The following is a 56,310-nucleotide window of genomic DNA, read 5'->3' as shown; positions in this document are numbered from 1 at the left end:
TGCTTCAACTCTTGCACAAACCCAGATTCAATTGAACATTGTAATTGTAAATCCCCTAAACTATACTGTCAGCACAAATACTGCATGCATACAGACACACATGGAAGAGCCAGAATTCTGCAACCACATCTGCATGATAATTAAATCCAGATTATTCGGATGTTATGTTGAAGTGGTTGTTGTGCCTGCATAGTATTTACATAATTGATTGGGTATGTCATATCCAGAATAAAAGAAGGTAAAGTAGATTTGTAGCTGTGTGCATGTCCATCTGAAAGAGAGCATTTCCCAAAATTAATTAAAGCTATTGCTTTAAGGCGTGAAACAGGGGTGAGAGCATACGCTACAGTGGAATTGTGATAATTACACAATGCAAAATTAACTTTATCATGGTGGATATCCTTCCTCAGATGCCCCATGTTAAGAACTAAAGGCCTGAAACTGACGGACTGTCTTCAGCATTGATGTCATGTGTTTATCTACTGAGGTAAGACTGATTTTGCCCATTTCCCCTCATAACCGAGCGTCCCCTGCATGCAGACATACACAAACGCAGGCACCTCCCGATATGTCTGGGCCACACTAACACGCACTGCCCCAATACCTCAGACCAACTCAAACCCACCCTGTCAACCCTCACACTGAGCCCATTGTCTGAACACGCTCTCTCTCTCTCACACACACACACACACACACACACACATTTCACCCACCTGACATTAAAACAGCAAATAGCTTCATGCCCTGTAACGACGTGGCTCTCCCCATTTTTCTGTGAGATAACTTACTGTGCTTCAGTATCTGACTCACTTGATATTATTGTCCTCTGCTATTATCTAAATTAAAGTCAGGATACGTTGAACTTGACTAAACGAGGCAAAAGAACCAAAAGTGTCACTGTGTGACACTTACAAAGCCTGGTCCCTTATAATTCACACAGTTTTCCGGTATTTCACTAACTGGTCAGGTCACACTAACTTCAGCCTCTCTCTGACATGAAAGCGTGTGTGTGTTTATCTATCCTTGATCTGCAGTGCTTTCCCCTCTCTCTCTCAAAGGGCCCTGTGTTGTGCTGTTTCTCTGACATGCAAAGAAAAATCATTCTACCTGGCTGGTACAAAGTCTCCACATGGTTACATGTTCAGCTCTGCTCTGCGGCTCCCAATTGGATTGCGGCACAAAACCGTTTTTACCGACGCTAATCACTGGATTAGTATCATAAGGTCTCCTTTGCTCAGATCAAGAGAAGGAATGCAGGGGCCCAAGAAACACATGAATAAATAAATAAATAAATAAACAAAAATCAGGTAGGCCTTAAAGGATAATTCTGCTTTATTACAACTTGGGTCTCATTTTGCTAGTTTTTCTGCTGTTTATGAAAAGAATTGTTGGGATCTGGGAACACGGCAACATCACTACAATGGAGTCTGATGGGGCAAGAAACACAGGCTTTCAGTCCCCAGCTGCTTTATATTGTACGAAACCTTCTCAGTGTAGTGCAGTGCCTTTACGAATGGCTGTCCACTGTGTTTACCTTGATTAAATCACATGCAAAAGACACCAGGCAGCTACAAAATAACAACATACATTTCTACACACATCAGACTGATCGATTATAACTTGGTATTCTGTAGTTTATGCGGGAGACATCAGATTACAGCAGCTCATCAATCCTGTGTCACAGCCTCCTTTCCAACTTTTTGGATTGGATCATCACCCACTTTTCATTTCAGGATCACAATCTCAGCTGCCACTCAAGGTTCAAGATTCAAAGCCTTCAAATCTCCATCGATCGCCCCATCTCTCTCTCTGTCCTTCTGATACACATCCCTGCCACTGGGCTACGGGCAGCAGTGTGTGATTTGAATAATCAAATGTCCAGGAGACACCAGGCGCAGTCAGTCATGCAAAGCTGTTCCGCTACCATGCAAATATAGCAAAGAGAGAGACACACATAAACACAGTGAGAGAGAGAGAGGTATGGGTAAACAGAACTGATACATGTAGCTGTGGGTCTAGCCCTTTGAAAATAGACACCATTTCCTTTACAGCAGTAAGGTTTTAGTAGATAAAGTAATTTTAGCCTCTGTGAGGTTCGGGGCGTTTGGCTAAAGCTGCTGCATTTGGTCAGCATCTGCGTTATCTTCACTCAGTCATCAAACGCCATGCGGCCTGATAAAGGCGTGGTTTGTTCTTTCACTTGTATGTCCACCTGCCAGTGCCCTGCTAATTGACTGGCATTTATTCACTGACCAACAAAGGTTTGGACTGATAAGCAGAGTGTATTTGCCCAGTAGCTCTGACACATACAGGAGGCTTTTTAATAATCCAAGCAGCAAGACCCCCCCCCCCCCTCCCCATGACATCAGATCAGTACAGTGGATGAAAGTGTAGCTGGAGGCTGTAATTCAGACCCAATTAAGTCAGCGTCCTCACCTACAGCGGCACTGAACGCGCAACTGCGTTGTTTTCACGCGAACAATACAACCTTGTCTGTCACTCTGGGCCTTTATCTGGAAAATCAGGGCCAACTGTTACGTTACTTTACAGTGTGTGTGTGTGTGTGTGTGTGTGTGTAGAATACATGTGCGCGGGAGTGAGGTAAACAGGAGGTGGTGTGTATGATCCCATTCCCAGGGCCAAACTGCTTCTCCAGGGAGAGAGATAAAGAAGCAGCCCCTTCCAAAACGGAGGTGGAAACAATGGCCAGGGCAGGGGCTCTCAGTCGCAGCTGTGTGTGTTTGTGTGTGTGGTTGCTGATATTTCTTTGTGCCTTTAACCATCTAACTAAAGAACGAAAACGCCTGTCCTCTTGTTCTTGTTACAAGATTTTAGGCGCAGGTTGATAATGTTACCGTACTTACTGGTATCCTCTGGAACGCTGAACTAGCATCTACTGTGAAAGACTGAATGATCAACAATTTCTACAATGAATTAACAGCAGAGTGCTTCCTGCGAATCCACTGCTGGATTCGACACAGCTCGCTGGCTTTTAAATGTGTCGTAACTCATCACAGATTAGTCTGCAGACAACAATCCAGTAATGTGACCACAGCCGTCACTGACAGGCCTCAACAGGTTCTCACTAGTGTTCACATGCTGACATACGCGCACACGCATTGAGACACACACCCACTGACGTCAACACAAATCGCTGTGCATCCCATTGATGACGAAATACAACAAGTTGTTGGTGTTGAAAGAATAGAAACCGTTAAGCTGACACACCTTTTGGCAAACTAGGTGAAGGGGGGGAATTGAAAGCCAGACCTGACACAGTATGTTAACTGTACTGCTCTGTAGCTCCTTGTCTGGCTTAACCTGTCACCAATGTCTAATATTCACCGGAAAACATGAATCATTCAAGCTGAGGTAACCACTTGACAAATGGGAGTATAGAATCTTTGACTCATCGCTTCCTAGAAAGTATACATCCTCCAAACCTGTATTGTCCTCTCTCGTATGAGCAGACAAGAGTGTGAATTTCCTCACATTTCTTCACTCACTTGAAGTGTGTTCAAGAGGGCAGACACCATAAAGAAAAGCTGAGACGAACAGGGAAGGCAGTGGGTGGAGGCAAAGGGGAAAGTGGATGAACAGGAGGTGGGATGAGAGGAGGAAGAGCGTGAGAGGAAGTTGATGATAAGGCGGATAAGGAGAGGAAGTGCAGGATCTAAAGAGGAGGTAGAGAGGGAAAGGCACGAGAGGAGGAAGAGAAGGAGGTAGTTCTCCCTAAGACAGTATGAGGAAACAGACGTCAGTAGCTTTTTGTCTCAGGAAACAAAGAGAAGAGGAGAGGAGTGGAGAGGAAAAGGGAAAGAAAAAGGAAAGGAGAGGAGAGAAGAATGAAAGAAAAGAAGGCGAGGAGAGGAAAGTAAAGCCATCATTATCATTACTCTTAATAATGGAAAATAAGCTATCCAGACTACATATGTTCAGGAAACACCTCACAGAATATGTCTTCATAATAAGTCTTAATTGTAAGCTGTGAAGAACAAGAAGGTAAAATGAGGAAAGGAAATAGCGACAGAGTTAAAAAGAAGGGAGTCAGTGAGGCCTGTCCCACAAAAGAGCAAATACACCAGAGCTGCATCATGGTTGAATGGAGACAGACCTCTGGTTTCCAGGCCACACTATTAGTTCTTGTTCCATCAGGGGGAGGAGGGGGTGGGCCGCCTAAATGGGATTTTGGCGAGCACTACTGCCAGGTACAGAGCCAAGCTAGGCTTTAGAAAGGTGTGGGAAGTGTGGAGTCTAGATACTGTTTATGACTGAAGGTGGAGTTTGATTTCTGGCCTGAGAGACTGGAGTTAATGCTCAGATCAGGAGACTATAGACAAGAGCTGTCGGATGGCCCTCGACTCTGGCTTGGTGTTGGGAGCTAAAGCCAGGGGAGAGTGTGCTCCTCCGCAGAGAAGTGAATGGAAAAACGTGTCAATGGAACACAAGGAGGGAGCCTGTGAATAAACAGAACTGGTGACTCACCCTTTCTGGGATGGGAGAGATGACCGTGGGCGGGGGTGTGGGGTACCAAACTGCACTTCACTACCCCTCTGAACACGCCAATGTAGGCATTCATGCGTGCACACACGGTCCAACTCATGTGTCGCACTCTGTTGGCCGGACCAGGACAAGCTGTCTATTGTCCAAATCTCCCACCTAAAGCTGCAGCTCCTAGCAGAGCAGGGGCTCTGTATTTAGGGGATTTGGGGGATTGCTGAGTGTGTGTGTGTCAGTGTGTGTGTGTGTGTGTGTGACTGATCTAACAAGGCTTGAGAAAGGCTGTGAGTATGTTTTTGTTTGTGGGAATACAAGTACTTTTTCTGTTCTTTTTTTCACTCTTGCTTGATTTTCAGAAAAGTGAAAAGTAAAACACAAGGATGGACAAGGAATAAAAAATGGCTCTGGACATGACACCACCAGTGGAGCATCTGTAGTTGACTGAGGTCAGAGCCTCGCCCATCACTAATAGACAAGCCAGAGAGATGCAAATAATAACCCATGTTTTTTTAGGCTGCACCTCATCAAATTAAATATTGTAGATTTCAGCCTCACATATTTGGGATCTTTGAAACGTTTGGATCTTTGGAATAAACTTCTGTGAGTTTGGACGAGTGTACCGACTGTCCTGTCGCTGGGACAGCGGGACTGAAGATGTTGACAAAAAAAGTGAGGTAGAAGCAAACCAGAAAAGAAAGCTAATTTCTCTTCTTTTGCTGACAAGGGAGTCTTTTTCTAAATTAGATGCTGGGGAGTGGGAACCGCAAAATGGTACCCAATGTGTATTTAGAATAAATCAACATTCCTTTGTCCATCTAAAAATACAGAAAAAAGTTCAGCCTAGATGGGTGTTACCATGTTAGAAACTCTCTGCGATTGGGGCCATGGGACTATATAATATAGTGTCGGTTATTAATTATCCTCAGTGCAACCTTACTACATGTCAGCCTGACCTTTCTACTTCCTCCCTTGCATCTGACAGCAGCATGTCACTGCTAGAGTGGAGTTACCCAACCTTGCTGACCAACAAGCACCAATTAACTCCCTCAGAAAATACCTGATGCTTAAGCTGTCCCACATGGTGCTGCATCATCCCGAGCTTCATTATACATTCAAAATTCTCCAGCTGACAAATGCCATACTGAGCTATTTACATCCTCAATGACCTAAATGACACCCTCATCCGAATTTAAAATCACAGTCGGCTGATTGGTTTAAGCACGTGTTGTGACATAGGAGTATGCTGCTCTTATGAGTCATGGAGAGGAGCTTCACTGTTTGTCATTGTTTTTCGGAGGTGTAATGAAGTTCATTTCTTTCTTGCATATTTTCAAACTGATCCACCAACAAATCTAAATGTAGAGGCACCTTAGCCCTTGCTGGTTAATCACGGTGACCAACAGAAAGCATGCCTTTAATTAGCTTTCTAATTGTGTTTTTTGGTCCCATGTGATTCTAAAGTACAACGAATATGTGAATCTGAACTTATTCAGCAAAGACGGTTTTTAACATGGACATTGATTATGATCCTGTGAGGCGGGTGGCTTTTACCGTGAGGCAGCTGCAGGTGTTGTTGAGTCACAGTCTTTATCTGGACATTTTGTGGTGCTTTTTTTTTTTATGATCAACTATGCATGGAAGGCACATTGAATTTTATGACAACTCTGGAAAAGCAAGGCAAAGGAATATAGAGGCATAACAGTCTGACTGAGTATGAGAAAGACAAACATAAGGGTATCCAAAAGTCCCAACAACAACCTCTCTTATATTACACGGGAGACACGTAGTTTTGGTTGGTCGGAGAGAAAAAAGAGGTAGAAAAAAAGATGACGCCAGTGAACCTGACAGGCAAAGTCATGCAGTTGCTGTTTACATTTTGATGAAGGTGAGCAACACCTTTTACTTGTTCTAACCATATCTGTTCCCATCATATGAAAACACAGTTGGAAGCAGGCGGCACTAATATGCTATGAAGAGATCCAGCATCTCACTAAGTTAAACCAAGCGCAAGGCAGAGAACCACTCGTGTGAAAATAAAGACTGCTGTGCACAAAACAGATTAGCAGAGTGAGTAAGCTGGCTGGAGACAGCTACCAGTATTTCCTGGAATATTAGCGATTGTGGGGAGTTTCACAAAGCTGCTCTGAGCGGGCTGTGGAAATCTGCTGAACTAATCACCTACCAGCCTAATTGGCAGATAAAACACATGGCCTGCTCAACACACCAATGTAGGATAATGTTATCTCCTGCAGGTGTTGTCTACTATTCATGTATATGGTCTAAAATACTCATTGTGTATACTTGAATAAATTAATGCTGGCGGTTCTCAAATGAAGACCATATTTCCCATAACACACGTTGCTTCCTGTTGCAAAGAGGATGTCACTTCTCCCCCCTCCCCAACCCTGCACATGTTTGTTTTGAAGTTCTCTCTTTCAGTTTGATAAAGAAGACGCATTTGTTTGAAGTTATTATTCCCATAGTTCTTCTACTCATTCCACCTACCTACAGAGAAACTCACACTGTCTCAGCAGTTTGTGCTGGAAAACCAGAGCCCTCCTCGTGTTTTAAACTGTGAACCAGTTAATGTCAGTCATTTGAGAATTATACAAATGTTGCAAAATCAATTGTGATCATTATCTAATAAAGTTACAATGCTTAGTGCCGCATTTAAATACAGTGGTATCATTCTGAGTAGTGATAAAAACAAAAAAGTTAAAACATTGTGGATGTAGAATAAAGAAAAACTACAAGTTATAGAAGACTTGTTAGAAAAACAATAATATGCACATAAACTCAAAAGTAAAAGCGGGGCAGTAAAAGTGCGTTCTCTAGAAGTACTGAAAAAATAATAATTAGGAAATCAATGACGCATTCAGCAAAGAGACTAAAATTGGCCTGATGTGGTCGAGTCTTTAGGCATGAAATGCAAAACCTCTGAGTTGCACTGAGGAGAAGTGAAAGGGACTTTTGACCATCACAAAGAAAGGTCATGGAGCACTTTGTCTTCTGACAGTTAGAAGCACATTGATTATATATATCAAATTCAGATCCCACTTGATCTGTGTTTGCTCATGACTATTCAGTAACTTACAGTCTATTGAACTGATAGAAAACAAAGTCAAGGTGCTCCTTAACAACTGGATATTGACTTCCTTTTGTTTAACTGCATGTTGAGATGTGCTTGTTTTTATACTAATAAGGTGAAATGAAAGGTAAAACAAAATCATGTAAAGTGCTTCAATTACTGACGTATATTTCCTATGTTTAAACTGTTGTTTCATGTACACCACGTGTTGCCCCATGCGTGAACAACCAGATGAAACTGACTGCGTTCCCGTCTCAAACACTAAGCCCATCACACATCCCTCTGCAAGTCTGCTGTGCTAGATGTGGCATAACAAAGCCTAATTGAACACTGCTCTCCTCCAACTGTGTGAGGGGAAAAATGCTAATTGCTGTAATTAGAGTGGAGCAAAGTTGTGACATTTTGTACATTTCCTCTGAGTCTGTCACAGCTGCCTGTTGAAACCCTTTCATTTACCTTTGAGAATAGTAGAGAGTAAACAAAGATCTGAAAGTGTGGCATGAGAGCTTTGTACATAAACAGCTTCCCTCCTGGAGAAAGCATACGCCCAGTTTTACCTGACATGCCACAGTTAGCACACACACATGCACACATACACACATTTCCTACCTTTGTGTCGACAATTGAGCAGGCAATTTGCTTCACATAGGCCAGGTCAGCAGTCTGGGGCATCAGGACAGATTCTCTGGTCAGGCCAATCTGGATGATGAAGGACACCCCTGCTGGAGTGGGAGGCAGTGAGGGCATCACAACCCCACCTGGACCCTGCCCTGGTATCAAGTCCATCACAGGAAAACCACCCTGAGCGGGCATAGAGGGCATGGATATGGGGGTCCCCTGTTGCATCACTGCTGAGCCTGGTGGCGAGGAGCCCCCAGGAGGGAAGAAGACCTGGGCCATTGCCCCTGAGGACATACAAGGGCTAGCGTTAGCCATTCAGAGTCCTGTGTGCTGGATAAACACTCACAAACACACGCCGCCCAGGTGCAGTCTAAAGTTCTCAGAAAACCCACAGTCATTCAAACTGTCTCAGTGGAGGATAGAGGGGTACACACACTGACATGGACACACACACTGAGCAGAGAGTCCCGGTTCCTCTGTGTCCTGTGTCCACCCCCTCCCAGTGGATCAAGGGAGAAATCCTTATCCAGGAAGCGGTGGTTTTTCCTCCTTTCAGTCACGTCTTTCGCGCTGTCTCGTCGCCAGACTCCTGTTATTGCCCAGGCATGACAAGCATGAGCAATATGTGTGAGAGACTCATAAAACAAAGACACACTGAGGGAGAAAACTAACCCCCTGCTGCTTCTCCTCCCCCACCTTCACCTCTCTTGTCCAAAGAAGTTGCTCTGCAGAGGAAAAAGTCCAAACTTCATTGTGAAACTCCCGGCCGTGAGAGAGAAAAAACAAAAACAATGCCAAACTTTGTTGTGCTCTTCTCCTACGCTGAGTTACAAAATGGCTTCCTCAAACAGGAAACTGTGAGAATGAAGGAGAGCAACACACTGCACTGCTTTTACCCTGTTTCAGTTTCAGCCCCAGTTCAGTCTTTTTTTTCTTGAAAGAGAGAGAGAGAGAGAGAGAGAGAGAGAGAGAGAGAGAGAGAGAGAGAGAGAGAGAGAGGGAGAGAGAGCTGTCTGAGGGTACCTCCCTCTCCCCCTCCCTCCTCCTGCCCTCTTATCTGTACTCTGGCCACAGCCAAGGAAGAAGTGAAATGACTGACACAGCCTGAGGCCAATAGACTCTCAGAAAGTCCCGCCCTTTGACTCCCTACTCCCAAGCCTCTCCCTCCTCCCTTTCCTCTTTCTCTCTCCCTTCCTTGGTTGTTTTGGGGTTGGCCGTCTTGTGTGCTCCCTCCCTGAGTGGAGGCCAGCAAAGATCTCCTTACATTGCCTGAGGGGGCAGCTCCACACTCAAAAACCCTCCCATCTCTTCCTCATCTTCCCTCTGACTGCATTAGCCTCTTTATGTCCCTCTGTGAAACTGTCTTTCCTGCCTTGTATTACCTTTTCTCCTCGCATTTTTAGTAGACACACCTATGCAAGATTGCAGAATAGGACCACACCTACTATTGCTGAGTTGTTTTCATGCAAAGTTAACTGCAGGTTTCAGTAAAATGGGGAACTTTGATGGCAAGGCAGGAGGTACTTTGCACACACCAGGATATACAATATACTAACACGATACAATAACTTGGCTGGGTTACCACAGTCATCAGCATGACTGACTCTGCATCATTAATTTTACATAGAAAGCATGCTGATGAAAATAGTGACTTTCTATCTTTGGTCAAGAAAACGTCCCTAGATAGTGATCTAGAAATTTTTCCCAGGGCCATTATATCAAGCTTCTCTCTGTGAAGCCATTTTGCAATTTCAAATTCATTCAAACTAATTAACCACAGGCAACTGCGCTCTGCTGAAACGGCGATGTGACAAGACACCTCAATAACTCAGCAGCTGCAAATAATATTTGCAAATAATGTTTTCTGCTTTCCACCACAAGAGGGCAATGTTTGGTGTAGTTGGATATTAACTAATGAATTCCCAAGTAGCGATGAGGATGGAGATCTACAAATAGATATATAACCACGGGTAAAATGAACACAACAATCAGGTGCAGTGTGATGATATCAAAGTACGTTCCATTGAGGGGGAAACAAAATATCAACATTCGCAGCCAAGATGTACCAAAACATGGTATAACACACGCCAAGTATGTATCAAATACTTTTTATGTGTGTAAGCTGAAAGATATGAAAAAAACGTACTTACCCCAGTGCTGAAATTATACAGCATTTGCAATGTGAAGATTTTACACTCTAGTGGTGAAAAGGCTCTAAAATGTGGATAACATTTTGAGTGCAGTCAACCACAGGGCAGCATGGTTGAAGCTGGTACGTTGGGGAAGTTGCTTATTGTTGTTTCTCTTGATGTTTGTGCAGAGTTTGGCACTAGAGGGCTGTTTTCACATTCATGTGCTGAAGTGCTCATCTTAAATTTGAGTTTCAGACGTGTACGTACAAGCAAACGTTTGTGACTCCACAACTAAATCGTGGTCCAACGTGCCACAAGAGTGAAGTGAAAACTTAAAAACCTCCCATGTATTTAAACATTTGAAATGACCAATACTTGAATTCTTATAGATTTTGGAGTAGATGTCATTTTTAGAAATTTTAACAAGACAATTGAACTTTCTTGTGGGAAAAAAATATATCCGACACAGATGATCACTCAAAGCAGATAATTCCTGTCATAAAACAGGTCTGGAGGGGATCTTTAACTTGAGACAACTGAGCAAACTCCTATAGCTAGGGAAGACCATTAAATGTGGTTGAAAGACACACACACACAAAAAAAGAAACAGCTCTCATAAGTCTGAGAAAACAAACCTCATGCTGTCATCAAGGTTATCTCAGCTTGGGCTTGAGACGTGCTACAAAATGGGGGGCTTGGAGCTGAACAGATGTGGACATTTATCAGGCATGGGGTCTAATAAAAGAAGCTATCAAGTTGTATTATGGGAATCATCCAGCCACCAATTTTAACATCTCTTGAAAGTCCCCGAACTTAAGTGCAATACTTAACTCAACTGCATCCCTTTATTAGTAGTATTCCATCAGGGCACTGCTGCCGTATATTTAGATACATGTAAGGGATGCTAACTCCATGTGTCATGTTGTTTTGCAACTTTTGTATCCCTTCAAAGGCAAGAAAGACAACACAAACACAACTCTCAATTCACTGTACAAAATCTTCATTTTTTCTTCCTTAATGACATACAACAGGGGACCCGTAAACAAAAAGAGAAAGTCATTTGATACAAGCTAGAATGCAGTTCAAAAATATATAATAAAACAAAATTAATAAAAAGCAGGTCTCTTATCCCTTGTAGTTAGAGGAAATAGTTTGAATACAGCTTAATATGATGTACAAAATATCACACAGTGATAAATTGCTAATAAAAAAATAAAAACACAAAGAAATGAGAGTCCTTTACCTTGGCCTCAGACTGGTAACAGATTTTTTTTTTTTAACTTGTTTCCTTAATTTTTCATGTTTTTTAATCATTTTGCTTTTTTTTTTTTTTTTTTTTACAAGTTATACATTGCCATTATCAATCACAAGCAAGTTCTATGCCTAGCAAGGAAGAATGATTCACTTATGATACTACAGTATTCTTACATCTTAATAATCATATTCATACTCAAAGAAAAGAAAAGAAATGCAAGAAAGAAAACAAGGAAATGATGGACATTTACAGCACATAATGGCATCTCTAGTCATCATTTACAATCTCTGCTTCTATTTCTTTTTTTTTTTTTGATGTGTCATACTGATTTGTCTTGAATCAAATAACTGCAGGTTCCACCCTTGTAGTATTTAGTCCAGATTGTATAAGAAATACCTGCAAAACATTATTTCTGCACCCTGTCTGTAACCACTCCTCACCAAAAGAGTCCACTATTAGATGTAGTGCAAAGTGGAGCCAAATAGTATTTAATGAGAGAACATTATGAGCGTTTACCTCTAGGCTACTTTGAACCCTTAGATCTGACCTCTGACCCCTAGTGTGACCCTGTATCCTTGAAGAAGTGGAGGGTGTCCCTTAACCAACTGATTTAACACCAGATTTTTTATCAGTCTTCTCAAAATAAAATTAACAGTCAAGTAAGTTGAAGTCAGGTCAGCTGTTAAGGGTCAACTTTTACCTAAAGCAAACAAAACATGTGTCCTGAAGTTATCAGTACAAATGCAGGACACAGATAGAGACAGATGTGAGGTGTCTCAAAGGAACTATGTCTCCACCAAATGTTATGGGTTATGTTCAAAATAGTAGAACCATAACAGATCTACAAGACAGATTAGGTGCAGAGTCATGCTGCTAATGTCAACTGACACCCACACATCTTGAATCAATACTTTCTCTTTTTTTCCTTTCTGAAATGACAAAAGTGGCTGAATTTAAAATGGACCTTTTTGGAGCCATTTCTCCCAGCGTGCCTCTCCAGAAAGAAGGGAGCAGCTTCACATCATTAGCTCTCTGGGTAATGTGCTACTGTGCGACTGACGCACATCAAACAAGAAGAGTAAAACTTCATCTCAAAACACAAGCTAAAGGTCATGTCAAGCTTTTTTTTTTTTTTTTTTTTTTTTGAAAGCCTGAATAAATAACAAAGCGACCTTCAGGATGAAATGAAAAAGAACAGCTCTCCTCTGAGGAAACTCTTTTCAGTCCAGGTGGTCCTCTCTGTAATATAATCACTATCAGCTCTGTACACTCCTCAAGCCCGAAACGATCACGGTCGACATTATTCACATCCCTCTAATGAGAAACATTAACAGTGACCGTTCTGAAATGTGACTACAGTTTATGAAATGATTCAACGGTGAAATGTCATTTAAAAAGTTGATTCACTCTACGTGGATCTATAGCCCGATAAGGGAGAAACACAGTCTCTCTTTCACACACACACGAAACAGGTCCCTGATTCTGACTCAAGACTGACAAGGTCTTTCATAGCACCGTGATTTAACTAGTGCACACACACATACACTCTTCTGTACTTCTGTAGAAATGGATCATGATTGTGGTAACGTGTTCATTTATCTTGTACAGCAGAGTGACTTTTAATCACACACACACACACACACACACACACACACACACACACACACACACACACACACACACACACACACACACACACACACACACACACACACACACACACACACACACACACACACACACACACACACACACACACACACACACACACACACACACACACAGTAGAGGCAGAATCACAGGGACGCTAGAATACTCAGACATACAATGAGACTTGGTGTCTTGGCCATAAAGTTGAAATTAAAGCTATTTGTTCAACACTGGTTAGTGACCGTCTAGTGCCTCCTCACGTCACACACAGCAAAGTTTAACATTCTCGAACCCCAAATACGACACCGCACACACTCTACCTGGAGTCTTTGGAATGTAATACATTGATTCCCAATGAAGAGGTTGGTCAGGTAAAGGTTACTGTTTTTAGTCATGCCTACACACGTATGTTAGCCACAAGCAATTTGTTAACTACCAAAAAAAAAAAAAAAGATATTAGATGAAATGTGGTGGCGCGTGCTGTGCAGTGTTTCCTTGGTGGTTCTCCGAGAAAAGTGAGTAGTGTGTGTCAGCAATTCAAGCGCACAAAACACACACACACGCGGTTTAATAGTTGGTAGGACTGACCAAAAAAAAAAAAAAAAGCAGAACGGAATATTGTAGTGTAGAAAAGGGTTACTCCAAACATGATTATTTGAAAACGGAGCAGCCAGGATTTTAAAGTTATAAAAAAGCAGTGTGGTTAGTATTACAAGAAGTCACTGAGGCATCGGAGAACAGTGAGGGATTGGGGGGGGTGACGTCCTGTGGCGATGACCCAGCCAGTGGGGTGCAGGACAATCGTGTGAGTGTGTGTGTGAGTGTGTGAGTGTGTAAGCAAGTGAAGTATGTCCACTGTAGTCTTCAGTCTATTTTGGCCCAGTTGTTTTTGTAGGACTCTAAAAGGCAGAAAAGAAGGTAAACAAAGTTAGAACCAGCAGCTGTTAAGAACTTCTCATGACATGAACATAAAGGCAAAATATATTAGGTGCCATGTCATTAAAAACATACTAGAATTGTAAAAATACAAGATAAAAATAAAATTTTTATAATACGGAAATCCCCAAAAAAAGGAGGCATTTAAGATTTCTAAATTACACAATTTAAGCCAGAGAGGGTTCAACAAAGAACTAGATTTGAAGCCATTTGGTGAAACTCAGTGGATTATAATATAATAATATTATATTATTATTCTGTTAAAAAGGGGGGGGGGGTGTTGGGGTCAACTGTTGAATGCTGAAAAAATTTGATTAAATATTTTAACCCATTTTAACACAGATTAAAAGTGTACTCTAGCAATCCATTTAGCACTTTCATAAAGTCGGGGGACTAGCAAGAGACAGATTTTTTAAATGGTCAGAAGAGAAGCAGCAGACTGGGTAATAAAGCATATTATATTGGAGTTTGTGCAGAGAATGAAGAGTTCTGCAACTCGTTTAATCTTGATGGACTTGTATCGGAGCTCACACTGGTCTGTATCTCACCGCATGCGCGTTCTCCAAATTAGTAACTCACCAGAATGACAACAGTCACGGTCAGACAAAGATCTTGGCAAGTGCATCTGCGCCGGCGCTGGCAATGAAGGGCTGGGAAGGGTGGAAGGCCACGTCATGAATGGCCTCGTCGTGCTTCTTCCTGTGGGCCGTGATCTCCTGCACGCACGTCCTGTTGTCCAGCATCCACAGGCGCACCGAGCAGTCGTGGCCTGCAGGGGGCGGAGAGCAGGGGGAAACGCAGACAACAAGGTCATGAGGCGCAAAGATCACTGTGGAGTACAACTTAGAGGAACCCTGTAGACTTAATGCACAGCTTCTTTTGCAATGCTACTATTGTAGTTTGAGGCAAGACAGCCGATCGTACAGAGGGTTTGTGATTGCTTCATTCTATCTAAACATGACCCTCACATTGCGGAATTCGATGGTGTATAATAGAGGAGCAATTTTGTTTTAATTATAAATAACGTTGTATTTTCTTTACCTCACATTAACAACTTTTTAAAATCACTTATTTTTTAAATTGGTATTACTATTGATTGATTCCTGAAAAATACCCACTTGTATACAGAATGGATGAAATATTAAGACAAACTGTTGCCATCAAAATCTCTCTCTGGGTACGATGATGTTATATGAAAACAGAGTGTGCAGTGTGGGAATAATAATAATAATAATAATAATAATAATAATAATAATCTTTTGGAAATTATGTTTTTAATGACGACTTTATCCTACAAGAAAATCCTGATTCTAAGATGTTCAGCTAAATAAAGACACAGTAAAGCTGAGCGGTACTCACTGCCAGAGATGAGGTAAGTGCCTTTAGGGTCTGTAGTGAGACAGGTGACCGCATCCAGATGAGCCACCATAGAGTGGACAACTTTACCTGTACAAACACACAACACAAGCATATTTAGATGTCATTTTACAGAGGAAATTAACGAATAATACAACGAATAAAACACCTCCTGCAGATACCTGTCTTGTTGTCTAGGAAGCGGATGGTGCGGTTCTCATGTGCAGTGATGGAGACAGGCTCAGATGGGTGACTGACCACGCGGTTGATCAGCTCACTGCCTGCAAAAGAAGACAAACAACTCAATTTAGTTTCATCTATTCGTCTCATTAGTTATTTCAAACTCGTCTCTGAAGGAGCAGTATTACTCGTGGTGGAAAATCAACTCGTACAAATTAGGCTAACATACCATCCTTTGTCTGTGTCTCCAGCGCAGTGGTGCTCTGCTCTGTGTTGAGGTCGTAGAGTAGCGTCTCACCGCCATCAAATGACACCACCACCTGGTTGGGGTCGGTGGCCACAAAGGCCACTGAGGTGGGCGTTCCGTGCTCTGGGGGAAGACAGGAGACGATGAAGTTGTGGGCGATGGACACAATATTAAGCTCAAGAGCAAATCTACATCCTCTGCACACACGTCTACCTCTCTCCTTATTGAAGACAGACAGACAGGGAGCCGAGTTCTGAGGGTCCCAAATGCGAATGGTGCCATCGGCTGAGCATGAGGCAAGACGATGGTGGACTGCCGAGTAAGTTAGACCCCACACACTGTCCTCGTGGCCCGCTAGTACACTGCTCTCTATGCCAGGATCTGGATGGACAAACGCACATATTAAAAAACACACTTCTAAATTGGAATATCATTATTATGGCGGTTGCCAAATACTCAGCACTTGAGGATGACTGACCATAGTTATCATAAGGATCCACGTTGAGGTCTGGCATCTTCCAACATCTGACAGTTCCGTCTAGACCTCCGCTGTAGCAGGAGTCTCCGTCCTCACCCATGGTCAGTGACAGAACGGCTCCACTGGACAAAAAGAGAGAGGCATCAGTGGTTGCACTGCGTCTGTGGATGTCAGTCACTGGTTTGTGCACAAGGTGTAAATTTGTATTTGTTCATATCTCAGACTCGACTCACCTGTGTGCTCTAAATGTGTAAATGGGCTCAACATCCAACGCTGCGTTCCTGTGGAGGGACACAGCCTTTTACATTTGCTTCTTTAGTTTTATTTTTTGCTGCGTTTGATTTTACATTTGTACGTTATCTGTCCCACTGCTGCATATATGGCAGATAAATTAATCCCTTGTTCTACATTTTCTTCACTAGAACTCCCTGTGGATCTGAGGGTTCTTACTTTTTAGAGTGCATGGCCTTGTTGAGGTTCCACAGTTTTAGTGTTCCATCCTCAGAGGCTGTGAGCAGCACCGCTTGGCTGGGGTGAAAGGTCAAAGCGCGGATGGCGTCAAAGTGGCTGCGTAGTGTGAAACGAGGGTTCCATGTCTTCTTAAACTCCTCCCTGTTATCCTGCATCTGACGGCACACACATTCAAAAAAGAGTGAGCATTCACATATTCTGAGAGTGCACGTGTAGGTTGGATTACATCCTGTGTATTGACCAGAGGAAATGTGTAATTACATCCATGGAGAGGTCGTTGTCATTGGCGACAGTGAGATCAGCCAGTTCACCCAGGTTCATGTCCCCTCCTCCGACGGCATCCATAATGAAGACGTCAGAGGAGAAACCCAGGGCGCCGCCTGCAGGTTGGAGGTGGTAAGGCACAAGAGTTACTACCGTGTCTTGACAAAACATCATGGCCCTATAAATGCAGGCTGAGATAACTGCAAAATATAGCAATGAATCTTAGATCTGCCTGGCAAGAGTCCACTCATCCTGTTTCCTCACTCCCACACTGTGTACCAGAGGAAATATTTATAGGTGTAGGAGCAACTTTGTAAATTTACCCCTACGCAGGCTTTAAAATTCAACAAAACTGAGACGAGACAGCATCTACATTCAACGTCTAAGTTATTATTATGCAGTTGTGTGTCTGGGACACAGGGGAGAAAGAATACTTGGAAGACGATAGTCTATGGTTTTCTATGGGGCATATTTGGTGGGGAAGTCTTACCTTCCCCGGAGCGAGCCTGTCCCGATACAGAGGGGGGCGGGGTGGGTTTAGGGGGGAAGTCCGACATCATGCCTTGTAACTTGTTCCTGTGGTTCTCTGAACCCAGCAAGAGGAGAGAGACACAAAACATCCAGTCATGCAGAGAGGCGGAGGAAGGACGGAGAGGCCAGCAGACGAGATGACAGATGAGAGACAGGCGAATGTAGACAGAGGCAAAAAGATAGACTTCATTCTTTAAATACATAACATATACGCAAACAATATCAAAGATTCTGTTTGTGAGACGGTGACATCAATAAAAGCACAGGCATACAGTCTAAATATGATTCAAAGAATGAGATGTGGACACATAAAAAGAGAAGGCAGCATGCGTGATAACCTCTGAAATGACCCCCGGACCACAGAAAATACATCTACAGACAGAGATGACAGCTACACAACTCTAAAGTGTCACAGACTGACAGCTTGTGAAACAGGACAGAGAGACAGGTGGTTGGGAAAAGAGGTTGGTTTTATTGACAAGAAGAGATGCCAAGACACAATGAGAAGTAAAAGATAAAAAGGTGAGCAGGGGGGAGGGGGGGGCAAAAAAGACAGATACACTGGTGGCAGTGATTCTGGCAGTGCTGGTGCTGATGATGTTGCTATGGCAACAGCGTACCTAGCTCCCGTCCGTCCCCTGAGATCCGGGCCTCTCCCGCCCCCTCCCCATCCTCCCCCGAGCCCAGGAAGTCAAATTCACTGAGGGCATCCTCCGAGTCGTCTTCGTCCTCCTCGTCCTCCGGGTCCAGGTCTGTGGTCATGGGTTCCGAACCCATCTGGACATGAGAGCAGAGAAAAGGGTTACTTACGTGATTTATTCCCAAGTAAAGTTTGCAGTTCAACGTTTGCATCTAGTCTTTCCATTTTCATTATCTACCTAGTTCCAGTTCTAATCATTGATCGCACCTTTACACGAGACTTCTTGTTCTTGCGCGGGCCATCGATGCAGTCAGTGGCCATGCCTTGGAAGTCATCTTCCTCGTCACTGTCGTCTTCATCATCATCCTCACAGCCATGCAGGAAGGGGATCTTGTCGAGCACCGAGCCACCCAGACGTTCCTTAGAGCTTTCCTTGCCCGCGTTCCTACAAATATACACATGATTATTCTCTCCATTCCAAGTTAAAAAGGACAAAAAGATTATTCAGGACGATACCTAGCAGAGGGAGGCAGGATGACCTCAATTACACTGAGCAATATCATACCATTAAATGTTTGGCCACAGCAGTCTACATTACAGTATGGCTAATTTTTTCATAATCTTTTTTGAGTGCAACACATATGAGTTTTATGGGTGCACGTATGATATTTTTACAATCATACTCAGAACAAACATTAAAACTATCCTTGGTTAAAATATTTCTACTCACAGATTTCATCTGTACATGTGCACATGTCGGACAGGTACATATATTTACTGTGCAATGAATAGATTTCTGCTATTTTTTGTCATCTTACCATGTTCGCATGATGGAGGATGCCCTCCGTTTTAGACATCTTTTGTGCATCTTGTTCTGTTGGCTTTTGAGATTAGGATGTGCTGTTGTTTCACTGTCTTCACATTTCGACTTGTACAGACAAATGCACATGGGTGCTACTCACAAAGCTGCCTTAGGATACAATGATGAATTGTCTCGTGTGAACACTGCAGTAAAGCACACCTACTTAACTCAACAAGTCACCTGCACGTTTTCTGTCTGCTAAATCGATTTGTAATTTCTAACATAGCACTATTTACAACAATATTCCACTCACCAATAAATCATTCCAAAGATTTCCCACAAAATATCCTGACTAAGATGATGATAAAGGTCAAACTCTACTCTGCTTTGTATATGAGGTCTGTGTCAGATTGTATTAAGAGAACAGTCCACTCTATATAGGAGTGTGTGTGCACTACTTCTTGAACTAAATTGACCTGGATCAGTACACCATAATATATTAAGGTCATGTCTGTGATCAGATTATGGTATGATGTGTAAATTAGGCCACGTCTAAATAGGGTAGTACAAGTCTATGGTGTCAATGTTTGCCCACAAAATCTTGACAACAACTGCGTAACCATTACAATTTGATTAGGTGGAGAAACATGCAGTTATATAGCACTAGCAGTTATGGAAAGATCATAAATAATGTATTAAGAAGAGAAAAACAAACAAAAACAAAGCTAATTTCAATCTTTTGTTTCACTCGTTCAAACTGGGCATCTCTGCTCTTATCAGTGGAGCAACAGCAGAGAGGGAGAGTGTGTGTGCTTCCACAGTCTCACCTCTTGATTTGTTCCTCTATCTGTCTGACCAACAACGACTCTCCACCTGCCCGGGGCTCAGGCTCAGGACAGGTTTCACTGGGTGGAGGCCCGTTAGCCTCGGGGCTACTCCGCCCAAGCAGGGAGCGTACGCGCTTAGACCGCATGTCCAGGATGGTGTCTGAATAACCCACTTCCTCAAGGTATCTACACTCACAGGGACAAAAAAAAAAACACACATAAATACATACACAGCCATATTAATGAATCCTTCTAGCCTAGATTATACGTTTAAGACCAACAATTAAGTACTGATGCAACACATTAGTATGGCACAGAGATAAAAAAGAAGCTGATGACGTAAAGGCCTTACTTGCGTAGTAGCTGACGTCCCTCCTTCCAGGACATCTGATTGGCTGGCTCAGATTCTGACTCAGCCGGCCCATTGGGAACTACAGAAAATAGATTGGTCAATAGTGATGCAACAGCAAGGTATGAGCAGAAAAACAGAAAAGCAAAAACTTTGAGTTGCTCTGAAAGTACAGCAGCAGTAAAAGATGCAAAAGCAGTAGATAGAATATAAATAATATATCTAAAGGCTTGGTTAAACATACGTTGGTCTGCCTCTGTCTCTGGTTTCTTGTCTCCAGGACTCTGGTCGTTTCCTGTCTTCAGCTTCTGGTGCTTAGCCCTGCAACCCCACAAAAGACCACATGAGGGCAGCATTACAGACAAATACAAGAAAATCTTTCACTATCAAATCACTACGCCTAAAGCATGTAAAACATTATGACAGCAGGCTGAATGGACAACAGACGTGAGGACAAGGAGACATTTGTCTTACCTCTCCTGTTTGAGGGCGTACTCCAGCATTTTGATCCGCCTCACCAGGTCCTGTTTCATATTCTCCTGCCCTTTCCTCTCACCCTGTAGGAATGCCACCTGAGCCTGAAAACACACACACACAACACACACACACAGGATGGTAAGAAACACAAAGTACCTTCAAAACGGCACACACGTACCGCCAACACTCACAAGCAAATAGGATCGGAAAATCAATTTATATGTATATACAGACACTGAGACTCCGCCATAACTGCAGTGAATTGGATAAAAAAGCATACACTGTCTCAATTAAGGCTGGAGAGTAAAGCATTTGATATCAAGAGAGACCGTGAACGTGAAGGAAAAAAGTCTGATGTGACAAGCATAGCAAACATGACTTCTGAGAACCCAGAATAAGTAGAGGGTTGTGGAACAGGGCTCTTATTTTTAACTTCTCCTAACCGAGGCCTCAGTGTGCATCTGCACAAGAGGAAAAACAAGACACAGACTGGCCAAATTCAAATACCCTCTTTTAAGACACATCCTTCCTTTGTGAGCTTCCTCTCTCATTTTCCGTCCGTTTCCTTCCACACTGAGATGATAAAGTTCTTTACCTTGAGGAAAGAGATGTGCACTGCCCGTTCTTGCCACTTTAAAGGGTTTTGTGAAATTAAAAAAAGTGATAATGACGAATCTATCAAGTTTTGATGAGGACTATCTTAAGACAGGGTCTTCCCTTGAGTAAGCCATCACAAGGCAAGACTTGAAAAAAATGTGAAAAGGCTGCGGGAGTGAGTGAGAACGATTTATAACACAGGTTCCTGTGTTTAGCACCAGGTGATGCTTCACAGTGGGCAGTTTTTGAGCAAAACATCAGGCAACACTCTCAAAACAGTGATCCCAGTTAGAGGGAGGTTAAAAAGGCCTAACCCTGTTTCTACACACAGGGTTTGAATGCAGGTGATTGTAGGTACAATGGTTTTGCATTTTCATTCTCTCTCCCTCTCTTGCTCTCTCTGTGCCAAGCGGTACTGGAGCATTAATACTGATTGTTTTACAGTCCATTTCTTCTCTGCACATCGCTGTCTGTGTCCACGAGTCTGCTCCCACACGCATACGCCGTTCCGTAAAACTAGAACAGTCTAAAAACACTATCTCATGGGGCAGGCACTCGGTCTACTTGAGAGAAAAGTCAATCACCCAGGAAAGAGCACACACACACACACACACGCAGACAGACACAGTCATGTAACCAGCTAGGGGGGCTTGTGGAACACAGGATAATCTGCCAAGCAAACCTTACTACTGCCGCTGCTGAGTAATCCTGATTAATGCAATGTGATTTTATATGTTTATCTGAGAATTTTGAAGATAATTGTCAAAGCTAGCATGTCAACACTGCATGCATGAGCTAAGAGGTTGTGAAATACAGACAACTATGTGTTTTATACTTGGCCTTACCTTGGAGTAGCAGTGCAGTTCTTGAAAGTTATATAAAATAAGTAAAACAACTCATGAAATAAGTTTACATGTATGAAGCTCTGGACGGTTGAGAAGCACTGCATTGATTTAACAAGCTTGGAGGACGAGTGAAACCCATAAAAATCTGCTGAGCCTTGTATAAAACAGCTATGTCATGATATATAATTTGCTGTGGTTATGTGGTTGACAAAAGCAGCTAGCATAGGGTTAGCAGCAACAGAAGCTAGTTAGCTGAGCATTTTCCAGCTGCACATAAGCACTAATTGTGTAGACAGTTGTTGTGTTTTGTAATGGTAGATGCAATACTGTATTTGTACATTTCACACAAGCAGAAATGCTTAGTTCCAGTGTGACATAATCAGACATAAATGTTAACATGCTAAAGTACAAACTGCTGTTTTGCCAGCTGGGTGGTGTCAGAGTGTAGGAGGTTCACATATAAGAAAACTGCATGTATATTATAAACTGGGTACTATAAATGGTTGACAACAGATGGAATGTGGCTAAATAAATCCATCTCACATTGCTTCTATCAAAAGGGTAACATTGAAGCTTGACCTAGCATCGACAATAACGACAATGAAACATCCCTTTAAACATTTCAGCTGTTCTGATACTGAGGCCTGCTGTGGGTCAAGCAGAGGTCAACTTTGGTGAAATGAGTCAGATTCAAGAGACGGGCAGAGTGGAATATGAGGTCTTCTGTACACAAATAAACAAATCTTTAACAGCTTTTCGGTGAGTGAAAAACACCATTGTCTCACAAAGCCAGACCAATCTCCACACTTAGGAGAAAGGCCTGGCTCAACCCATCTTAGAAGACATATGTAGACTATGTGCTACAACTTTTACTGTTAAATAAGACAAACACAACTTGATTATTGGTGTCCTAGAGGTAAAGCCTACCTACACTTTAGCTCTGGAAGAGGTCACTGGACCCGTTAAAACCACAGACTTTGAAAACCGTACTGAGGAGATAGCGGGGGGAGAATTGCGACTGAAATAGTCGCTAGACTTATCTTAGCAGCCTACATCCGGTGAGTCAGTCTAGCTCAGCCTTGATATGCAGTCCTAAGTAAAAGAAAAAAAAAAAAACCTACTGAAAGACCATGACCAAGCATGATGGTGTGACAAGTAGCTGCAGACGAGTAGATGCTGAGCTCCTCTCCTTGTAAGTGGTTCTTATGTATACCTGATTTGTGCTGAACTGAACAGAAGAGCTTCATCCAGCAGCAGCTTACCGAAGACAGTCAGAAGCAGTCACGGTGATGTCACCACGGTATGAACAGTGATTTGAACATTTACTGGTGTACATTTGAACTGTGATACGATCACTCAGCTAAAAAAAAACAACCAAACAAACTCAATAGTCTATTAATCTTTAAAGTAAATGACTCGAATCAGCAAAGTGCTTCCTAATTTCCACCTCTAAATGGAATGTGTCTCACTTCATCCTTCAGGGGCAGGGCACGCGTTTCTACTCCTACTCACACACAGGCGAGCTACAACCTGCTCACACACACAGATAACCATCACATCCTTGTGCACCAGTGTCACACTGAGTTCCTAGAGGGACAGGTTCACACTAGTGCCCAAAACCTCAAATCCCTGACACTGCTTTGTTGGCCAAGACAGAGACAAGGCTGCATTCACACACCCAAATAACATGACAATAAACGCACACTGCAAGAGCTGCCTTTTCCTGATACATAAAAAAAAGGTTGCCAAAACAGAGGGATTAGTGTGTCAAAGGGTTTATTGCTGTATGTCATTCTTTATCTATGACTTAACTACTCATTCTTTGGCTCTGACCTAGTTTTACTTGCTCTTCCTTTCTACAGTAATGGGGTTCAGTGGGCAGAATATGATGTTAGAGTAGATTCATTTACCACAGCACACACTGGCTGTGTTAGGGACAAGAACAAATGCAGCTTTCAGTGTATTAGCTTGTGGGTAAAACAAGGTCCCAAAACTAAAAAGTGCCTATCAAGCTGCATGAATTCATTTTTATATACGATCGTTTCATCAGACTAAGGCAATTAACTGCATATGAGTCAGTTTGTGTTGTCTTTAGCTTTCTCTGGTCTTTGTATCCTGTCCTTTGTCTGGTTCAGATTGACACATGCTTGTTTTTACTCGTGCGTGGGACCCGGGCCAACAGAAGTGAGACAAGGTGGTCCATTCATCAGCTATTAAAGGTGTTCTTATCATGAGACTGACACTTAAAATAAGAGCCAGAATCAATGAGATGCCCACAACAGTAGTGGAGCAGCGGGTCAAAAGGCATCAAAATATTTATAATGACAGGCATACATGGTAAAATTTCATTCTGTCTGTAAAAGCAACCCGTATTGAGGAGTAACAAAATCTTTTGGGTGTCATTTGATTTAACCCCCTTACATTGACAGTGTAGTGTCTTTGTAATATGTTGGTAAACTAACAAAGCTACAGAGGAACCTTGTTGCGAGCAAACCTGTCGTGCCATGTGATCTCTCTTTCCTGTGGGTGGGTTTTCCTCCATGTGGCCTACTGCTGCTGACCTTTCCAGAGTTTGTTGTAGCATGGAGAGCTGACACATTTAGCCTATTCTGTCAGTCCCTCTCTACTAGCTGCAGAACAGGGTCAAGGGCAGCTTTCCTCCTCCACTGGCCACCCTCCATCTCCTCATCCCTTCATCCCCATGAGAGAACCCATGAGCCAACAAGTAGAGCAATGAACTTTTCTGGGACAGTGTGCTTTGATGTGCGAGTGTGTCGAGTGTGAGCATGTGTGTAGTATTAAGCTAGAGAATGAACCTAAAAAGTTGGGCTTGCTGCCGAAGTTTGATTAGAAGATGCTTGATAAGCATTAGGAAGCAAAAAACACGGCATGTCATGAATGTGTTTGAATGAGAAAAATCAAATCATGAGATTTTCAAGATTTCAGAGGAAGAACTGGGAAAGAAACTGAGAAACACAATAAGGAGAGAATTACAGTAAGGTAAAATACTAAAAATAAAACAATCAACACATGTATAACAGGAGCGCTGCAAGTCTGCGTGGGTGGGAGGCACACACCGTAATAATGCAGTACATATGGATGTCATATGTGTGTCATGGCTGAGAGCACAGAGCTATTAATTAGAGATGTGTACCCAGGGGCCCCCTGGGCCACACTCAACAGGAAGTGATGTCATCTGGGTCACCAGTAATGTATTCTACACAACTACACGGTTAATAAAAACTATATAGCTGGAAATGAGAGGTAGAGGTAAAGGTCTGCCCTTTTCCCTGTAGAATTAGAGTGACTTGGTTCAATGTCTGCTGCACAGTCTGTTTGTCTATTAAATTATAATGAGGATCAGACAACAGTAAACAAATTACTACAGGCTTGGTCAGACTTAGTTTAGTTTAGTAGTAGTGTGATTTGATAGAATACACTGGAAAAAGCTTCTTGTGTGTCTGAAGGAGGGAGGGACAAGGCCACTGCCACCTGTCCCCTGTGCTGTGGGACGTCCCACCTGGCCCACAGCGGGGAGGGCTTTCATTCCTGGCCTGTCACTGGAGACACGACACCACAGGTGGCCTTTCACACCGAAAACACACTCACAGAGACGGCACATGTGTTACAGTCTCACAGAGACACCATCACACAAAGAGTCGCATAGTGGTAAGATGATAGTAATCTGTGAATCAAATATTGGTGATTGTTTTGTCGCTGCTGCCATCCAAGATTTTGCTTACAGCCTCATGAATGCCATAAAAGCACAAAACATCATGTGTAGGTGACATGTGAGCAGACTATGGACACATATACAACATGCTGCTAACTGTACAGGTTGTGGCCAGGGGGCGTGCTAACTGGCATGTTGAGAACCCTGCGAGCATGCTGGCAACAAAAGCCAGAGGCCTGTGGCCTGTGGGTGTTAAAATGTAAGCTAGGTCAATTTTTCAGCCTGGCACTCCAGAGATCGTCGCTTTCTCTCAGCACAGGACGTGGTGCTAATTGTACCCATGAAACCAGACCATGTGCAGCAAATACCCACACGCAAACAAATTCCATAACAAGCACTAATGGCATGTTGGAAATAGCGATGGCCCGCTTCTGACTTCCATTCCCATTCTTCCCCACACACGACTATAAAAGCAGCGAGCACAGCCAGTTTGTTATTGTTCATCCATATTTTATCAGGGTCCTATTTATAACTACATAGGTTTGAGTCAGGGGGCAATGTGAGAAGCGGAGTGACAGAAGAGAGGCAAAGATGCGTTTTTTATTTTTCCTGTGGTTTTGTCAAGCTCATGAACTGCAGAAGATAGTTCACCCTAATTACAATCAAACTGCGGTTACAGGAGGAAGACCACATGTGGGTTTAGGAATGAAAAGATGAACTGTTCATCCCTTCATTCCAAACGCAGAGCGAAAACATCTTTCAATGTGTGTATGTTTTCCTAACCTTTCTTAATCCTGGAACAATTTGATGAGTAAGCACAATCTTGCCCAGCAATGCTCTGCCTCACACAGTTACACACATGCATGTAGGAAAGTTGCAGAGTACAACCTCTGTCTTCCGCTGTTGGTCTCTGAATAGCTGCAACCATAAGGGGACTCATGCCTTGCTCAGGGTAATTTCTATGGCACTGACTCACACATTCACATAGGGTTTTCTAGACATTTCACAGATTCAGACTGATGACCTTTAAGGTCTCAAGCTCACTTCTCTAACCTAAAGGCAGACCACACATATATGTGTTTGTAATCGGCAGGTAATTTTATATTGTCACATTTTTTACATTCAGTCAGCATTTACAAGTAATACTTCGATTGTCGATACGTGCTTGACTGACAATACTCTAAGACAGTCAAAAAAGTATGAATGATACTGAAAAAACTGCATATCATATCACAACATCTCAGCCATGTTCATCCACCACACCACTGACTCATCCAACTGTGTGACGGGCCCTAATTCATAATGTTCATTTCCTTTCAATGCCACCAGATACACAGACATACACGTTACTACAGACCACTATGTGTTAAGATTAAGCTTGAAAGAACGTATAATAATAATAATAATAATAAAATGAAATCAACATCAAACTTCTCCTCATTATATGAAGGAATTCCCTAAAGCAAGGCCACTGCTTTGACAAACTGACTTTCAAATAACTATCATTATCAAATGCAGTGATTTCAAAGGGAACTCACAGCTGTGTGGCACTGTCATCATCTTTTAACCACAACAGCACAGCCACAGATCACTTGATTGAAAACCCGATAATTGTCTACTTACAAACTATGGTTCCACATAAATACCAAAATACAGGGCATCATAAAAGGAGTCTGGTACAGGCATGTCTTTGATGTGTACCTGCATTAATATAAAAGGAGATACTGCAAGGTAGCCACACCTAAACTCCTTCTTCTATTTGCATGATAACTTGCTTGCTTTTGTTGTTGACATAAACCTCTCTCGTCTAATTCCTTGGCGTACATCTTTATGAGTGGAGTGCAACAGATTATATAGGTCAAAAGGCATAGATTAACGTTTTCTTTAAATACTACTACTTCATCTTATGTTTAAAGCCCACTGGTGGCTGTTTGGCTTCTGGTGATCATCAGCTGGAGGTCATAGAGTCCCCTCATTTCCCTTTACTGTCTGGCAATAACACATCCTGGTCAATACAATATGATAGGGTGTAATGTTAGCCCGTTAGCATTTTGTCATCCTGAAACTGATTGATTGTAGGGCATGTGCACTGTCACAAAGCAACACTAAAGGAGCTCCTGCAATATCCGTCCTGGCCTTTATTCGGCATATTGGTTGCAAACGCAGGCTTAATGATAAACAAATTTACCCTGAGTTCGTCTCTCTCAGCCTCCCAGCGGTATTTTTCGGCCTGGAAGCGTCCCCACTCGTACTGGATGAAGTGCAGGATCCCAGGAAGCGTCATACCCGAGTCCCCGTCCTGCAGCTCCCGAGTCTGCGACGATCCGGGCATGGCCCCGGCTGCTGCCGCCGCCGCCGCTGCTGCCATCGCCCCGGTCGCCGCAGCTGATGTCGCCTGGCCCGGTGCTGCTTTGGGCCCGTTCGGGTTGCGCCCCGCTCCGCTGCTGCTGCCGCCTCCGGAGTTCGGGTTTGGTCCTCCGCCGGATCTGTCCGCCTCCATTTTAACCGTTCAACCTTACGCCAGGATATGGAGGTGGAAACGGGCAGAGTGTACGAACAACAATAATAAAAAAGGTACCTCGTACCCTTCTTCCAACCCAGCAGCACTTCTCTATAACCGACCCTCTTTTCTTCCTTTTCTCACACGCACAGAGCAAAATTACTATTCAGGTGGTAAAATACTACACTTCCGTTCTCAAACCTTCAAGATAAAACACGAACAAGCTACATTTTTGTAACATCGTGGCCTGTTTATTTCTCAGTAAGCCACATTTAACACACATTCTTACTTGGAAACGTTTGCTAAAGTAACACTAAAATATAGCTGTCAAATGTCTATCACTCAAAACAAGTATTCAAATTTTGTTTTGGACTCTTATTTTGCACATCCCGGATCTGTTTCTTCCTCCTTGTGTTTGCTTTTGGAAATGCCCACTGTGGGTGACAAATAAAGGGCCATGTTTGCTGTAATACACAATGAACATGTCGCTATGGGAGTTCACTTCCTGCCATTTTGTGAGCAGGGATGTTTGAGGACAGTGAAGTTAGCCAAAACTATCCACAAATTTGTTTCCGGTTTGAACGTTCGTTAAAAAATCTCCACAACACAGGTCGACTGTGATTTTGTAAGGATCAGCCGCGATATGGAGGTGTAGGCTGGTGCTACTTGTGTGGATTTACAAATTGGTATGGAGGTATGTATACTATATGCTGGATGACTGGCTCCTTCACATGGTAGAAAGTCAGCTATACAGATGCTGGTTAATGATTTCAGCATCGGGTCCCTTGGCATCTTTGCGCACTAACATAAAAACACAAGTGGAGACATTTATAGATAGTTTGTCCAAGATAAAAAGTAAAATAGGCCATATACATCCACTCCATTTTATTTCCTGTATGTACAAGTGTACATATTTACATTTATATTTTTTACACATATGTACAGTTACAGAGAGAGATGTTCAGTGGATATGTCTCAAGTATGTCTACAATATTGTACAGTGCGTAGATGGCGTTAAAGGGATGCATTTTTACAGTAGGGATTAAATGATAGTATAAGGATACATTTCAGCCCAGCAATAGTATTTTAATATATGGCTGATGCACATTTTGTGCTAAATAGATTTTTGAAGATATTATTTTTATTCTGAAGGATTCGAGCCGGAAGTGTTTCTGCCAGCGTGATAGTTGAATGGTAAATTCATGCTGAAGGGCTTGGTGGTTGAGTTTGTGTTAAATTACATCGTGCTGATATATTCTGATGCGATATGTGTGCACTTAGTTGTGCATTTCTTCTTTAAATGTTGGAGACTCGATTTCAACCACACCCGTACAATACTAGCGATACTAACAATGCAGATTGAAATCTGTGTTTGCTGCTACCGATTCAGCCAGGTTTGCTCCTATGCTACCAGAGCTGGCTGAGAGATGGACCACCATGAAAACCAAATATAGTTCAACAAGGTTAACGGGCTTACCGTTGCTAAAGCTTCTGATAACATGGCTAATGTATGATGTGATGGGCTGCGCCCTGCAAATGTTGTCTTGTAAAGAATAGAATAGATACATCCAAGTTAAGGTGAGTTACCTGCCTGTTTTTGTTGATTGGTAATACAGCTAGCCATATTTTGTACAAAAGGAAATAGTATTATACAGTTATGGGGTCTATATACAGTTGTTATGTACATACAAACCTGTGGGATTAAAAGCAAAACACAATTTATGCATCGTTATTTTGTTTCTCTTTCACAGGTTGTCTTCAACTCATTCCTCTACTACTACACTAATGGGGACCTAAGATTCACAACTGGATTTCTTAATTCTTCTCCTGAGGGAAACTGGAAATTAAACATTAGTTGCCATGCGGATCAGTCTCTGCCAGGGCCTGTTAACTGGCGCCATCATCCTCAACCTCCTCATTCTCTACTATGTGTCCCGGGCCCAGCAGCAAATGATGGAGAAGAGGAAAGAACTTGGCAGGGGCACGAGGAGGTCTGCCCTACCAGCCTCTGGTCTGGGGGGAGGCCTACTTGTAGGAGCTGGAGGTGAGCCTGGAGTGGTCGGAGTGGAGGGACACAGTCGTGGCCCACGTGTGACTGTTCTTCTTCGGGAGTTTGAAAACTTCGAGAATTATGTTGGGGATGTGGCTAATTCCTTCCTCCGCCAGAGACCTGAGCTTCCCTTCCTGGCAGTGGCTGACACGTCTCCGTACCCTCCCCTGGTTCTTCCAGAGGGGGCGCGGCTTCTAGTGCTCTCCCCCAGCCCGGACCAGCCACCGCAAGCTCACAGGCCAGAGTTCCACGTCCAGACAGAGTTTGTGTTGCTGGTGCCTGATGGGGTGGAGCTGGAGCAACCTCGGGCTATCGAGAGGCTGATCAGGGAGTTGGAAGGTGAGGGTGGGGGACCTGTTAGGCTGGTAGCTGTACCTGTGCTGGCTCGATCAGCTGTGCAGTGTCTCCACCTGCGGGTGAACCTCAGGGAGTGGACAGCCACCTACTCGCTGGCTGCCTCTGGGAGCAGCGGGAGTGTGTGTACGGCTTTACAAGGAGATGCAGTTGTCCTCATTCGTACTGAGGATCTTTTTAACCTCTCTGTCCCTCTGGGGCGGCCCTTCTTCTCCTCACTCTTCGTCCAGACTGCCTTGAGAGGCTGGAAGGTCAAGCTGCTGGAGAGCCCCTGTTTCTCTGCAAACCACCGGCCCCTCTTCAGCTCCGCTCACAACCAGTGGAAGGCCGACACTCGACTGAAGGAGGCCACTGGGAAGCTCATGAGGAGCTTCGGTCTGAGGCGTCTCCTGCTGCCTGATGGGAAGGAACAGTGGTATGGCTGCAGTAAAGAGACGCCTCGCTGCTTTGGCACTGTGCAGGATGACACTCCAGACTACCTTTATTTGGATCGCTGGACACCTCCCTGCTGTCTGCGAGCTCTCAGGGAAACCACCAAATATGTCATCAATATTCTGGAGACCTCGGGTGTGCGCTACTGGCTAGAAGGGGGGACTCTGCTGGGCGCCGTCCGCCATCAGGACATCATCCCATGGGATTATGATGTGGATTTAGGCATCTACCTGGAGGATATACCCAACTGTGATCACTTGAAGAACCTGGACTCAGGCTCTCTTGTGGACGCTAACGGCTACGTCTGGGAGCGTGCAGTGGAAGGAGACTTCTACAGAGTCCAGTACAGCGAGGCCAACCACCTGCATGTTGACCTGTGGCCCTTCTATCCACGTAATGGCGTCATGACCAAAGACACATGGACAGAGCACAAACAAGACGTGGAGTTCCCAGAGCACTTCCTGCAGCCACTGGTGCCCATGTCCTTTGCCGGCATCACTGCCTACAGCCCCAACAACCACCGAGCCTTCTTGGAGCTCAAGTTCGGAGAGGGGGTTGTTGAGAATCCCCAGTATCCCAACCCTGCAAAAAAGCGGCTGGACAGGAGCAAATTATGAGAGATGATAGAGACTCACAAGACCTTTTATTTCGTACTTTATTTGTTTACACAGGAAATCTTGCCTCAACTTAATTGTTTTGAAAAACAGTCTAACAGATGATGCCTGGAAACTAATATGGTGCCAAAATGACTGCATTTTCTGTCAATTAAATTCATTTAAATCCATACACTAGCGCATTTACATCAGGTATACCTTACAGTCAAAGACTCATGGTGTACCAAATTTGTACGTGTTGTACAGTAAACTATAAATATGACTGCTGTAAAGATAATAAATACTTTAAAATTATATTGATATTGATTTCTTGTTAAAAGCTACAGTGTACATAATGTCATGAACGGGATTTAAGATTTTGTACAAATTTATTTAAAAATAAGTTATTATGAATTTCTTGACTGTTGCATTGATTTGCACGGATTCTTTCAGTTTTCAGTTTTGCACAGTTTATGAATGAATGTTAATGTATATCGATGCCATCTGGTACCTGACAGCTGAAGAACACGCCATTCATTCTGTTATCGTCAGCGTATGGAGAGGATGAAAAGTTGCTCAATCAGGCCTTAGTGTTAAAAACATCAAACCTTGACTGAATTTGTAAATGAGTATTAACCCTTAGCTCAATTATGTGTGTTACTACTGAGAGCCCATTATGTATTGACTGAAATGAAATTTCAATTCAGTAGATTATTCAAAGAAATAAATTAAAAGAGAAGTTACACATAACCCAGCTTCTCTGGGTATGACATGTTTCCTGTAGTGTTGTTACTTGTGCGTGTTGTATCAAGGTGTCACTCCATCTCATGAACTGGTAAAATAAAGGAGTTGAAACAGATCAGTGTCTTATTTTATTCATTTGCTGTGGGTACTGTCGGCAAATCTATGGTAAATAGGAAATTGCAATTCATTTTGAACACTAGGTGGCACAACACACCTAGTTTATCCATGGCCTTTGTAATTCCTAAGCCTCTGCACTAAGTTGTGCTCACATACTGTCAGCAGCATTGTAGGAGTTCCAGTGGGGGGTGAAGGATTTTATGACAGGACGAACAGGAATACAACATCACAGGAATGCATCTCGCTTGTTCGTCAGACTCATCAAGTAGAAGTCGCTCAGTATTTAAGAATCGCTGTCTTTCATCTGTTGATGCTGCACATAATGTATTCCTCAAGGTGTGTTTGCATTCCTCTCACTTAAAGGATAATCAGCATTGTTCATATAAGGCCTGGTAATTAGATAAGCATCTATACCACTGGGAGGCTTTGTGTGGTTATTTTTGGATGCAAATAAAATGTCTTAAATATGCAGCACTTGTAACTAGTCACTGCTGTAAGTAGGGTTTACAGCCAAGAGACACAGCCAAATAATAAAAAAAAAACTTTATTGTTTAAAACCTAAAGACAGTATATTCAAACTGAAACTGCGATTCTTTTGCCCCACTGCAATACAATCAGTACCACTACCATGTGCATACAACACAAATACTATGATCATACCAGACAGACGTCCATGTGGTGAAAGATCTCGGAAAGGAATGTTAACATCTTTACAACCTTGTACCAAAAAGGCATTATGTAGAAACTTAAGCACAACAGCTGTTTCGAGGCGATAGTTAAAGTTTTAGCCCTCTCTTGTGACATAAGACTGTAGTGAGGAGACCTCAGGCCTGCCACGGTTTCATGGGGGAAAAAAACTAGTACATTATAAAGCTGATGAAGAATACAGACCCACTGAAAATATATTTTTGAATATAACATTAGTAACATATGTCCCAGTTATTTGGTAGAACTTTGAACAGTTAAAGATGATATGGATGGAAGAGATAAAACATTCAATAGTGGAACTGTACAGTTTAAATCGTACATACACAGCACATGTTACACAATGTATGTATGTAGTGTCCCTCTAGGGTATAACCAACACAACTCATATCATCACTGCTACACCACACATTCTCCCAAGTCTCAAAGTCTTGAAGTTCTCCTCAAACTGCAAAAGAAAATCCATCAAATGGAAGCACACTGTACACACAGTCCAGACTCTCACCCAAAAGTTGAAAATAAGACCAAGGGGGGAAAAAAAAGAACATAATAGTAATAAAAAAAAAAAAAATAAAAAAAAAACCTATCACCAACCAGACTTGACAAGACTTGAAACTGGCAAAAAACTAAAATGTGGATGTGTCGATACATTGACTTTGGATTCTGATTAGGAAAATAAATATGATTTTTTACAAATAATTATCTGAGGCATCAACTACGACATACAAGGAGGCCTAAAGCTCATATAACTAGTATTACATGTATTCATGGCCATTGCAGCCAAAACATGAATAGCTTTGAGTTGAGACACGCTTACTTTCCACTTAAGTCCTTCAGGTGTTCGGGCCTCAACAGTCATATTCTGACACATAGAGGCATCTTTGTAGTGGAAGGACTTTGCTTGTGCTTTAAAACCCATTTGTACCTCGGCAGCAGCATGAGTAAAATGTGGGATGGAATAAACAAAAAATATCTCCCTGGAAATGTCAATCAATGTTATCAGGAGTTCAACAGTCTCCTTCCTGTTTGCTGAGTCGGTGTGATTTTTGGTCTCAGAATATTAAGGAGCAGTTGACGGTCTTCAAGTCATAGTTAAACCTGAGGTTATGTTGCCTGCCATCGCATTGATGTCCATTTGAAGAGGCAGAAAGTCCTTGAGAAGAAGTTCCTTGATTCAGCTTTGGGACGTTGAGGATATCGTTTCATTTGGTGTGCTTCGGAGCATAAATATAATCTCAATAACAGGTTGTATATCTCCATTTCTTTTTCTCACCACAAGAAAGGCATTGTACATAAGAGAACCATCGGCATGGACTAACCACAGACACGATAACAGTCAAAAAAAAAACAAGCTATAAAAACAAACAAATGATTGTGTATTTTGTCATACATACGTCATCGCCATTTTCATGCATAGTATATGGAATATAGATAAACTACTGTTCCATATACTTTACATATGACAAATCATATACAAGACTTAGAGTGTGGGAAGATTAAAATCTGTCAAAGTTGAACAGAAAATAAAAAATGGTGATGGTGACAAAAACATTTTGAAGGTTAATGGAAATCCAGATAGAGAATATGAAAACGCAGACTGGGTGCAGCAAACTGTATGGTGGTCCTCGTCAACTTTTAAAGTCAGAAATGTTCACATCTTCCACCAGGAAGCAGTCAATACCTGCAGTCAAACAAATTGGTAACAGTGGGCCAATAGGTAAATACATCCATGTAACCTCCATTACCCCATCATAAAATTAATGTAACATTTCTTCTATTTGTAACATTAGACATCTCGCAGAGTGTCACTGTTCCAGCCTCTTGACGTCACAGTGGATGTATATATTGGCCACATGATAAATTTAAAATGTGACTGATGAACACCTGATTTATACAACTTGGTCACATGATAAAATTCTGACTTTAAAATTGATGAGGACTGACCAAATGCATTAGTCTCAACACAATAGCCAGACTAATGTACAATACTGTCCCTCAAAAACGGAAACAAAAGTCACTGTGTCCCTCGACTTTTTTGCTTTCCGCCCAGAAAAGTGTTGAGAACAGAGAACTTCTCTTTGCATTGTATAATAGTGTGCATGTTCATCCTCTCTCTCCAGTTTCTTCAGGGTAGGAAAAAAGGGGGCTTGAACCTCAGGTTTTGGCTTTCAGGAGTGTTAAATAAGTGAGAGGATCATTGATGATTGCAGCAGCTGGATTACATGACAGACTCAGACAGAACCGTCTTAGCACCCTCTGCACTGTCCTTCCCTCCTCGCTTCTCAATGAGCGGCGAGTGCTCGGGGGCAGCAGCTGATGGGTTTTCCTCCAGCCTGACCTCGCTTAGCTCTGCTCCCTCCTCTCGCTTCGACGTGCGGTCCACAAAGTGCTGCAAGAGCCCGGCTCCAAAGGCGTCGCCCTCTACATTCAGCACTGTGCAGGTACGGTCACTAAAAGACAGAATGGATGGCAAGCCATTTTAATATTATGATATTTAACCAACAGACAGCAATTTAGGCATTAGATGTGGTTACATGTGGACAGAAATTAAAAATAAAAAAATAAAAAATAAGTGCACGTCAGGGAGCATAGTAAATTATAGGTATAAATTAGATTTGGAGTATGTCATAATCGTTACTTGGCTGTCATGCTCTACGTCTACATAAAATACAATGGTTTTGTACTTACACAAGCCAGTCAACAGCCAGGATGAGAGAGATGTCATTAGTGGGCAGTCCTACTGCCTCCAGGATGATGGCTAGGGTCAACACACCACCAGCAGGTATACCTGCTGCTCCAACACTGGATGCTGTAGCTGTCACACTAACACATAAGGGGGAAATTGTAAATATCATTGTATAGCGACTGTATTTGTATTCAGCTGTATTCAAGTGAGGCAATTGTAAAGTCGGACAGAGTATTTAATCCAGTTGTGTAACTGTGACCGTGTTTCAGTGGCTTTAGGACTTACAGGATGGTAATTACTTGGATGAAGTTAAGAGAAGTGTTGTTCAGCTGAGCAATGAAGACAGCAGCCACACACTGGAAGAGAGCAGCTCCGTCCATGTTGACCGTCGCTCCGATGGGCAGGATAAAACGGCTGATGTGCTTGGATACGCCGTTATTTTCCTCCACACACTTCATCATCAGGGGCAGAGTGGCAGAGCTAAGAAACACGGAATAGGGCATGTGTGAGTGGATGAAGGCATGTTTGTTTGTAGAGAGAGAGAAATGTGTGTGTTTTAGAACAGGAGAACCTCAGTATTTGATATTTAACAACCAGAGAGAACAAACAAGCGTGTGTGGGGGAGAGTCAGAAGTAAGTAGCAGTGAGTTTATTACCTGGAGCTTGTTCCGAAGGCTGTTGCCAGGGCTGTGAATATCCCCCAGAGGAAGGTGTATGGGTTCTTTCTTGTAATGACAAAATAGATGGCGGGTAGCACAAGAAGCCCATGGATGGCATGTCCGATGATACAGCAGGCTATGTATTTCCCCAAACTGGCAAATAGAGTGCCAACATCCTCCATCTCAACAATCTTGCCAGCTACAAGGAACATGATACCAAGAGGGGCATACCTGTAGAGAGACAGGAAGTGCAGGAAAGAGAAAGAAAGGGACAGTCAGTGCTGTAGATTATTATGGTTCTTGAACAAAGCACAAAGAAAAAGCCTCTCATATTCAATGATCAAAACGTACTTAACAGAGAGCTTCATCCTAATTTTATTCTAATCCCTCCTAACCCAGAAACATGAAAGTCTTTCTTACCACATGATCCAGGAGACCAGCACCATCGTGGCCTCGTTGAAGGAGTTGAAGAACTTGATGAGGATCTCTCCTTCCTCTCCCAGCTTCCTCAAAGCCACACCAAACACAATGGCAAACACTACCAGACCAAGAATATTCATGCCATCCTGGTCCATTCCAAAGGGCACCTAGAGAGACACACAGAGACACAGTCAGGACACACAGATCCACACCAGTCATCATTCTAAGATAGTGTCCTTATGTTATGTAGAGAATTTGTGGTCTATTTTATGTTGACAACTACGCCATTCACTTTGCTCACCTTCTCCACTGTGACATTGGGGTTTCCATCTGTACCATTCCTGGTAACCATCTTGTAGCTGGTTGCATACTGTAAAAAAGGTTTGCACAGTTAGTGCACAGTCATCTTATCTAAATATTTCTTTTATACAATTGCAAATCATAATTATGTAAAATTATATAACCAAGATGCAGTACTTACTGATTGAAAGGCAGCAGACACCAGGTTGGAGGGAAAGATGTTTCTGTGGGGAGAAAAAAAAAAACAACAACTCAACAATACTTTCAATTCCTGGGCTCAGTGTGTACCAGATGCCTTGGGAAAATCAAATGAAAAAGATGTGGCTATAATTGGAGGGAGAGAAATGAGACGTTTGGGACCTGAAGAGCACAACACAGTAGAGGTGCTTGGACCTTGTTTGTTTTTGTCCTCCACACACACATAAACAAACAAACAAACAACTCTGACCACTTATATGAATGGACACACAGAGCAAGGACACATTTGCTACCAGGCAAACACATTGTAAAGCCATAAACTGGCCTGCTTTGACTTCATAAAGGTTTCTGATGCAGTCGGAGCTGTTTGCAGAGCTCTGGGTCACAGTCCTACTATATACCCCAACTCTTAAACAATTTTAGTTACTTCTATTCGTCTATCACCAGTGGCGTTGCAGAGACAGCAGCTATGCCCACTGGATGTCAGTGATAGTTCAAACTGATGGAATCACAAGGTTGATCATGAGGAAATAGCTGAGAGAATTTAACTATTAATCTCCTTTTTTCACCCTGCCCCCACTTCTAATTGCTGTTGTGTTATTCATTCTCCACTAACAAGTGCATACACATTGGTACATACGTCCAACTGCATATTAAATCTCTCAAGAACTCATGAAACTCAGCTGTCTGTAATGGATTTACATTATAAGGAATTAACTTCACAAGCTCTTTTCAACCAGTCGTTCATTCCCTTTCATTGGAACCATAGTGCATCAGGATTAAACATCATGTGACTGTGCGACATGCAACAATATGCAACTGAATCACAGGCCTGTTGTGCTGCCAAGAGCTATGAAAAAGTCTGCCAGGCTTTCAAGCCAATGTTAGACTTTTGGATACTCAAATACTATTTTGGATATTCAGATGCATTTGTAGTACTTGAACCTTGTCAACCAAAGCTAGACTGGAGGCCTGGTCGCTGTAATTTACATACTATCAGTCTATGTATATAAATGACACAGTCCTCCAATCTATGTTGTGTGCTGAGTCATATTCTAAGATCATTTCAGTGTCTATAAGAGCTGGATGTTTGGAAAAAGGTAGCACAACGATACTTTGCATTTTTCATTTTCATTCACTTTAACTTTGCATAGCTGAGAATACACTACTGAAACCTGAAGGGATCTACTTCTGCTTCCTTGCTCTTTGTTGTGGCTTCACTCTTTACAAACAGCCACTTACCACAACTGCACTTCCTCTGTTCCTGCTGTTTTTATATTTCACAAGAAGCACCTGTACATCACTTTCTAAAAACACAACACTAGTGGTGTTGTCAACCCTAAACTGGTTAACATTGTTGAATGGTTATATTCAATTTTTCCGAATTTTCAAATCAGAGTAGAGAAGAGGGTTTCATATGCTGTGTCTGAGACAAACATGTGATTTCTGGTTATGTAAATAAACTTTATTCATATTCACTCGTCATTGCCTTTGGCTGTGCAATAGAGTGGTAGGACAACAATCCACATACGTTGCGGTCAAACGTCATTAGGTGGGTGGGTCTCTTTAATGGCGGGCTGCTGATTATTAAAAGACAAACAGCTCTGACGTCTTCCCAGCATCTTGCTACACCTCCCAATTCTGACAAGCAGGGAACACCTCATGTAGGTCTACGTGGCATAGTAAATGTAAATGTTTAGTTTCCTGCCTACGGACTGTTCATGTCGAGGTAGTTTTAGATGGGGTCCAGAGAGTGAAATGATAAAAGTATAATGAGATGGGAAAGTTCAGTAGGTTTATGGCCTGTCTGATGCACACAGCTTTGTAATTACCTGGCCCTCCCCCCATGTAATACAAGAGAAGTCTGAAATGTAAGTAGCTTAAGTAGTACAGAAAACTCCACGCTAAAATACTCATACTATTAAACCTACAATTATCTTCTTTGGTCTTTACGAATAGAAACAAGTTGTTCTTTGATTCTAAAGGGCTGGCAAAAAAACGTATGTTTACTGGTGATGTTTAGAAAGCTGAAACAAAAACTATCATACTTGATTTTAGGTCAATAATCCCACAGGTGACTGCGACAGTTACCTGTAGACCGTGTGGTTTAAAGTGAGAAACACAAACAAAACACAGGAGATAAGGACTGTCAACAAGGATGTGGAGGAGTGACTCCAGTCAGAGTTAAACCTATCACATGCTTCCCTAGGCAGACATGTGGTTTTTTAATGCAAGCATGTGTCTGAACAATAACAGATAGGCATTTAATAGAGTGCGTGTCTGTGAACAATGACCAGGTCATTTTTACACTTTGATGAACAGCTCTTCAGTCAAAAGTCTCACACTGTCTTTGTTGTCAAAACTAACCAGGACACCAACTGAGAGGGCTCGCTCTAATGAGAGGCACAGGGTTTAGCCTGCTGTCCTATTAGGATAATGTGTAAATGTGTGTGTGCGCGCATGTGCGGTGGTGGCTTGTGTCCTACGTGACAAACACTACTTTCCTGATTGTTTTTTCCCCCTCCAAACAGCATCCTGCAACAGTAGATACATCTGGACAACAGTAGTGAGATGTTGCATTCAGGAACATCACTTAATAAACTGGACTGGCAATTCCAGAAGTAAACTTGCTCTTTGATAAATAAATAAAAAGAAAGGTCCACATGGACGAACAGAGAGTCAGGCAAAATGCTAAATAGCCCAACTGAGTTTTGCAAACCATACCACTGTGTTGCAACTTTTACTGTTATGTAAGGGCATCTGTAACAATGTTAATCTGTGAATGGTTAAATTTTGCCGTTGCTCTTGCATGTCTAATCTGGCTCTGGGCAGTATGAAATGTTTTTAGGAGCTGTTGCCAGGGCTAGGTCCCACTCCTGGAGGAGGAGGGAGGGTGGAAAATTCTGGCTTTAATAGTACACAATGCCATAATTCATGGAAAAACAGCACTGAACGCTCCAAAGAATGTTCAAAATAACCAGACAAACTTATGCAATAGAGTCGCAAGTGTATCAAGATTGCATGTGACCAGAGACGTTACGTTAATGTGAAACAGCAAGGACGCAAGCAAGTTTCAATTCATATCTCTCAATGTTGGTGTGTGTACTCTTGACAAACTCTTAATAGTTATGTCAGTAATCTGCTCACTAATCACAGATATAAAGTGCCTGTTTCCTGTTTGAAACCATGAAGTAAGCCGGTGACTTCCAGTACCTTCCCAGTAAACCCTTAGGAGGCTATGTTTATACCAAAAAGTCATTTTTTTTTATTTGTAAGGGAAAACATCACAGGCTCCTTCTGCTCACACTATGACATTGCATCGTAGTGTGTGGCGGTGTGTTTACAAAAGGTTGAGGATCAATACACTTTAACTTTTTAGTACACTTATCTACTGAATAAGCTGTTGGCTCAGATAAGCAAGACCATCAGGGCTTTGTTGGTTTTAAGGTAAACAGGAGATGTGTAAAAGAGGGAAAAATAGGCCTTGTGGAACCTCTTGTGTAAGATGTGTTACTTAAAATTACAGTAAAGTCAATTGTATTTATACAGCCCAATATCACAAATCACAATTTGCCTCAAGGGGATACTATGTGTCAGAAGATTTCTATTACTATTTCAGTCTCTGAGTCATTGTTTTCCCACTCACTGTTGCTTCCCTTTATTCCTCAGTAGATGAGGTGGCTCATGCCTTGTGCATGTCCCATGAATGTGACACGTTGATAAATAAAGACATACTGGAGGGGCTACTGACTCCCAACCAGACAAGTTTAAAGCAGTGTGCTTAAGAATGGACACACTCTGACTTCGAAGTGCATAAAAAGGGTCAACAAGTTTAAGATTAGAAGGCAAAGGGCACTGAGCCATCTCCGTGAGGCGTTAGACCACATTTCTCTCTACCACGTGCCTGAGTGAACATTAGCCATATTAGCTTTACTTTTTACTTTTAATGGTCTGAACAATAATGATAGCCTACTTCATAAGTATTGCAGTCAATACATTAGAAATAGAAACTGCGCCGGTTTTATTTATACTCAGGGGGCTGTCCCGGTAGACACCACAGACTCATGTGGTTATAGGGCGACACACACGTGTTAGACCACACGCCTAACCCTAACCCATATTGTCAAGACAAAATGTAAAATAAAACCTAAAGAACACTGTAAAAAAAACTTCTTGTGAGCATTTCCCGGCACTCTGCCCCAGGTAGTTAACCCTCAGGCTGTTGAGACACAGCTGTGCTGATGCAACCACACGTTGTTATGTCGCGTAACGTTTACGTACACCACTACAGCTACCGAGGCGTACACGTCACGCACGATACGTCTAATTTGACGAATACCCGGGGTTACGACTAGCTAATTTTCCCTTTGGAGGTCTTAAAACTAAGTCAACTGACTGACAGCAGGTAAAGAGGGCTCTGTATCCTTTACGGAAAGCTTCAGCAGACACTACTGTAACTTAGCTACAAGTTTGAAACCTAGCTTGAGCCCGTGGGAGGCGTTGATGAACAGTCGCACATCACAGCTAAACTACATTTTAATTGTGCGTAGACTCAGCAGTGTTGGGGGCGCCACTCACCTGATCAAATCTAAGAAGGAGTCTATCACTTCTTTGGCGGCAGGCACGTCGTTACCCAAGCCTTGCACCTTGGGTTTGGCTACCGACACCGACCCCGGGGTTAAGATGAATGCCATCACAACCCCGATGGACGACGCGATTAAGGTGGTGACCAAGAAAAAGAGCATAGCCCAGCCGCCAAGTTTGCCCAGGGCTTTCGGGTCGATGCTGGCCGCCCCGGACACTAGACTGCACACCACCAGGGGTATGATGATCATCTTCAGCAGCCGGATTAGCAATTCACCGGGGAAACCGATGTAGATGACCTGGGTCCTGGTCAGTTCCGCGTTGCGCACACCAAGTCCAATTAAAACACCTATGATGACCCCGGCCACGGTGAGAATCACCAGTAAGTTGGCCATCACTATCCTCTTCACCCGCTGGGGCAGCGGCTCCTTGCTGCCCTTCTTGTGGCTGTTCGCCTCGTTGGCCAGGGGCTCATCTAAGTGCGCCTCGCCGTTGGATGCCTTCCCTCCTTCCATGTCCATCTTCTCAGCCATTGTGCGCGTTGAAAGTTACCCTGAAAATGATCCTAAGAGCACCGATACTTAAACCTTAAAAACTATTCTTACAGTAGTGGGAGTGCCTTTTAATATTACTGGCACAAACGGCCTTGTTCCTTCACACATATGTCGGGCGCTCCTCTGTTCCACAGCTTATGCTGGTCATCACTCATGAAAGGCAAACCCCCTGTGCATGTGACGCAGTCGCAGTAAGCTATGGGCGTGCTTATATCCTCAGAATCAGAATCAGAATCAGAATCAGAAACTGTTTATTGCCAAGTAACATACATTACAAGGAATTTGCTGTGGTCTGAAGGTGCTAATGTTTTGATAACAAATAAGTAGAATATAAAAGCTAAAATAAGAATAAGAATAAAAATAAAAATAAGATAAGATAAATAACAACAGTGCAGTGACCAGAATAAAGTAAAGTGTCCAGATAAAGTGTCCAGTAGGGGGTGAGTGCGTTAATGTAACGCAGTGGGGACAGGGGTGATGTACGTTAATATAACGTATAGCTTGTGTTTGTGTTCTGGGGGGGGGGGTCAGTGAGAGTTTGTCAGGTTGACTGCAGAGGGGAAGAAACTGTTTTTGTGGCGGGAGGTTTTGGTCCTGATGGACCGCAGCCTCCTGCCAGAGGGGAGGGGGTCGAACAGATGGTGTCCGGGGTGGGAGGGGTCGGCAGCGATCTTCCCTGCTCTCCTCAGGGTCCTGGAGGAGTACAGGTCCTGAAGAGATGGGAGGTTGCAGCCGATCACCCTCTCTGCAGAGCGGATGATACGCTGCAGTCTGCGTCTGTCCTTGGTGGAGGCAGCAGCGTACCAGACGGTGATGGAGGAGGTGAGGATGGACTCTATGATGGCGGTGTAGAAGTGAACCAGCATTTTTTGTGGCAGGTTAAACTTCCTCAGCTGCCTCAGGAAGTACATCCTCTGTTGGGCTTTCTTGATGAGGGAGCTGATGTTCAGCTCCCACCGGAGGTCCTGGCTGATGATGGAGCCCAGGAAACGAAAAGACTCCACATTGTCCACTGGAGAGTCACACAGGGTGATGGGGGCGGGTGGGGCTGCGCTCTTCCTAAAGTCAACAACCATCTCCACTGTCTTTGAAGCGTTAAGCTCCAGGTTGTTGCTGTTGCACCAGGTCACCAGGTGGTCAATCTCCCACCTGTAGGCAGACTCATCCTCTCCAGAGATGAGTCCGATGAGGGTGGTGTCGTCCACGAACTTCAGGAGCTTGACAGACTGGTGACTGGAGGTGCAGCTGTTGGTGTACAGGGAGAAGAGTAGAGGAGAAAGAACGCAGCCTTGAGGGGAGCCGGTGCTGATCGTCCGCGAGTCTGAGACGTGTTTCCCCAGCTTCACGTGCTGCTTCCTGTCAGACAGGAAATCTGTGATCCACCTGCAGGTGGGATCAGGCACGTTCAGCTGGGAGAGCTTGTCCTGAAGAAGAGCCGGGACGATGGTGTTGAAGGCAGAGCTGAAGTCCACAAACAGGATCCTGGCATAGGATCCTGCGGAGTCCAGGTGCTGGAGGATGAAGTGTAGAGCCAGGTTGACGGCGTCGTCTACAGACCTGTTGGCTCTGTAGGCGAACTGCAGGGGGTCCAGCAGAGAGTCTGTGATGGATTTGAGGTGGGACAGGACCAGGCGTTCAAATGATTTCATGACCACAGAGGTCAGGGCGACGGGTCTGTAGTCATTTAATCCTGTGGGCCCTGGTTTTTTGGGGACGGGGATGATGGTGGAGGCCTTGAAGCAGGCTGGCACGTGGCATGTCTCCAGTGAGGTGTTGAAGATGTCCGTGAACACCGGAGACAGCTGATCGGCGCAGCGCTTCAGGCAGGATGGGGAGATGGAGTCTGATCCAGCAGCTTTACGCGGGTTTTGTCTCTTGAAGAGCCTGTTCACATCTCTTTCAAGGACAGACAGAGGTGTCGATGCTGGAGGAGTGGGGGGCGCTGTGGGGGGCAGCTGTGGTGGTAAGAGGTGTGAGAGTTCAGCCCCAGGTGTGATGAGGGGGTTGGGGCTGTTGGGCTGGAGCTGGTGGGTGATGGTGTGGGGGATGGTGTCAGGACTGTCCCATTGTCTTTCAAAGCGACAGTAGAAGTCGTTGAGGCTGTTGGCGAGGCGTCGGTCGTTAGCAGAGTTGGGGGCTCTTGGCTTGTAGTTGGTGATCTGCCTGAGCCCCCTCCACACAGAAGCAGAGTCGTTGGAGGAGAACTGGTCTTGTAGTCTCTCTGAGTACAGTCGTTTAGCTTCCCTCACCGCCTTGCTAAACTTGTACTTGGCTTCCTTAAACTCTGCTCTGTTGCCACTCTTAAACGCCTCTTCCTCCTGAGAACCAAGGGAAAAAAGTGTCTTACGATTTCTGTTTTTGTGTGATTTCCTATCTATTTGGGCCTAAAAAAACACCTTACAATTTAAATTTTTTTAAATATATTTTTTATTTTAATAATAATCTAACATGATCATAAAATGTAATACATTAGCCTGAAACTAAATAAAACATACAAGTTAGTCGTGGCCCACAGAGCACGACGACTTTGCTGCTCCCTCTCTGCCTCTGACTCTCATCAGATTCTCCTGCATCTTCTTCCTCTCCTTCTTCATCATCATCTTCACCTATCACAGGCTGATACTCATCCTCCTCATCCTTTTCCTCATCTGAAAGCTCCAAATCTGAATCTCCCTCTACTATCCGGTGTAGAATCCTCTCTGCTTCACTTCTTTCTCCTACAACAATGTGCAGTCATTAAATACATTAAAATGGTCCTGGTGTCCACTACAGTTGACATTCATTAAATGCCTGTTATTACAAAACAGAAATAATGAAACTGTTTTCAGATGTAAAAATATTGTTCTTAACATGTTTATGAACAAGAATATATATAATTATCATGGTAAAAATAGCAATAGATAAAGAATATTTGACTTGCCTCTCCTCTTTCCATAAAATGTGGTTGTTGGTATGGCAGCCATCTTGATAGAGGAAAAAAGTAAAGTTCCCAGCATGCAAACCCATCACATGACACATCACTGGAAAGCCCAGGATGTCCCCTACAGAATACTATAGGGCTTGGAAGGGTAACTCCAAATACTTAAGAAAGATACAGGTGAACAAAATGTCCATTATAAAGGACATAAATGAATGGATATCCTCCTGAGACCCGGCCCATGTGCACAGGTACACTACCATTAGAGAAAGGCTTAGTTAGTTAGACTATGATTTAGGTTAGACTGGAGGCCATGTTATGTTTTAGTGTTATTAGATATGAAAGTGTAAAATATTATATGAACATTTAGGGGCTGTTCTTTTTAGTAAACCTGTGATGACTTCTTGTGGCTGGATGATTATATGATTATAGATCTGACAAATGTTGTTTCACCACTGCAACTATTTTTAGTGTCTTAGAGCCCACATGGGGTTATACACACAACAAAATCACTACTGTGCATTATTTAAAAAATACTGTTTTTGTCAGTAACAATTGTGGTAATGATCATCCTGAAATTTCCTTTTCCCCCCCAAATCAAATACAGATTCAAATTCACATTCAGTTTATTGAGGGCTACATTTTGGCACAAGATGCTTTCATTCTCCAAGAGTACAAAGTAGTGTTACACTGCTTCACCCATCTCTTCAGCAATGATCATATCCATATCCCCCTCTATGGTGCAAGAGATGTTCTGGCCCGAATTACTGATAGAATAGAATAGAATAAAATGAATATGCTATAGTTGGAGAACTTGCAGACAAAAGCAGAGTTTTGCCTCCAGACAAGCTTATGATGATAGTAGCATTTTCATGTTTAGATTTAGTATATATATGCATGTGGAACCACAAGCACTGTTTATATATACAAACAGCCGCTAACGCCTCGTGTCCCCATACGTGTGTTTAGGCAGCAAACAACTGTTTGATGTTCACTAACCTGAAACTAGTGACAACTATTGCACCATGCAGGGGAAAGCTTGACTGTATGAAAATTCCCTTGAGCAGAAATATGTAAATAGTGAAGCCGAATGAGATTTTAGAATTGAGAATTACAGCCGATGTAAAAGCTGAATAAAAAACTAACAAATTCTGGCGACACTAGTCTCTTCCCAGACTACTCCCTTTTATTAGAGTGGCAGTTAAACTGGGTTGCATTAGCTGAGGTGCGGAGGTAGAGGCTTTGCCTATACAGCTGTGGAGACTGCCATTGGACTTTGATGTGAACTCCTTCCTCTCTGTGTTTATTTGCTCTCCTCTCAAGTGTCAATTCAACAAAGAATACCATTATTGTTGTACTTATAACATCAAATAGTAATGCACGTGGAACCACAAGCACAGCAATAAAATTAATCTAACATCTGGTATGTTTGAATGACAAAGAATGGTCATTGAGGAGCAGTGCTTCCTTTGCACAACGCCAGCTGTACTGTGTCTTACCCAATCACAATAGGAAGCATGACAGTACACCACACCCGTATTCTTTCATTCTGATATTTTTCAGGGAAGAGTGGTGGCAAAAACTAAGAAAGGAAGCGACGAGTAAGAGTGAAACTTTGAGATGGTCCAACAATAGTCAAAGAGAAGATTTAAATTTTACAGAAGTGTTGGTTCCCTGGCTACCGCCCTGCAGTTTTTGGCAAAGTGTTTCTCAAACTGAAACAAGAGACAGGCACTCATTGTCTGAAATACTGAGGCCTACAGACTGATAGCTTAAAATTTGTATGTAGGGGTCCTAGAAAGTCTGGGGTTAGCTTACACTCAAACAACAATCCAAACCCTTTTTAAACAGGGTCCCACTGGTAGAAATTTGTGGGAAAAGCACCTTTAACACTAAACAATGCCCACAAGACCAGAACTCAGGCTGGTAGGAAGCTGTCCCCTCAGTGCTCAGTTTGTTATCTCAAGCTTGTTCTTTGTTCCCTCCGACTGTGCGAGTGATTGGAGGAATCGCTGTGATTCTGTGAAATAGTGCATTACTCTGTGAGAAAGGACAACTTCAATAGCTAAAGCCGCAGGACACATGAGAGCCGAGAGAGTTTTTCTAGAGTAGGCCTCATCTATAAAAACACACACACACAATGCACATGCTGAGGAGATGAGTTTTTGCTGTCATTTAACATATCAAAATTTGATTTCTTCTAAATGCAACAATACAGTTAGGAGTCTTCAATCAATGATATTGACACACATGAGCACACGTTGCCATGGTAACAGGTTTGGTTTTAGGTTTAAATGTTCTCTACTTTTGACCACTTAATTTCAGTTTCACTGTATATGTGAAAGGCACTTATAGTGTACATAGCTTGTGGACACAATAACAGAAACACTTGGGTGAGAGGTGTTCAACTTAATGTAATTGTACGCACCATAGTTTGTCATGGTGGTGTATTGGATCAAATATTGGTTTATATGTTACTGATTTTTTTATCCACCCACTGTACATAAAGAGAGTGGGCAAAATGCCAGGAGAAGGTTTTAATAGGACTTTAAAACATGTGAGATATCGATCAGTCGGTCTAGAGTGAAATATTGGTGGTGCTTTTGTGGCTATAGACTCTCATTGTAATATAACTCATATCACGTGTACGCAGGTTTGATTGATGCACCATAATAGTAACAAGTTGAGCTCATGTAAAATTAAAATTAAAATAAGGGTTGTTCTGCAAAGCCAAACAGAGATGTGTAAATGTATATCAAGCAATGTTGTAACAATGAAAAAGTAAAAGTGATTTGACCATGGTTAGATCTTAAAAGTTTACATTTCCCCCAGTTTGTTCCTGTTTTTCTAAAGCTTATCCTACGGTTGATCACAAAACACCAAAGGTGCTCTTTCATAATCTACAGTGAAGTATTTTAAATCTAACTGGTGAGGTAACTGCTTGATGATGTACCTGAGCAAAGGCACGCAGCACAGAGCGCATCACGTGACCTCTGAAATTGGGACATGGAAAAAAGCAGTTGTCTCAGGTATCATGAGGACAACAAGTAAGAGACAGGGAGACTGACAATAAAGAAAATAGGAAGGTGGAGACAAAAAGGAAACTTAATACCACACCTTAATGTGCCAATCCAGTAATTGCTTACCTTTTAATTTGAGTCTGCTGTTGTTGTGTAACAGGATCAAGGGGCAGTACAAAAAGGCTTTTACTGACTAAAAGCTGCTTTATTCACCTGCGGGGGGCTTCTACTGAAGATAAAATCATAAGGATGTATGAACATAAACTAGATGGTAGCCAAGGAAGGAATGACTAGGCCAGGCATAAACAATGACACAGCAAAAACCTACTCACCCACGTTCAAAACTTTATTTAGCAGGAATATACACAATATAAAAAGTAGATGACCATTATAATGATATTTTGCAGAGCAGATGGATATTGGATGGGACCAGTTTCAACCCAAGGCCACTCCCGTTGACCAGGGGCTTGGACACAATTATTTTTCTGTAGTCTTTATGGATGATAACATTAGTTATAATCATCACCTACAGAGCTCAAAGGTGTCTCAGTGGCTTAGCAGTTTTGATACTTTGACTAATTTCGCATCAGATGTACAACTTGTGAGTGTTTCCATGTGTGTTTGACGTTTCAAATGGCTACATTTTCACACTGCGTATGGAAAAATGGTGGACTATAATTAAGGTTAATATATTTTCATGTGGCTTTTAATGATTAAGAAGTTGAATGCCTTAAGTTTGCCAAGACATAATTACTACAATTAAATCAGTCATTTGCTCATCCTTTATAGTTATGTACAAAGCTTCATATAGCTGTGCATCTTTTTTTATTGTCCCCACACCCCTGCACATTTCTCACGTGACCCTCCCCCATTCACAAACACTAATCTGCATTTTCAGTTATTTATTCGCACACTGTGCACATCCACACAAGGCATCTATTTAAGAGAAACTAGTTTAAATCGCACCACATGTTGGAAAGCCATTTTTGTGCACCACATGTGTTAGCTTGAAATGTTTAACCCTGCACTGCTCCTCCCCTTCCATCACAACACTAAGGAACTCATGAACTGTGAAAAGCTGTGTGTTTTTGTACCCATTGGTAATGTATTTTAAGTGTGTCTGGCAGGTTTTAGTTAATTTCTGTTGCCTGTTAAATGTTTGATGTTAAAAGATTTTGGCAGCCAATTCAGAATGTACTGTATATGCTAACACTTAATGAGATATATGGAAATAATGAGATCTAGAATGCTGTGTGATTTTACATTCTTGTTAACTTTTATATGGATTATCACATTTAAAGAAAATCCTGTTCTGCAAAAGGAAATTATTCTTCCCTTACCCTGCCTCTCCTCACAGTTAGTCATTTGATCTCTCTGTGTACTCTCTCTCTCTCCATCTGTGCAGTAATACGTAGAGTGAGTTACCTAGTGGAGGTCATAGCCGTCTGTTTTGTCCAGGCTGGTCAAAACACACCTGGCCGCTGCCTCAGGACACAGACGCCCAACAACATTCGCTCTGTGCCACTGTCAAAAGAGGACAACACACAATACAACGCAGTTAATGTGCATGCATGTCATTATCACGCTGTGTAAACGTGTACATGTGCGTATGTTTGTGTCACTGTGTGCATGTGAAGAAATGACCGACATTAGGCTGAGGTCAATCAATAGCACACAGAGAGGAGAGCGATCTGCTGGGTTTTGTTTTCTTCCTACAGGCTCATTGCTTTACTGCATGCACACAGTACGCTGTAAAGCAATGAGCTTTATAAAAAGACTTTACTACCTTTTGTAGATGTATTCTCGTTCACATCTCTTCTCTGTGAGTCATACCTTTCCTCTCCTTACACTATACACTAAAGGCCTGACCCAGGGGTGAGATGCAAGGGACTTCCTCACATGTATCGGACTGAAGGACACAAAAAGTGCATAGATCCCAGCTCGGGTATTGTCATCTGTACCGTGCCAGACCGCGGGGGTGGGGGCGGGGGGGGGGCATTCTTCTGAAACAGAGGCACACAGACGAAGAGTGTGTTCACTCACTACATTTATCCATCCAGTCAGGCCAGTTTGTAGAAGTAGGAAGTAGTACTGTCACGCCCTGGAACACCTCGCCAGTCATTTGGTGTAGATGAGCAGGTCTTGTCAGCCAATTGTAGTCCAGACAACTAAAACATTTGAACCTGGTATTTCTGATATATCTAAGGTATATAAGTTATATATATATATATATATATATATATATATATATAACGTTATATAACGTTATAAGTTATATATATGTATATATATATATATATATATATATATATATATATATATATAACGTTATAAGTTAATAAAAATGTCTGGCTTTTTTTGTACATGTTTTATTCATATCTTAGCTTTAACAGATAGTCCTGTATGTAGATGTTTTACCTCTGCAACAACAAATTTAGGTGCTAGAGTATCTCTAACCATTGGCCAGAAGTTGACCAGGGGCTGTGGTAATGATGAGCGTGAGTGAGAAGTGAAGGTTGGGAGGGAAGGCAACCTGTAGACTAAAAGCACCCACAGAACACAATCTTCCCACAGGACATCTGTGGGGAACATTCAGGCCTGGGCAGTAAAAACCAGACTGAGCGAGTGAGGGCTATGATTTGCTGAGATCAACACGCCCTTCTCACCCCCCTCCCCGTCTCTTTCCCAGCTCCTTTACCCGCTGTCCTGCTTTGGAAGTCACACGATACTGTACAACATGGAGGGGCTCAGAATTTTCTCTTTTCCCCAGCCCACCCTCTCCCTGTCTCTCATTTTCTACCTCCTACTCTGTTCCCGTTCACTAGCTTTCTTTGTGTAGATAAGGACTTCTTGGGCCCAAAGAACAAAAAGAACTGAAAGAAAAGACGGGATTGTTCTGTTTCTCACGACACTTCTCACGGGCTTCTTTTAAGACTGAAATGTCAAGAGAGTCTCACATCTGAGAAAATCTTAACATTGTTTTAAAGTAAGGTTTAATGCTATGAATTGTGCCCCCCTCATGCATGTGCAACAGTGATAACCCATAGTGCTGACTCATTGTTAGAGTTGCAAACCGCTTTGAGATAGAGAAACATCTCAAAAACTGTAAAAGTAGCTGTTACTTCTCTGCTCTCTTCACGTGCAGAGTGCACATGCTCCAGGTTGTCATGAACAGCGTTTTGTGTTGTAGAACACACGGACATGTGTTCTCTGTAGGTCCTGCTTTAGTTTGCCCATACATTTGGGGACTACTAGAGGGCAACTAAAATATTTGGGCCATGTTGGAGTTAGACTAGGCTCTGCCTGATCAAACGGTATCACACTTGAGGATGTTACTGTTTTGGTTTTTGTATCATTTTAGATTAAACTACGACAATATAGAAAAGCCTACACAAAAATGAAGCATTATTGATATTAAAATGCATTTAGTGAACATAATTCAATTTCAAAAACCTCCAATTCAATAGGTTTACCTAAGAGAACAGTGCATATTCACTGTACCCAGTTATTCAGTTTCCCTGTAGCTTGCCAACTGTCATTTCCTGATATGATATGTGATATGGCTCCTTGGCAAAACACAGCAGAAAGAGTGAGGTGAAACCAGCCGCAATTTAGTATGAATAACATGTCAGGTTCAGTGAGAGCAGTTTAGAGAGAGAGCTGAGGGGTCTTCTGGACCCGCCTAACTATTTATTGAACATTCTTATGAACATATGTGCAAATTAATGATCACTACTCCCCATGTAGTTAAGATACTAGTTGTTAAGCTAATCGGACTTAACTGACTTAAAAGCACATTTTAGCAATATGATAAAGAGGTAACCATGTTGTTCAAGACACCACAAATCATGAGGAAAACAAAGAAAGTAGGGACATATCTCCTGACGTCACATTTAATCGTGTGTACATGCAGCTGTACATGTAACTGTAGATGTACTGTATGTGTGTGCTTGCTTATGTGTGTTGTATGAACACTATGTGTACTATGTGCCTGTTTGTCGGTATGTGAGCATGTAACATGTATTCATAGTTGCGTTGACATGAGAAGTAGCTGGCTGTAACTGGTCGTGTCCAGTAGGGTCAGTCAGATCTATCAGCAAGTTTACACAAGATGTTAAAGAGAGCTGGAGGTGTGACCACCTTGTTTACTGTTCCTCTCACCAGGGTTTCCGCTACTGTGTTTGGCTGAGCTGTTGTCCTTCACGTGCGCCCTTCACAAAAGTTTTGTCCCAACACCTCACAAGTGGAAACACTGAAAAGGCACCAGGCATGTAAATACCTACATGCATAAGAGATAAAGTGAGTTACCTAACAACCAATGCTGTGACAACATGAGCAAAATAGAATTGATGACAATTTAAGAAACTGGTTGACTAACAGGGAAATTATTCAGCAACAAAGTAAAAATAATTCTATACTTCCCTCTTGCAGAGGAGGTGGCTGACCCTGTGGCGAAGATGTCAATGCTTCCATGGCAATGATGATGTCACCAACACCCCATGGGAGAGCAGCTGGTTGCAGGGAAGAGGTTCAATGTTGCCATAACAACCATGAATTCTCTAGGTGTGTTAATTACTTTGACATTACCTTGAAAATCTATTATACTGGATTGCATAGGGTAAGCCAGGCTCAGAGTCAGTCAGGTTTTATATTTGATTATCTCCTCTCCCCCTGGATCCATAATAATTGGAATATTTTCTCATTCTTGCTCATTCCCTTCATAATCCCTCATTAGATCCACAGATACCTTTCTCATAAATATCACTAGCATCTTAGTTCTTCAATATTGAGGAGGGAAGGCCTGTAAACTGAAACCATGATGGCGACTGCTGAGTCAGTTTAATATAATTTCAGTAGTCAGCGTCATTATGCTAACATATACACAAACACCACCTATCATTTTCCCAGTAAGGGAAGGGATTTGGCTGTTATGGAGAGTACAGTGAGCATGTAAAATGAAAAAAATCTCTTAATCTCTACTCCCTCAGTCTCCAGATTCACCGCTGCCCCCCCCCCCCCACATGGCAGTCTAATCCCCTTACTGTAGCCGATAATGCCTGTTGGCTCTGGCTGTTAGCTGCAATAGTAGATGGGATGAAGCACAGTGCTGCCATGTCGGTTAGATAAACTGCTCCTGCTCCCACTGACACAGTTCCCTACTGTCACCCGACAAACAAGCGTCTGCCTGATCTGAAAAGCTGACGTGAAAATGCTACTCCCAACTTCACTAGCCTTCAGGTTTAATAGCCACTGTGCAGGTAACCACGGTGTCTGCATTATCTTCTTCCTCTGCCCCAGTTTCTTACTGCCCTAATCCTCCTCTTTTGCTTGTCTTACACAGCAAACTGCTGCCTAATCAAACATCGGCTTGGCCCAAGAGGAACCATAAGCTGATGCAGTTGGAACTGAATGCAGCTATATGTCATGAACCTGGGTCATTTATTCTGCAGTAGACTGTCCATTTAACCATAACAAAATTAGATAATAACCTCCTCCTGGCCAAACAAGGCTGCAATCTGTAAACAAACTCATCCATAAACACTTTTATAGATTAAAAAATCTTTCAAGTAATTAAGAGAACTGTAACTGTTGATCCTGAAACAGACACGCATGGGCCAACTCCAGAAAACGTGAATACCATCTTACCATGGCAGGTTGCAACCAAAAACAAGACTAAGAGTCTGCAGCCATGCAAGTGGCTCTGTGACACTGTACTAAGCCACAACTGTGCTTTTAGCTACATGCTAATGTCAGCTTGCTATGTCATGCAGTGACAATACTAACATGCTGATGCTAAGCACGTTTAATGTTTACCATGTTCACTATCTTAGTGTTGCTAGTTAGCATGCTAACATTTGTTAATTAGCCCTAAATACAAAGTACAGCTGATGCTTTGCAAGTATGTAATCCAAAACCAAAGTATTGATCTATAGAAAATTTGATGTGATAATGTTGCTAGATAAAAGATTAAGGAATCACCAAAGTTATTACAATTCATGATGGGTACAAGAATGTGTGTACCAAATTTCATTGCAATCTATCTGACAGTTGTTGAGAGCACACTGTTGGTGCTGTAGGGGAGCTGAACATGGAGCTCAAGAGAGGCCTCTGTTTTTTTTCCCAGACCTTTACATAGAAATCAGTCCACTGGGTGTTATAGGCAACCGAGAAAGTCGGGGAAGGACTAATTTTTTAAGTCACAATAAAAATCAATTCATACATGTCAGTTATTAGTTATAGTACCTTTAAATGATTAACTGATTAACCATCGACTTATCAATTAATTGACTAATCATCACTTGTTTGGAGGAAATTACAATCTGAGTCTGCTTCCACTGTGTAAGTTTCTCCATCTGCTGTTGACACCATTAATAGGACACACCTGAAGTCAATATGAGTTTATAAGCATGCAGAGCCCTGTTCAACACCTGTCTGAGACCACACCCATTTTGATTTAGTTTGGACTATCCTGGTGGCTTTACTGTATTGCCTGGCTGATATTGCACTCTTTCAGAAGTTGGTGTATGTGTGACGTAACTATCTCCCACTGCTTTTTTATAAGCCAGACCTGAAAGAATCTTGCCGTGGGGGCTTGCACAGACAGACGCCAGCAGAGGCAAGGCTTGCGGGGCCCAGTGGAGGACCAGGCAGAGGTCAGACAGAGGGGTCAGACGATCTAAGCCTATGCTGTGTTGGAGATGCCCCTGGGATAGGTGCTCAGACACACCCCATCCCGTGAGAACAGTCACACTGCATGGCTCCCCTGGGACACAGAGACACATACACATCCATGTATGAAGTCTGCCTAGCCAACCATCACTAACAATGTCTGTTAGTCTACACTCACACATGCACACAGAAAAATGGACATTACACACACACAATGCAATACCATGTCAGACCTTTAATGTGTCACTCTACGCATGCACAAACATACAAACACACTAGCAAATACAATCTTAGTAGACGCAGGCGTACTGTGTGTGCTCCACATATGTGAATATGAGGCAGTCTATTGATTTGACTATAACGGAAACACAGCCCAGGAGAGATGGTAACAACCATCAGAAATCACTTGATTATTCTGAGGTATGCTGGGTACGAGATCCATCACCATGGCAACTACAGATGTGACCTTAGAGTAGAGGACACGTTAAAGGCACTACTGTACATTCTGAACATGAAAGACATGACCCTGCTATGTTAGCTTGGAAATGGCAATGAAAGCAGTGCACATTGAATAATTGTTGCAGGTTTATGATTCATTTTTTTGTGCTTTGATTTACAGCTGATTTGTTTGTCTCTCAACAGGAGGATATAATTACAACATTGTTTGGCTGGGGAGAGTGATGAGAGTCAGCCATAATTATATGTTTTTGCTCTGTGCCCAGAGGGACACGGTGTTCCTTTGGCACCAAACTCAGACCAAAGAAAAACAAAATTTTATGTCTCAAACTGAAACCAAAAATACTCAAAATAAAGGATTTAATGGAAAAGAAAATTGGTGAAATAACTTAAACACTCATCTGTAGTTACCACACAAACAAACACAGAGGAT

General features: G+C 42.6%; 4 protein-coding genes across 7 annotated transcripts in view; 1 reads left to right on the top strand and 3 right to left on the bottom strand.

The window, feature by feature from the left end:
• prkd2 (protein kinase D2) overlaps positions 1-9,042 on the bottom strand; it is a 33,019-nt gene extending 23,977 nt beyond the window's left edge. For all 3 annotated transcript variants that reach the window (XM_070905376.1, XM_070905378.1, XM_070905377.1), the window contains exon 1: positions 8,198-9,042. In XM_070905376.1, the coding sequence (XP_070761477.1) occupies positions 8,198-8,524 (327 nt within the window). In that variant the 5' untranslated portion in view covers positions 8,525-9,042. The remainder of the gene's footprint in view (positions 1-8,197) is intronic.
• Positions 9,043-13,876: 4,834 nt separating this feature from the next.
• Positions 13,877-28,494, bottom strand: strn4 (striatin, calmodulin binding protein 4). Its single transcript, XM_070906477.1, has 18 exons — positions 28,108-28,494; positions 20,802-20,905; positions 20,572-20,648; positions 20,331-20,409; positions 19,979-20,164; positions 18,617-18,794; positions 18,330-18,486; positions 17,669-17,764; positions 17,176-17,294; positions 16,894-17,069; positions 16,677-16,724; positions 16,444-16,565; positions 16,179-16,346; positions 15,948-16,088; positions 15,721-15,819; positions 15,542-15,628; positions 14,762-14,951; positions 13,877-14,145 (listed from the first exon to the last, which is right to left on the bottom strand). The coding sequence occupies exons 1-17, from the start codon at positions 28,417-28,419 to the stop codon at positions 14,782-14,784; spliced, it is 2,319 nt and encodes a 772-aa protein (XP_070762578.1). The 5' UTR covers positions 28,420-28,494; the 3' UTR covers positions 13,877-14,145; positions 14,762-14,781.
• A 1,785-nt stretch (positions 28,495-30,279) lies between these two features.
• fkrp (fukutin related protein) lies at positions 30,280-31,888 on the top strand. 2 transcript variants are annotated; one of them, XM_070906479.1, is made up of 2 exons: positions 30,280-30,410; positions 30,498-31,888. In XM_070906479.1, the coding sequence occupies exons 1-2, from the start codon at positions 30,280-30,282 to the stop codon at positions 31,870-31,872; spliced, it is 1,506 nt and encodes a 501-aa protein (XP_070762580.1). In that variant the 3' UTR covers positions 31,873-31,888. The 2 variants fall into 2 exon arrangements, with proteins under 2 accessions (XP_070762580.1, XP_070762579.1); XM_070906478.1 differs by having other exon boundaries at positions 30,280-31,888.
• Positions 31,889-35,632: 3,744 nt separating this feature from the next.
• On the bottom strand, positions 35,633-42,794 carry slc1a5 (solute carrier family 1 member 5). Its single transcript, XM_070906480.1, has 8 exons — positions 42,256-42,794; positions 37,661-37,703; positions 37,481-37,549; positions 37,180-37,346; positions 36,757-36,990; positions 36,386-36,580; positions 36,103-36,237; positions 35,633-35,864 (listed from the first exon to the last, which is right to left on the bottom strand). Exons 1-8 carry the CDS (start codon positions 42,792-42,794, stop codon positions 35,633-35,635), a joined length of 1,614 nt encoding a protein of 537 aa, XP_070762581.1.
• Between the last annotated feature and the right edge of the window lie 13,516 nt (positions 42,795-56,310).

This window comes from Enoplosus armatus, chromosome 5 (assembly GCF_043641665.1).
Source record: "Enoplosus armatus isolate fEnoArm2 chromosome 5, fEnoArm2.hap1, whole genome shotgun sequence".
In the NCBI taxonomy this organism is placed as follows: domain Eukaryota; kingdom Metazoa; phylum Chordata; class Actinopteri; order Centrarchiformes; family Enoplosidae; genus Enoplosus; species Enoplosus armatus.
This window is presented reverse-complemented; position numbering and strand designations above follow the sequence as displayed.

Excerpts from the sequence above, each read along its gene's own strand:
- strn4 (XM_070906477.1), bottom strand. The coding sequence starts at position 28,419 with ATGGAGGCGGACAGATCCGGCGGAGGACCAAACCCGAACTCCGGAGGC. Across the intron at positions 18,487-18,616 it reads ACAAGAAGTCTCGTGTAAAG|ATGGGTTCGGAACCCATGAC; the intron begins GTGCGATCAATG and ends TCTCATGTCCAG. Across the intron at positions 17,765-18,329 it reads AGGGGACGGACGGGAGCTAG|AGAACCACAGGAACAAGTTA; the intron begins GTACGCTGTTGC and ends TGCTGGGTTCAG.
- fkrp (XM_070906478.1), top strand. The coding sequence starts at position 30,280 with ATGCGGATCAGTCTCTGCCAGGGCCTGTTAACTGGCGCCATCATCCTC.
- slc1a5 (XM_070906480.1), bottom strand. The coding sequence starts at position 42,794 with ATGGCTGAGAAGATGGACATGGAAGGAGGGAAGGCATCCAACGGCGAG. Across the intron at positions 37,704-42,255 it reads TCCTTCTTAGATTTGATCAG|AAACATCTTTCCCTCCAACC; the intron begins GTGAGTGGCGCC and ends TTCTCCCCACAG. Across the intron at positions 36,991-37,179 it reads CTGGTCTCCTGGATCATGTG|GTATGCCCCTCTTGGTATCA; the intron begins GTAAGAAAGACT and ends GTCTCTCTACAG.